Source organism: Pelophylax lessonae, assembly GCF_965119305.1.
Source record: "Pelophylax lessonae genome assembly, chromosome: 10".
NCBI lineage: Eukaryota > Metazoa > Chordata > Amphibia > Anura > Ranidae > Pelophylax > Pelophylax lessonae.
The window spans coordinates 201046150-201118238 of record NC_138777.1 but is presented as its reverse complement, the minus strand read 5'-3'; the positions used below and the strand labels follow the sequence as shown (position 1 = coordinate 201118238).

The window sequence follows — 72089 nt, the reverse complement described above, 5'->3', positions numbered from 1 at the left end:
TCCACCTTGCGCCTATTGGGCTGCGGGTGAGCGACATGGCCTCCGACTGAGCGAAATTCATCTGGTTTGATCGACGTTTAGCCAGCTTTCCCTTTTATCCTGAGGTCACATATTCACCTCCCCTGTGAGTCCATCATCACCCTGCTGTGTCCTGAGCCACCATCTTCCTCTCCGACGTCTTTAGGGGCCGGCTGCCTCCTCCAGGTTCAGGTAGCCACCCCCCCTCTAATGACACACCACCAGATCACAGTGTGTGGAGGCTGATGGTTCCCTGGATAGGAGACATGCATATTACAGGAAGGTCCAGGAGTCGGGGAGGGGGCGTAGGGAACGGAGGGAGGGGGTGATGGGCTGGATCGGAAAAATAAACAACCCCCTCCCCCTGTGAATTTTTTTTAAGTAAAGATCCAATATAAAGAACTCATCTGCCAATTAGACACCTATGTATGATCTACCTCTCAATGGACAATTACATCTGTATAAAGCTTGCCATACCCTATACCAGAGATCCTCAAACTACAGCCTTCCAGCTGTTGCAGAACTACACATCCCATGAGGCATTGTAAAACTTGACATTCACAGACATGACTAGGCATGATGGGAATTGTAGTTCCTGTACAAATGGAGGGCCGTAGTTTGAAGACCCCTGCACTATACAATCAGAATTCCAAAAGTGGAACTTCCGCTTTAACCACTTTACCTCCGGCCACTGTGCTGCTACTGCAGCAATGTGGCTCGTTCCCGTCCAGCGATGTAGACCTACGTCGCTGGACTCCTCCCCCTGTAGGCGGCGCTCGCGCCGCCGGAGGCGCGCTCCCGCTGTTTTCAGTCACAGCGGGAGTCGGGCCAGGGGAGGAGCGGCGGCGATCGCCGCCGCTCTTCCCCGATCGTCGGGGAATCGAGTGAGGAGATCCGCCCGCTTGTGTAAACAGAGCGGGCGGATCTCCTAAGCGACAGGCAGGGTCAGATTGCAGGGTTCAGCATAGCTGAACATCCGATCTGTCCTTGTGTCACTCAGTCACCTCCCCCCACACACGTTAGTAAGCACCAGGCATACATTAACCCCTCCCTCTCCAATAAAATTAACCCCTTCCCTGCCAGTGTCATTTTTACAGTAACAGTGCATATTTATAGCACTGATTACTGCAGTAATGTCACTGGTACCCCCAAAAGTGCCAAAAATGTCAGTCCAGGGTCTGATCTGTCCGCCGCAATGTCCCAGTCCCGCAAAAAAAAAAAAAAAAAATCGCAGATCGCCGCCATTACATGTTTAAAAAAAAAAACACCAAAAATTACATAAATCTTTCCCTTAGTTAGTAAACGCAATAACTTTTGCGCAAACCAATCAAAATACCCTTTTTGTGATTTTTTTTACCAAACATAGGTAGCAGAAAACAAATTGGCCAAAAATTTAAAAAAAAAAATTTGATTTTTACATTTTTTTGGGGGAATTTCATATAAAAAAAATGTTAAAAATATTGTTATTTTTTCAAAATAAAAGCTCTTTTTTTGTTTATAGCGCAAAAAGTAAAAATCGCACAGGTGATCAAATACCACCAAAAAAAAAGCTCTTTTGTGGGAAAAAAAGGACGTAAATTTAGTTTGGGTACGGCGTCGCACGACCGCGCAATTGTCAGTTAAAGTCGCACAGCCCTGAATCGCAAAAAGTGGCCCAGACGTAAGACAGCAAAATCCTCCGGTGGTAAAGTGGTTAAATAGTCCTAACCCCCTGACATGCCACATTTGGCATGTCATTTTTTTGGGGGGGGGGAGCGAGTACCTAGTTTTGACAGGTACCCGCTCCCACTTCCGCTCGGAGTGCCGTGGCGCCCTGAGCGGAACTTCTCCTCTCTCCCTCCCTCCCTGCAATCTTCTAGGCCATGTCAGAGGTCCCAGAAGATTGTCGGCCAATCACGACGCATAGCGCAACTCACGACGCATGCGCAGTGCGTACCCGGCTGTGAAGCCGCAGACTGTCACAGCCGGGTGCCCACATCAGTGATGCCGGCGCCGCAGAGCAGAGAGGGAGAAGACGGCGCATCGCTGGACCCTGGGACAGGTGAGTGTGCGGTTAGGCTGGAACTCCGCTTTAACGACACCCCCAGATCAGTTTGCATATCGCAGTGCGAACTGTCAGTTTGGACAGGAATCGGATCACATAGGTGTGAACACCCATGCGATCGGATTCTGGTGCGGACCAAAAAAAAGGGTCCTGTGCGACTTTGGTCCAAATGTGATGCAAATTCGGCCATGCAATCTGTATGGCTGAATGTGCATCGCACAGACATCGCATGTGATTTGCATAGAAGTTGCGGTGCGAATCACATCGCATATGTGTGAACCGGCACTCCAATCCCTGTCTGATTGGATAAAACTGAACAGATTGTTTAGGTAGGTCCTGATTGTTTTGATAAATATAAAAAGGTGGCCATTCCCCATACAATCTGATTGTACATCTTGTGTACAATCTTATTTAGAATTACCAGAACTAAACAACAGAAGCAGATAGATGGATTGAAAAGCTGGCCATAGATGGATTAAAATTGGATCGGTTCAGCACGGACTGACCGATTTTCAATCCATCTATAACCGTTATCAATCAAAGAACAGTCAGTCAATCTAAGGACTGACTGCTCTCTAACAAGCCTGTTGGGAAAATCTTGCTTCAATAAGCCCTGCAGCCAATCGGATGCAGCGCTGATCTGTGTATTCTGATGGTGGAGGAATCCCTGCTGTCAGAATACAATGCCACAGCGGGGAGGATTCCTGCATCCACCTCAAATGTGAGGATGGGGGAATTGGTCCAGTTCTTTTCTATAAGCCCGCCCACTGATAAAATAAAAAATTACGTGTATGGCCAGCTTAACCCCTTCCCGCCCAGCCTCTTGTATAATGATGGCTGGGTGAGAGCACATTTTTTCTGGGATGATGTCATTTGACGTCCTTTTAGAATCGGGCCGCACTCAGGTGCGATCTGTCACCTGCTGTGTCCACCGATGACAGATCACTGTACCGGCCTGCTGCCAGTACCATGTGACTGCTGTGGCCAACCAGAGCAGATCACACGACAGTTGTACACAATGAATGACTTTGTTACAGGTCTTTCATTGTGTACTATTGTGATGAGCTCTGTGATTGGCCACAGTCATCACATGGAACAGATAGAGCCAATCACAGCCCATCTGCACCATATGATTAGCTGTGGCCAATCACAGCTCTTCACAACAGTAAACACTGAATGAGTCGTTTTCATTCGGAAAAAAGAAATGGTTGCTTAGAACTGTTAGACCCCGTTCACACTGGGACGAGCCGACTTTGCCGGGCGACCTGTGAAGTCGTGGTGCGCAGCTCGCACTGCGACCTCGGAGCGGCCGGCACGGACTTCATAACATTGAAGTCTATGACGGTCGCTCTGGGTCGCCCCAAAGAAGCTCTGGACCCTTTTTCTAAGTCGGAGGGACTTGTGTCGCTCCTATTAGAACGGGTCCACAGCTTCTCTATGGCAGGCAACCTGTCAGGCGACCAGGTCGCCCCAGTGTGAACCGGCTCTAAAATGCACAGTTATAAACAATCATAGTGTGTAAAAATAAAAAGAAAATCTTGATCACCTCCCCAGGGTAGTACAGGGTTACTGTGGTAACACTGTATTGCTCTGGTCACAGTGCGTAAAAAAAATAAAAAATTGTAGGAAAAAAAAGAAAAATGTAAAAAAATTATTATTTTTTTTTTAAACATACTGTCACCAGTCAGTGCCCCTGATCAACGCCACACCAGTTATATGATGACGCTGTACTGCACTGGTGACAGTATGTAAAAAATTGTAAATACATTTTTTTTTGTTTTTTATTTTTTTTTTAAATGCTTTATTTTCTAAAAAATTGTGACAAAAAAAAAGACAACTTCATTAAACTCACCACACCTCTTAACCGGTTGCCGACCGCCGCAAGTACATATACTGCGGCGGTCAGCCCCGGCCAGGCAAAGTGACGTAGCGGTACGTCACTAGCCTGTCACTAGCTTGTGAGCCAATAGCGGGCGGGCGAGCGCGCGCCTGCCCCGACTCGTTCCCAAACAAGTCAGTGCGTGTGACCGGCGGACCCGATGTCCGCCGGTCACTCGCAATCGTTCGCCGTGAAGGGAGAAAGGCAGGCAGCTAATGTAAACAAAGCCGCCTGTCATTCTCCCCTGTGTAAAAATAGAGATCACACGGTTCTACTATGTAGGACCGTTGATCTCTGTTCTTACACCAGTAGCCACAGCCAATCACAGTTAAAAACACACGCCCCCAGGGACATACTTAACCCCTCCTTCCCCAACAAAGTTAACCCCTTCCCTGCCAGTGTCATTTTTACAGTAACAGTGCATATGTATAGCACTGATTACTGTAGTAATGTCACTGGTACCCCCAAAAGTGTCAAAAATGTCAGTCAAGGGTCCGATCTGTCCGCCGCAATGTCGCAGTCCCGCAAAAAAATGCAGATCGCCGCCATTACTCGTTAAAAAGAAAAAAACAACAAAAATGACAAAAATCTTTCCCTTTGTTAGTAAACACAATAACTTTTGCGCGAACCAATCAAAATACGCTTATTGTGATTTTTTTTTTACCAAACATATGTAGCAGAAAACAAATTGGCCAAAAATGTAAAAAAAAAAAAAAATTGATTTTTACATTTTTTTGGGGGGGAATTTCATATAAAAAAAATGTGAAAAATATTGTTATTTTTGCAAAATTGACGCTCTTTTTTTGCTTATAGCGCGTGATCAAAAAAATCGCACAGGTGATCAAATACCACCAAAAGAAAGCTCTGTTTGTGGGAAAAAAAAGGACGTCAAATGTGTTTAGGTACAGCGTCGCACGACCGCGCAATTGTCCGTTAAAGTCACGCAGTGCCGAATCGCAAAATACCCCCTGGTCAGGAAGGGGGTAAAATCTTCCGGGGCTTAAGTGGTTAATAAAAACCTTGGAATGTCTACTCTCCTAAAAGGGGTCATTTGGGGGATAGTTGTACTTTCCTGACATTTTGGGCTCTAACAAATGACATCGGCCATCGGTACATCAGGATTGATCGATTTGCAGATATATACGTTCGTTTATGAACTGTAAAACTTTCCTACAGACTAAATAATAAACACTGATTTGGGTTATTTTCACCGATGAAAACGGAGAATACATTTTGGTCTAAATTTATGAAAAAAAGATTATTTATTTGCAAAGTTTTATAACAAAAACAAAGAACAATGTTTTTTTTTTTCTCAAAGTTTTGTCTTTTTTGCAAACAAAAAAACCCGCAGCAGTGATTAAATACCACAAAAAGAAAGCTCTATTTGTGTGAAAAGAAAATGATAAAAAATGTAATATGGGTACAGAGTTACATGACTGCGCAATTGTCATTGAAAGTGCGACAACACCTGAAAGCTGAAAATTGTCCTGGGCAGGAAGGGGGTAAAAGTGCCCAGTATTGAAGTGGTTATACAATCCATGCAATTTATATCCAATCAGGAAGGCCCTGAACGACATACTTGTCAGTAGATCTGAAGGAGATTGTACAGTGTATGGTCAGCTTAAAGCATCCATAAAAAGACCCTTTTTTTTGTTGCCCGTAGCAACTAGCATTCTTGTTAGAATCCGGAAGCTGATTGGTTGCCACGGCAACAAGAAATTTTCCACCCAGCATACCGCATCCATCAGCCATGCATGAAAAGCAAGCTTCGTTCTTGTTGCCTGTAGCAATCAGAATGCTTGTTGCACTTACTGATTGGTTGCTCGGGGCAACAAGCATGATTGGTACTCATCAGCATTTCTTGTTGCCATTTTTTTAACCTCTTTGGTAGCAGATTGGTTGCCTCAGACTGTAGGAAATGCCCTCCAGCCTATCACCCTGCATGAAAAGTGTGCCAGCAAGCCCCCTTGCTTGTTGTCCATAGCAACCAGCCTTCTTGCTCCACTTTGGAAGCTGATTGGTTGCCACGGGCAACAAGAAATGTTCCACCCAGCGCATGGCACCCATCAGTCATGCATGTAAAGTATGTCAGTGAGTCACTCTCTTGTTGCCCTTAGCAACCAGTTAGCTTTGTTTTCATCTCTGGAAGCTGATTGGTTGCCTCGGGCAGCAGGAAATTGCACCTATCGCCATGCATGAAACGTGTGCTAGAAAGCCGCTTTCTTGTTGTCTATAGCAACCAGAGAATCCAGAAGCTTATTAGTTGCCAGGGGCAACGAGCGTGATTGGTACTCATCAGCCTTTCTTATTGCCCTTAGCAACCAGCCTGCATTGTTCTTGTTGTCTATAGCAACCAGAGACTCCAGAAGCTGATTAGTTGCTCGGGGCAACGAGCGTGATTGGTACTCATCAGCCTTTCTTATTGCCCTTAGCAACCAGCCAGCATTGTTTTCATCTCTGGTAGCGGATTGGTTGCCTCACACTGCAGGAAATGTCCTGCACCTATCACCATGCATGAAAATTGTGCCAGGTAGCCCCCTTGCTTGTTGTCCATAGCAACCAGCCTACTTGTTCCACTGTGAAAGCTGATTGGTTGCTACAGGCAACAACAAATGTTCCACCCAGCGCATGGCACCTATCAGCCATGCATAAAGTAGGTCAGTGAGCCACTCTCTTGTTGCCCTTGGCAACCAGTTAGCTTCCTTTTCATCTCTGGAAGCTGATTGGTTGCCTCAGGCTGCAGGAAATGTACTGCACCAAACATGAAAAGTGTAACAGGAAGCCCCTTTCTTGTTGCCCATGGCAACCAGCCACTCCAGAAGCTGATTGGTTGATCGGAGGCACAATAAATATTCCACCCAGCACTCAGCCAATCATGAACAGCAAACTCCTTTGTTGTTGCCCGGAGCAACCTGCTTTCTTCCTCCCTTCTGGAAGCTGATTGGTTGCCACGGGCAACAAGAAATGTCCCTCCCCCTGCTAGCTACCTTCAGGGTCCGGATCTCCTTCCTCCAGGGGTACAGGAACAGGTTGACACAGATGAGCTCCAGGACGGCGAATCCTTTCATCATGTGTGCGATGATGTCAGCCCCGTCCTGCCGCTTCCTCCTCACAAAGTTCTCTCTGATAAGCTGAGTGTAGAGGAGCCCCGGGGCCGCCCCGTCCTCCCCTCTCCCGTACAGCACGGCGCTACCCTCCCGGCTCCCGGCCTCATAGTGGAGGATGAAATCCTGGAACAGGTTCCCCTTCATGTCTGCCCAGCCTGGCTCCCCTCTGCCCGACTTCGGCATCAGGAAGTTCCCGGCCGAATCGCTCCCCAAGCCCGATTGGTCGGCTCCACACACACCGAGGTCACCTATTGGTCAGAGAGGCACACAGCGAGGCCTCCTATTGGTCGGAGCACGTGTCAGTCAGACAGTCGGCTCAGCCCTGAGTTCAGGAAGTCAGGAAGACAAAGTGAAAGCGATGTGAGACTATCATTGTGTACAAAGAGCCTATCATTGTGTACAAAGAGCCTCTCATTGTGTATGAAGAGCCTATCATTGTGTATGAAGATCCTATCATTGTGTATGAAGATCCTATCATTGTGTACATAGAGCCTGTCATTGTGTATGAAGAGCCTATCATTGTGTATGAAGATCCTATCATTGTGTACAGAGATCCTGTCATTGTGTACAGAGAGCCTCTCATTGTGTATGAAGAGCCTGTCATTGTGTACAGCGATCCTGTCATTGTGTACTGCGATCCTGTCATTGTGTACAGAGATCCTGTCATTGTGTACAGAGATCCTGTCATTGTGTACAGAGATCTTGTCATTGTGTACAGAGAGCCTGTCATTGTGTACAGAGATCCTGTCATTGTGTACAGAGATCTTGTCATTGTGTACAGAGAGCCTGTCATTGTGTACAGAGATCCTGTCATTGTGTACAGCGATCCTGTCATTGTGTACAGAGATCCTGTCATTGTGTATAGAGATCCTGTCATTGTGTACTGCGATCCTGTCATTGTGTACAGCGTTCCTGTCATTGTGTACAGCGATCCTGTCATTGTGTACAGCGTTCCTGTCATTGTGTACAGCGATCCTGTCATTGTGTACAGAGATCTTGTCATTGTGTATGTGTAAAGTGGTTAAAGAAAAAAAAATGTTTTTCTCAAAATTTGCTAACGGGTTCCCCTGGTGTAACATGGACCCTGCTGAACATGTGTCCCCACCTGACCCCCTCGAGATGGCCGCAGGGACCTCCGGCTCCCGGCTGGCTATAGATGCACTTTCGGCGGTCCTGGAATAGTTTGTGTCCCGGCTGGAGGTGGCCTTTAAAGGGCGAGGTGCTAATAACCGACCTCCGCCTACCCGTGCGTCATCTGATGCCTCAGAATCTGGGTCTGCATCAGTCGCTGCTGACACAGGTCACCCTGCCGGGTCTACTGCCTCGCGCCCTGTCTCCTCTAATAGTGAGGATGACCTTTCTGCCTTTGCTGCCGCGCAAAACTAGGCGCTGGTGGATGCACTGTTAGTGTCTGTGCGTGATACTGTAAAGATGGAGGACGCAGCTCCGGCTGCTGCTGAGGTGCAGGCTACATTGGCACTCCTGCGTACTTTACCAATATGCTCAAAAAAGTTTGGGACCATCCAAAACATTCCCCTGGGATGCCTGAGCGGATGCTAGGCGCTATCCTTTTGCAGGGTCCCTCATTAACAAGTGGACTGTGCCACCTGGAGCTACTATGATCCTAGTGGAGGATTCCCCATCTTTTAAGGATTCGGTGGATCGGAGGGCAGACTCTGTGTCCCTCAATATGTTCTCCCTGGCAGGCCTGCTTTCACATCGGTGTTTCTGGGTGCCCTGGTGTCGTAAACATTGACTGTATGGGCTACGCTACTATGCCGTGACCTGGAGGGGAGACAACTCCCCCTTGTTGTTTTGGAGCTGTTGGACCAACTGGTGCAAGGGCTGCAGGTGTTTGTGCTGCCGCACTAGACACTGCTCCCATGCTGGGCCCTTTGTCCTTTTGGGCAGTGGTCCTCCGGCGCATGTTGTGGCTGAAGTGCTGGTCTGCGGATCAGACTTCGAAGGAAGCTTAACTGATCTTCCCCTCCGGGGATTGCCTGTTTTGGGCTACCTTGGCTGACTTTATCAAAGGTCTCACTGGGGGTGAGTACCTTTCTCCCATAGGCTACCAAGGGCGAGGACCCCCGTCACTGAAAAGGACCCTCCTTTTCAGCACACAAGGAGTTCTTTCGTCCCTCAGGGTCAGTCGATGAGGCAAAGTCCTTCAAGGCTCCCTCGAGGGGTTCCAAGCGACCCTGGACTGGACAACAAACATCAAATCTCTCCAGACCTGCGGACAAGGCCACTTCGGCCTGAAGGTGCACCCACACCCGTATCTGGGGTGGGGGGGGGACTTCTTTGCCGGTTCCCGGACCCGTGGCTCTTCCGGATTCAAGACGGATGGGTTCACGAGGTCATGCGGTCGAGCTTCGCTCTGTCCCACCAGTAAGGTTCTTCCCTTCCTCTGTGAGGCTGTCCCCAAATTGCTTACTGGCTCTCTTGGGTGCAGTACGGGACCTGGTACAACAGGGAGTAATATTTCCGGTTCCGTGTGCAGACCCTTTCTGGGGCTTTTTTCACGCCTGTTTACAGTACCCAGGAAGGAGGACAAGGTGCGGCCACTCCTGGACTTAAGGAGCTGAATTGTTTCGTGCAGGTTCAAAATTTCAAGATGGAATCCATTCACACGGTGGTGGCCTCCCTGCATCGGGGGGACCTTCTGGCCTCCATGGATATCAAAGATGCCTGCCTTCACATCCCCTATGCGCAGGACACCAACATTTTCTGAACTTTGCAGTGGGAGTGGACCATTATCTATTTGTGGCGTTACCCTTTGGTCTCGCTTCTGCTCCTCGGATCTTCACATAGGTGTTTGGCTCTAGTTCTGGCGCTGTTGTGACAGCGGGGGCTGTCGATCTGGGAGACTGGCCTGACTTAACCTCGCCCTTAGCCAGGGTTTTTCTTCCTTCGGAAACACTCCACGAGCTCCAGACTGCAATCAGCTGTTGCTGTCAAGCAAATGGTCTTCTCTTTGGACCTGTATGTGAGTTCTGGGACTGATGGTGTCGTCCTTCAAGGTGGTCCCTTTCGCTCATTCCACACGAGAATCCTCCAGAAGGACACCCTTCTCCAATGGAACATAAATCAAATTTCCCTGGACAATCAGATCCAGCTGAGCCCGGTGACCAGGGAGTCACTGATATGTGGCTTCAGTCCCTGATGCTCACTCCGGGGAAGTCCTTCCTTTTCGGTTTATTGGTCTATTGTCACCATGGATGCCAGTCTATCTGGGTGGGGAGGGGTTCTCGGTGGATTTTCTACTCAGGGAGTCTGGTCCCTGGAAGTATCCAGGTTGGCCTATTACTGGACTGGAACTGAGAGCGATCAGGGTTGCCTGGTTCGCTGGACCGAACGTCTTTGGGATTGTCCAGTGCGCATTCAATCGGACGATGCCACGGCCGTGGCTTATGTCATAAGTGCCCCTGCGGCCTTGGAAGTGCCCGGCATCCTCCGATGGGCGGACTGCTTTGTTCCGGCTTTCTCCGCTGTTCCCATTTCAGGAGTGGAAAATTGACAGCCGGATTTCCTCAGCTGACGGACCTTGGATCTAGGAGAATGGTCTTTCCATCCGGAGGTGTTCCACCAGTTGTGCCCTAGTTGGGGCACTCCAGATAGGGATCTGTTGGTGTCCTGGATCAACAGTAATGTGCAGCAGTTTGTAGCCCACTCCCGGGATTCTCGGGTAGACGCCACTGGTGGCCCCGTGGGGTCTTTATCAGCTGCTATATGCCTTTCCTCCTCTCAGGTTACTACTGAGACTTCTTCACGGGATAGAGGCGGAAGGGATTCCGGTCATTCTTGTGGTTCCAGACTGGCCTCGTTGGGCTTGGTACACTGACCTGGTTGGGCTAGTCGCGGACGATCCCTGGGGATTTCCTCTCAGGGAGGACCTTCTGTCAGGGGCCAATCTTCCATCCTCTTTTACGGTCGCTGGCTTTGATGGCTTGGCTGTTTATAGCTGGGTGCTGAAGGAAAGGGGATTGTCTGATTCAGTCATTCCTACTCTGCTCACACCGAGGGAAGCGACTTCTAGAACGATCACTCATTGTACGTGGAAGTCATATATTGCGTGGTGTGCGTCTGTTGGGGTTACCCCAAGCTCTTGCTCGACGGCTCGATTGTTTGATTTTTTTCCACGGGGAGTTGATCAAAAGTTGGCCTTGATTATATCGAGGGTCATGTCTCGAACTTGGCAATATTCTTCCTAAGGCCATTGGCCACCCTTTCCCTGGTGCGTTACTTCATCCAGGGGGTACGACACCTGATACCTCCGGTGCGACCTCCGTTACCACCTTGGGACCTTAATTGGTGCTGGCAGTTCTTGAGAACCCTTCCTTTGCAAATTTTAAGGGGATTCCCCTGCTTACCTTGTCCCAGAAGGTTGCCTTCTTTGTGGCTATTACTTCTGCGCGCAGGGTGTCAGTAATGGCGGCGTTGTACTGTCATTCTTCCTATCTGATGGTTCATGGGCTACTGTGGTACCTCGTCCGGAACCATCCTTCCTTCTGAAGGTTGTTTCTGGTTTTCACTTGCATGAAGACGTCTTGTTTGCCTCCTTGTGTCCTCAGCCTATACATCCGAAATAAATTGCATTGCATGCTTTGGTTGTGGTTCCGGCAATCTGGGTGTACCTGGCAACTACTGACTCTTTTCGCAAGTCAGATTCCTTTTTTTGTGGTCACGGATGGCCCTGGGAAGGGTTGCCTGCATCTGCTGCTACTGTTTCCAGATGGATCAGGCAGTCGGTGGTACAGGATTATTCGATAAGGGTCAGGTTCCTCCTTTCCCTGTTATGGCGCATTCTACTCGGGCGCTTAGTGCTTCCTGGGTTTTTCGCCATCCAGCATCTGTGCTTCAGGTTTGCGAGGCGGCTACCTGGTCGTCTGTTCGCACCTTTACAAAGTTTTATAAAATTGATGTGCTGGCATCTGCTGTTTAAGGGGGCCCTTAGTCTCCCTTGAGCATTTCTGTTTCTCAGGTGGGTCTCATCTTATTGTTTCGATGTGTCCTATGTTACCTGGTTGGCTATGTTTAGCCTTGTGGACTTGTTTCTGCTGTCCCACCCCTCATTTATGGCACTGCTTTGGGATGAACCTACTGATATCAATCAAGAAGTCTGCGTCTGTCAATGAGCGACAGAGAAAACTGGATTTTTGACTTACCGTAAAATCCTTTTCTCTTAAGCTCTGATTTCTCTGACACTGCTTTGATACAAAACTGGCATCCTATAGCAGGAAGTGAGAGGGTATACCCCCTGGGACTGCCCATAGGTCTAGCCAGAACTTTTTTTCTGCCTAGTGTCCTACTCCTGTAGGGGGTAGTATAACCCTACTGATATCAATCAAGAAATCTGCATCTGTCAATGAGCTTAAGAGAAAAGGATTTTACGGTAAGTCAAAAATCAAGTTTTTTTTGCGCAAAATCGCTTTTGGACGAACTGTAAAACAGCGAAAGCAGAACTGAGTTACTTGAAGAACTGAGCGATAGCGATTCGTGGGAAAATTTGTCATCAGGTACGGAAAGTGACGACAGCGACGATTCTGATGTCTCTTTCTGGCACATAGCTTGTGGAATTTGGAAAGTATATCAAATGATTCTTCAGAATTTCCAACAGAGCGATGTGCCAGAAAGAGACATCGGAATTGTCGCTGTCGTCACTTTCTGTACCTGATGATGAATTTTCCCACGAATCGCTATCGCTCAGTTCTTCAAGTAACTCAGTTTCCCTGTCGCTGTTTTCCAGTTCATCTAAAAGCGCTTTTGCGCAAAAAGAACGCTTTTTGGATGCCATGGTTTTCTATTTTCCAGGCACAAAGAACTGTAAAAGCACAGGCGGGGCACTGGAATAGCCACCAGGTGAAATCCTGTGGTGAAATGGCATGATACCATGTAATCCGTTAGGATCACAACTTTGTATCATGTCATTTGGTTTATTTACATTTTTGAAATTGCCGCCGGTTCCACCCCCCTGCGTCGCATCACTTGCAGGGAAGGGAACCGGAAGACAAGTGCCGGCATCGGCCGAGCACACAGCAGGAGGATGGCTGGAGGACGGCGGGGGATCGCAGGGGAAGATGAGTTTTAAAATATAAAACAACAGATTTCCATGCAAAACAATGTACTGCTTTTAGCACAGAAATCCTGACATAATCAGACCTCCAGGGAGGTTAAATATCTTGCCTGGGGGGTCCCCATAATGTGCCTGTAGAGTAGCGCATATGTACGATGTGTGTAGCCTGCTGCAGCAATACTGACATTTCTAAAGGAAAAAATGTCATATACAAATATACATACAAATTTAAAATCGCATGTACTTGACATACAGGTGCAGAAAAATTGGGCCTTTGCTGTTGGTGGTGCCTGAACACCGTAACCCCTTGCAGTTATTCTTGGTGGGCGCAGGAACAGGACCTGCTGGTAAGAATTCCATACAAATTTGAAATCACATGTACTTGTCATACAGGTGCTGAAAAATTGGGCCTTGGGTGTTGGTGGTGCCTGAACACCACAACCCCTTGCAGTTACTCTTGCTGGGCGCAGGAACAGGCCTGCTGGTAAAAATTCTATACGAATTTGAAATTGGCAAAGATCAAGTGCTGTATGTGTTTCTATCAGTGATCTAGTGGGGTGCTGTCATCTGACCTGGCCAAGGATGGGTGTCGCCTATGCAAACTTGCTGGAGTGATGGGGACCTGGAAGGTTAGTATCAGCAGGAACTGAAACTGAAATTGGGCCTTTGGTGTTGGTGGTGCCTGAACACCGCAACCCCTCACAGTTACTCTTGCTGGACGCAGGAACGGGACCTGCTGGTAATAATTCCATACAAATTTGAAATCGCATGTACTTGTCATACAGGTGCAAAAAATTGGGCCTTTGGTGTTGGTGGTGCCTGAACACCGTAACCCCTCACAGTTACTCTTGCTGGGCGCAGGGCACAGGGACAGGGCCTGCTGTTAAAAATGACATACACAATTTAAATTGTATGCACCTGTCATACAAGTGCAGAAAAAAATAGGCCTTGGGTGTTGGTGGTGACCTAAACCAAAAACATTGGAAGGTAGAATCAAGATTGAGGAATAGGATAGGTAGCATATGCAGTCTTCAAGGGATGACACAACTGAAGCACAGCATGGCATCTTTTAGCCTGACTGCATGCGTAGCCCCTTGAACTTAGGGAGTACTGTTGCCTCAGAGGACAATTCAGCAGAAGAAGACATGGAGGAAGAAGAAGTGGAGGAGGAGGAGGTGGAGTAACCATATGTGGCAGAACAAGCACCAGCTTTTTGGAGGCGTGGTGGCAAAACAAGCTGCAGCACTGAATCCTGTCCTGCATCCTTCCCAGCTGCCAGCCGAGTTATCCAGTGCGCCGTGAAGGAAATGCAACGTCCCTGTCCATGCCTGCTGGACCAAGAGTCAGCAATAATGTTCACCTTCCTGCTGACTGCTCTGTCCAACGAGGCCAAAACACTACCTTCCACATGATGGTATTTTTATCAGCAGGGCCCGTTCCTGCGCCAAGCAAGAGTAACTGCGAGGGTTTGCGGTGTTCAGGTACCACCAACACCCAAGGCCAAATTTTTTTGCACCTGTATGACAAGTACATGCGATTTGAAATTTTTTATGTATATTTGTATATGAAATGTTTTCCTTTAGAAATGTCAGTATTGCTGCAGCAGGCTACATACATCGTACAGGCACATTAAGGGGACCCCCAGGCACGATATTTAAAGGAATTTTCAATTTTTATAGTTTCACTTTAAGCCTCATTAAAATCAGTAAATCACTGCTCCTTTAAAAACTATTGTTTTTTAAAAAAATGTTTGCATTTGTACATGTTCCCCAAGTCAGTACCCGGACCCCCATACACTTTTTTGGGCAATAACTTGCATTTAAGGGCTCTTTCACACGGTCCGCCTCCGTAGGCGGATCCGTGTTGCTCAGCGGGGATCGATCCGCGATCCCCGCTGAGCCGGGCGGGTGACAGCTCCGTCTCCGCTTGCAGAGCGGAGAGGAAGGTGTCTCGGCACCCGCTGCCCTCTATGGGGGATCGGAGGAGAGCGGACCGCTTGTCCGCTCTCATCAGATCCGCTCCGCTCCGATTACTGAACGGATGGAAAAATAGGGTTTCCATCCGTCCAGATTTCAGCACAGGATCGGATGCGGATGGCAGCGGGTGTCAGCGGAGGTGTCTCCGCTGACACCCGCTGCCCCATAGAGCTGCATGGAGGATCTGATCAGATCCGCCTAAAAAACTGACAGGCGGATCTGATCGGACCACCCGTGTGAAAGAGCCCATAGACCTCAAAATGAGCACTTTTGATTTTTGACGTTCGAGTCCCATAGACTTCAATGGAGTTTGTTTGTTCGAACAAACTTTTCCCCTGTTCGTGGTGTTCTGTTGTGAACCGAACAGGGGGTGTTTGGCTCATCACTAGTGGATACAGTAATAACCCCTGACATTGGTGTAAGTGGACACAGTAATAACCCTCGACATTGGTGTCAGTGGACACAATAATAACACTTGACACTTGTGTCAATGGACACAATCATAACTTTCGACACCAGTCAGTGTCACAATAATAACCCTCAACATTGGTGTCAGTGGATACAGTAATAACCCGTGACATTGGTGTCAGTGGACACAATAATAGCCCTCATCATTGGTGTCAGTGGACACAATAATAACCCTCAAAATCGGTGATAGTGTACACAATAATAACCCTTGACATTGGTGTCAATCTGGACACAATAATAACCCTCAAAATTGGTGTCAGTGTACACAATAATAACCCTTGACATTGGTGTCAATGGACACAATCATATCTTTCGACACTGGTGTCAGTGAACACAATAATAACCCTCAACATTGCTGTCAGTGGATACAGTAATAGCCTCTGACATTGGTGTCAGTGGCTTCAGTAATCACCCTTGCCATTTGTGTAATTGGACACATTAATTACCCTTGACATTGGTGTCAGTGGACACAATAATAACCCTCAACAATGGTGAAGGAGGACACCACAATAACCCCTGACATTGGTGTCAGCGGACACAATAATAACCCTCAACAATGGTGAAGGTGGACACAATAATAATCCTTGCCACTGGTGTCAGTGGACACAATCATAACTTTTGACACAGGCGTCAGTGGACACAATAATAACCCTTTGACATTGGTGTCAGTGTATATAGTAATAACCCCTGACATTGGTGTAAGTGGACACAATAATCACCCTTGACACCGGTGTCAGTGGACACACTAATAACCCTAAACTTTGGTGTCAGTGTTTGCAATAATAACCCTCGTCATTGGTGTCAGTGTATACAAAATTAACCCTTGACAATGGTGTCAGAGGACAAAATAATAACTCTCGATATTGGTGTCAGTGGACACAATAATAACCCTTGACATTGGTGTCAGTGTACACAATAATAACCCTTGACATTGGTGTCAGTGTACACAATAATAACCCTTGACATTGGTGTCAGTGGACACAATAATAACCCTGTACACTGGTGCCAGTGGACACAATCACAACCCTTGATACTGGTGTCAGTGGACACAATAATAACCCTCGACATTGGTGTCAGTGGATGCAATATTAAACCTCTACATTGGTGTCAGTGGGTACAGTAATAACCCCTGACATTGGTGTCAGTGGACACAATAATTACCCTTTACAATGGTGAAGGTGGACACAATAATAACCCTTGACATTGGTGTCAGTGGACAAAATAATAACTCTCGGCATTGGTGTCAGTGGACACAATAATAACCCTCAACAATGGTGAAGGTGGACACAATAATAACGCTAGAGATTGGTGTCAGTGGATGCAATAATAATCCTCGACATTGGTGTCAGTGGACACAATAATAATCCTTGACCTTGTTGTCAGTGGACAGAATAATAACTCTCGACAATGGTGCCAGTGGACACAATAAAAACCCTAGAGATTGGTGTATGTGGATGCAATAATAACCCTTGACATTGATTACAGTGGGCACAATATTAACCCTTGACATTGTTGCGAGTGGATGCAGCAATAGCCCACGACATTGGTATAAGTGGATGCAATAATAACCTATAGCTGGATCTTTGCAGGGGCCTAGTGACTCTCCTATGAGAAGTTACTAAGAAGTCTGCTAACCAGGTGGAGGTGCTATTTACAGTTTTTCTGGTGTCGGCCTAAATGTCCTTTATACTGTATTAGCTGTATGTGGACCTGGAGTTTGTTAGTGTTGCTTAGGGTCAGGGGAGGACTGGGCCAGGGGGCAGGGGGGCAATTGCCCCCTGGGCCACTCTCATGTCCTGTAAAAAGGCTGCACTGCTTCTGCCACAGACATGCCTAAAGGATTCCTGGTGAAGAGAAGTAAAAAGTCCCCACTGCTGACATACTGAGTGCGGGTTGAAGAACATGGACGGTGTAAACTGTGTCTGAGCAGAGGCCGGTTCCATTCCTCAATGGAGACTCCCCTACCCTGGCCAGCCCTAACCGAGCTGTCCCAGCTCCCCCCAACTGCCCCCTGCTGGCCAGGTTGGGAACCTGCATTCAGCCGGTGAGTAGAGAGTACCTGGAGCAGGGCTTTAGCCTGAAATGGGGGTCAGGAGGAGGACAGAAAGAGGGAGATTGGAAGGGGGGCCAAGTTGCTGCACCATGGGCCTCTGGTTTGTACTTGCCCCCTGGGCCAAAATGTGCCAGTCTGCCCCTGCTTAGGGTATTTGCAGCCCTTATCCCTCTCTCTCTCCTTGTGTGATGATGAGCAATAAATTCCCTAAAAAGACACTTAAAGTGACTACCTCCCAATGTTTCTCAATCCCCCATTTTTAGCCATAGACTCAGACCTTGGGTAAATGTCAGCCCACCCCGGCCACTAGGGGTCCCTCAAATGCCTCTGGGTATCAGGGGGTGCTACAGGCACAAGCTGTAAGTCCATGGACACAGGACCTTGGTCAGCTGGTAAAATCTGACTTGTCCACCAAGTCCTTTTCACTTTTGTAGATTTGTTTAGGTAAAGTGATATTGACACGGTAGATGCATTCAACCATAGATGTCTGCAAGACGATGTCCTGAAAGTTATCAATAAGTGACCCACAGAGAATGTCCCACCAGGATGTATGTAGTAAAAAATGAAGACATCCAGTGTGAACAAGTAGAATATTATAGGCTAAATAAAGTCACATGGGTGATCAGGGGCGTTTTCAGAATGCAGTGGGCCTGTGTGCAAGAATTTGGGCTCCAATGTGAACGGGCAAGGAGGAAGAGCCATGCCGCACTGCAACCACCTACATATGTACATCAATGGACACCTCTCCTGTGCAGAATGCTGGGTGTGGCCAGATTGTGCTAACAGTGTGTGGGGAGGTGCAGCATGATCCAGTTGTTGGAAACAGTACTTATACTAAAGTGAAAGTTTGGCAATTCACAACAAGCCCAGTGGGAAGGCAACCTGACCAGGAACACTCACAGGATGTAATACCGATGTGTAACAGAGCAGGTCTCAGATGTGGCGACAGCGTCTGTCTTGAGGGGCGAAATGTGGCCTGGCTGTTTCAAACCCAAATGGGGATGCTTCCAGGATGTCCCTATCCTTTCTCTTCTCATCTGGAACCTTTCCCTGCACTGTCCCTGACAGATGGGTGACCTGTCCCTACACTACCCACATGTAAAATGCATGCCAATATCAGGAGCCAGAGTCCTAAAAAGACTCTGCCTGACCCAACATGGCCACCAGAGTCACATGGATTGCCAGAATCCAACCGGATCACTACCCCAGTGACCCTGGAAACAATAAAGGAACCATGTTTCTCTCAACTCCCTCTGCTATGCCGCTGCGGTTGAGTGCCACCTGTTGTGGGGAAAGCAGACTGCACCTTTGTGCAGACTGGGCCGCAGGGCAGTATTCCAACATGATAATGACCCAAAACATACCTCCATGTTGACCACTGCCTTGCTAAAGAAGGGTAAAGGTGATGGACTGGTCATGCATGTCTCATGACCTAAACCCCATTGAGCATCTGTGGGGCATCCTCAAACGGAAGGTGGAGGAGCTCAAGGTCTCTAAGTTCCACCAGCTCATTGATGTCGTCATGGAGGAGTGGAAGAGGACTCCAGTGGCAACCTGTGAAGCTCTGGTGAACTCCATGCCCAAGAGGGTTAAGGCAGTGCTGGAAAATAAGGGTGGACACACACTTTTGTTGCGAGCGGTTTAGACATTAATGGCTGTGTGTTGAGTTATTTTGAGGGGACAGCAAATTTACACTGTTATACAAGCTGTACACTCACTACTTTACATTGTAGCAAAGTGTTATTTCTTCAGTGTTGTCACATGAAAAGATATAATAAAATATTTACAAAAATGTGAGGGGTGTACTCACTTTTGTGAGCTACTGTATACACACACACACGTTTGTTTGAGCTTTGGGGTGCACACCCTAATGCAATAGGCTGCACACACCTATGCACAGATGAGACAAGTTGCAGCTATGAGTCAGCCTTCTCCTTCATAGCTGTTGTCAGATCGGTCGCAGCAGGAGAGAAGGGGGGCAGGACGAACTTTATACCTAGAGTTAGAAAACACCACAAGTGCTTTGTCCTATAGGGGGCAGTATTGTAACTTAAAAAGAAGTTCTATGCTATGTTTTGCATACACTTTATCCAGTATAACAGATATACATGTAAAAAAGACATTTCCAAAGTTAAATCAGTTTAGCATTTTATTGCTTTATTTGATAACGTATTAGTTTCCGTAGCGGAGACATCTTGAATAGATGATGTTCTGGGAAGCGGTAGACATTTTTATTACTGGTACACATCATAGAAAATCTATTGCAATTATTGCTAGATATAAACTAATTGCACTTCTTATTCTGAACATTGAAATTGTTGGTGTTACACAAACATACATTGTGGGGGGAGTGGGAATTCTGCGGATAACCTAGCACAACCAAAGACCGGTTATACTGGTTTCTAAAGGGTACGTAGTTGTATCACTAGAAAGGGTTGTGGAGGCAAAATAGTGTGACATTATAACTTACTAAGGCTAATACTGTGGCCAGAGCAGTGACTTTTACTCAGATGTGTTTCTAAAATCTGTGATTACATGCCACAATCAACTTTAAACTCATCACACACACACAATCCAATCTGATTGTATGAATCTCTTAGATCTACCACCACCCTCATAGTACAAGGGCCTGCTTGATTGAATGCAACCTGATTGGTTAGATGAGGATATTATATAGTTTTTCTGATTGTATGGCCAGATTGTAACTTGTTTGGTGACCCTTATGGCTCGTTTCCACTGAGCTTTCTAGTATGGTTCGGTTCGGTACGGTACGCTATTTATGCCGTTTCCATTATGAATGGTACCCTAATTCCGAACCGTACCGTACCACTTTTTGGTACCCTTTAGTTGGGGTACCAAACACATTAGTACCGTACCAACAGGGTGGAGCTACACTCTGCAGAACTTTGATTGGTTGACAGAGAATTGTCTATCACAGCTTTCCTGCTACACCACGCCTATCATGGAAGGGTACTATTGGCAGTGGAAACGCAATGTGTACCGTTCCGAACCGTACCATACTGAACCGTACCGTACCACTCAGTGGAAACGAGGCATTAGATTTACCGAAACTATGAAATATGAGGACCCACTTGATCTAGCCAATCAAGTTGTATCCTGATCAGACAGGTCCTTGATCTACATAATGGAGATTGTACAATCAGAAGGTAATGTGTGCAGCGAAAAGAAACGCAGGGGTAGGACAAGAAGGCTACAGATACAAATTGCAGTCTGTATAGTGAGCTAAGTGGCACAAAGGCCCCCCAATGATATTGAAGGGAGGGGGATATTCTAGTTATATGCTATGTGACCTGTTCATTCTATGTTTAGAACTTTTTGTAAGGGTAAAAAAAAGAAAATAGACATATTTTATGTGTTTTCCTGTTCACTCACTATTCAATCCTGGTATTATACCTGCCACAATGTTTTAGATAATCCTTTTAATAGTTGTCCTATCAGACAAATCTGTTTTTTTTTATTTTGCAGGATTTGACTACACTATTGCTAGGCAGTTCCAGAATGAGACCATCCAGCGCCTAGGGTAGGGTAAGGATGTAGAACTGTACCCTCCTCCCCTGCTGCTAACGAATGATGAAGAAAGAGTGCATCTCCCTACACTTATTCTTCACTCACCATGCTCTAACTACCTATGATTGACATGTGCATGCATGGTCAATAGTGTGGTGTGTTGCAGATGTGAAGCTGTGGCCTGCTGGTTGCCAGCCATTGATTTATAGTGTGCATATGCCCCCCCCCCCCCGTGCATAAGGGTGCTGCCCCCGCTTGTCCTGGTCCCGATGCTAAGAATTTTCTCTATACTAGGAATTCAACCTTTTAACATTTTTTTTAGGTGGAGGAACAAGGATACTGAGGAAAATACATCTATGGAATATAAACTACATGCACATAGTGCCCCAGGAGGAGATCTAACCCAGACCACACTACTGCAAACCACTTAGCTGCTTTGGTGTCTTACATAACTCTTTAAAGGGTAAAGCTGGCCATACATTATACAATTTTCTTGTACATGTAGCACTCTCTAGTGTGTTAGAATAGGTTTTGCTAGTATAGGAAAATTGTCAGGCATGGCTGGCAACCAAGCCTGTGTTGTTTTGTTAACCGCTTTACCACCGCCCACAGTAATATTACTGCGGCAGAGTGGCTCGTTATCGTCTGACGACGTAGTACTACGTCGTCAGACACTCCCCCTTCTGGGCGGCGCTTGCGCGCCGCCGGAGGCTCGCTCCCGCTGTTTTCATTCACAGCGGGAGTCGGGCCAGGGGAGGAGCAGCGGCGATTGCCGCTGCTCTGCCCCGATCGCCGGGGATCTAGTGTGGAGATCCGCCCGCCTGTGTAAACACAAGCGGGCGGATCTCCATAGTGACAGATCGGAGTGTTCAGCATAGCTGGACATCCGATCTGTCCATGACTCACTCAGTCACCTCCCCCCCCCCCACACGTCAGTAAGCACCAGGCATACATTAACCCCTCCCTCTCCAATAAAATTAACCCCTTCCCTGCTAGTGTCATTTTTACAGTAACAGTGCATATATATAGCACTGATTACTGCAGTAATGTCACTGGTACCCCCAAAAGTGTCAAAAATGTCAGTCAAGGGTCCGATCTGTCTGCCGCAATGTCGCAGTCCCGCAAAAAAAATGGCAGATCGCCGCCATTACGCGTTAAAAAAAAAACACCAAAAATGACAGAAATCTTTCCCTTTGTTAGTAAACGCAATAACTTTTGCTCAAACCAATCAAAATACGCTTATTGCGATTTTTTTTACCAAACATAGGTAGCAGAAAACAAATTGGCCAAAAATTTTTAAAAAAATTGGTTTTTACATCTTTTTTGGGGGGAATTTAATATAAAAAAATGTTAAAAATATTGTTATTTTTTCAAAATAAACGCTCTTTTTTTGTTTATAGCGCAAAAAGTAAAATACCACCAAAAGAAAGCTCTGTTTGTGGGAAAAAAAGGACGTAAATTTCGCTTTGGTACGGCGTCGCACGACCGCGCAATTGTCAGTTGAAGCCGCACAGCGCCGAATCGCAAAAAGTGGCCTGGACGGAAGACAGCAAAATCCTCCGGTGGTAAAGTGGTTAATCTGGGTGGGGTGAGTGACCCAAGGAGGGCTGGATGACTCACAGGCTGCATCTCTAAGACCTCTCCCTACTTCTGGAACTTGTTGGAAACTTCCAGAAGAATGGGTGTTGAGGTGAGGAGCAGCTGCCTGGCTGATCCCTATCTAATTGCGGCTCCTTAGGGGGTGCGCTACATACAATTTTCCTTTACATTTACCAAAACCATATAGTATAAGGTCAAACCTAAACACTTTCTATTTGTATGCAATCAGGCAGGCCCTTGCACTACACAGTTGAAGGTAAATCTAAAGGAAATTAAACAAGAAAATCGAATAATGTATGGCCAGCCTTAGTGCACTTTAAATAAAAATGGATTTAAAATGTTGTCTCCTTCCCCTGATCCAACCTAACCTACTGTCCCCTTCCATAGATAATGTACATACTTACCTGCATCAGGCTGTGGTTCTGCTATTTGTTTATGTAGCACCCTCTTAGGTAGGTGCTAGTGAGAGAATATAGTTTTTGGCTCTGTCTGCCTATCAGAGGAGCAGCAGGCAAATCTAAATTGCTTTCTGCCTACCAGAGAGCAGGATCTGTTAGTGAGGTCTGCTCTGTGTGTTCAGTATGTGATTCATTGAGTCTAGATAGTGTTTCACACTGGTCCAATAGGGAGGCATGTTGGACAGTGGGAGGAAACCTGACCAATGGATACATAAGCTTTGATACAGTCCTGGTGATTGGCAGAGACAGGCTGTCTCAGTGCATTCTGGATTACTGTATAAAAGCCAGGAGCACATGTGCTGCGGGGTGTTTGGCTGGTGAACAGAGTCCCGGAGGGAGGGTGGGGGCTGCCTCCTCCTCTGTAGCATTGGCACGTGGCATCAGGAGGTTGTTCTGAGGGCCAGGGGAACGGAGCTGAACCCAGAGGTCCAGGAAAGCTGACTGAGGGGGAGACACTGGAGACCGTAGAAAAACAGTATTGTGAGTACAGGGGATCATGTCAAGGGGCCTGACCTTAGGGGGTCCACCCCCGAGTAGGATAGTCAGTGGAAGGGTGTCAGTGGTCAAGAAAGAGGATACTAGGAGAGTGTCCTGAAGATAACTTTAGTTCATCAAGTCATCTGGAAAGAGACTTAACTCTAAATCCACCTAAGTGACAAGGTGGATCAACAGCCTGGCTGTATCAAGAGATAGATGTCCTCCAACATCTTGTGCATAGTTAATCTGGAGTATCCCACTTTTCCCTTCTCCCATCCCTAACTTATAAATAAAACACAAAACAACTACATACCCCTGGATTAATTATTGACTGAGCCAAGAAGTAAAGTGATAGACTTGAATGCCAAAGTTGCTAATGGTAACCCAGGGGGACCCGAAAGTGTGAAAACCCAGCATTCCTTAAGGGGGCAGTGCTACATTTATATTCATTGGTGCAAGCCCTTACTGTCCTGGCCATACCTATGCATTAGTAGCCCATATACTTCTAGGGTACTGTGTCTCAAGGCCAGAGGTGATCGGAAACGGTCCCGTAGAAGTCTGTGGGATTGCAATGTGCAGTGTGTTGTGGCCAGAACAGTGAAGACTTGCACTGCTAGATGTACACAAACAGCAGAACAGCAGACATCAGATAAAAGAAAGTATGCATCTCTTAAGGGGGAGGGTGGGATAGGTTGGGTCAGGGGAAGAGGACACGAAGGATAAGTGCACTTATCCTTTAAATAGCCATTGCAGCCATATTTATTTTTAGTTTGGGACAGAATGGGAGAGGGTTAGAACCTCTGTCAGGTTTTCATTGCTGCTTCTCTTGCCCAGGGGTGCTCAACCTTTTGAAGGGCTAGGACCACTTAAGTGATTTGGTAACCGGTCACAGGCCACAATGTAATCTAAGCATGCCCTTACTGTCCTGTGCCCCTATAAGACTCCTAACACAGGGGGTTGAATCTGCTTGCTCAGCTGAGTATCTGTCCGCTGATCCCCCACTGAGCAGAGCTGAGTGAGCAAATGACAGTTTGGTATCCACTCTGCATATGCAGAGCAGACACAAACACAGCCTGCTCTATGGGCCTTCTGACCTGATCTGCCGAGACAAAAGCGCACCAAACCCCAAACCACCAAAGGATATAATAGAAGTCTATGGCTCAGTGCAGATAACCCGCAGTTGCACCGTGCTGCGCCCGCGGATCAGTGTAAAAGCAGCCTAATAACTTTTGCAGACCTCTGATATTATGCCCATTACTACACTGTGATTTCATAAACTTACCTTTTTAATCCTTTAATTCACTTTCTGCAACTGCATGAATCACTACTCTCTGCACGTAGACGGCTATAGAAAATCTTGGTGTCCCAGGCAGAGTGCATTTGGTATCACTGCCTGGGACAGGAGTCATTGCTATAGAGGAAGCATTGGGTTATGTGGCTCTGCTCCCTCTGCAGCCGGGTTCTTCCTCTATCGCTGGCTCCATCCACAACACGGATACTCTGGGATGGCATGTCAGCAACCCGTGATCTGGGCCCACATCAGAGGACCCCACAGGCCACCGGTTCGGTACCCCTGCTTTAGCTCTTGGGTAGATTTTCCCCCACATCCGGTGTGTTCTCTGAACAGAAAGTGAGCAAAATCTCTCCAGCAGTAGCACACAGTGATAAAACATTGTTTTAAAGTATTGCAGTGAAGGGCAAGACCCTTTGTCTGGTTTTTTATTGGTGTTTTTGAGCTCTCCTTAGTTCCCATGTGGTCACCAAGAGAGGAAGTGAGGTGAAATCTTCCCAACAGATGACAGATAAAACCGGACAGAGGTTCCTACCTATCCTCACTCCAACCAAAACAAAATAATTGTGGCTGGAGTTAAGCGGTTTCCTATAGAACTAGAGTGGTCGGTGATGCCATGTGTTTTTGGCTGTCCATTGGTATATTGGGAAGGTGTAGGCTTGTCTTGCTTGTGGTTCTACTTGGTGAATCATCAGGGAGTTCAGCAGCAGAAAGCGAAGCGGTGATCAGGTTATTTTCTGTGTTTTCATGTGATCTCGGAGCAATCTCTTCAGTGTTGTCGCTGAATGTCAGATCAGTTTGAAGCTGTTGTGGGTCTTCCAAGGAGTATGGTGGAGGTTCATCAGTGGGGAGGTAAGATCCTGAGCTTTCTGGAAGCACACACTCATCATAGCTAGAAAAACAGACATCAAGGTTACCGACATAGGCCTTACCCACATATCAGCCAACCAGAAATTATCTTTCACTGCTGAAAAAATAAATCTGACCTAATAATGCAATAGAAACCACTTTCAGATAGGTGGAATGCAATGTGGAAGCAGCATTCCACTACTTTGCTGTTCATCCCCTGGAACAAAGTAAAAAAGCACCATTTAAGCTGCAATTTAATCTGGTCAGAGCGAACACAAGGCTAGAGACTTTCCTTCTGCCCCATGTGACAGCACTCAGGCCTGGTGATTGGCTGCTGAGGCATTGAGCAGTGCATCATTGGAGGAAAGCGAGAGACACATGGACACTATCCATACTGAGAAGTACCAGCTATTTCACTTGTTGCTTTGCCCTGCATCAGCAAAAAAATGAAGGTAATCAAAAGATTGTATACAGTGGGTATTCCTTTCTTGTACATGGAACCATTGTGGCACCTCTAGCAGCATCACACAAACCATTTATTTAACTTACGATCCTTTAGACCCCTTTAGGGTCTGATGGACCTGATCCAAAGCTATCTTAGTCTATAAGCTGCCAAATATTAGTAGATTTGCATCTGATTACCTCTGAGTCTGTCCAGGCCCAAACAAAAAAATGGAAAAGGTCTGCACCCTTCTACATTTTTTTAATGTAAAATGTGAAATAATTGGATATATATATATATATATATATATATAGTATATAAATGGGTTTTGTGCTGTGTTCGTTGTGTTCTTATGGTTAGCGCTGTATTTAATTCCTGACTGCAAGATTTACTATTAGTTAATGTCATTTATATTTTTTTTACGAAACAATTTTATTGTCACAGCTAGCAGTTATCCCTTTCGCGGGTTGAGGTGGCAGGTAGCGGGCCACATCAGCATTATGGTCGCCCTCAGAGGGCCAGCTGTAGTCAGTAGAATAGGTAGCGGGAAGCCCATGTAAGCCCCTGAGCTCAACCTGGACGGCTGGGGGCTGAATTGGCTCTTGATAAGGAAGGAAAGCTGAGATACGCCACTCAGCACTGCAGTAGGGATCTGTTGTTGGTTATATATCTTTACTGGTTTGATTGTTCATCATGTACAGTTGTCAAACTGGCCAATACAAAAATTAATAAAGTATCAACCCAATTCAGGGGAGGAGTGGGCCAGGGGGGCAATTGCCCCCTGGGCTGCTCTGATGGCCCATAAAAAGGCTGCACCGCTTCTGCCACAGACATGCCTAAAGGATTCCTGGTGACGAGAAGTAAAAAGTCTGCACTGCTGACCTACTGAGTGCGATATAAAGACAAGGACAGAGTGCAGGCCTCCCCCCCCCCCAGTATCGATGGTGTAAACTGTGTCTGAACAGAGGCCAGTTTCATGCACCATTGGAGACTCTCCTCCCCTGGCCAGCCCCGATCGAGCTGTCCCAGCTCCTCCCAACCGCCCCCCTGCTGGCCAGGTCAGGAACACAGATTCGGCCAGTGAGTAGAGAATACCTGGAGCTTCAGCTTGGAATGGGCGTCAGGAGGAGGCCGGGAAGAGGGATAGTGGGAGCGATGCCGACTTGCTGCAACATTCGCTGGGCTTCTGGTTTGTACTTGCCCCCTGGGCTGAAGGTTGCCAGTCAGCCCCTGACCCAGTTGAAAGAATTTTGTTGTCGGTGTGGTTATTTCGAGTATTCTTAAGAAGTGAACAGAGGTACAGTCAAGCTCAGGTTTTTAAATGCATCAAAAAAGTGACATCTGTTCTGTTCCACTTGAATCAGCAGGGGATGTTCATGGATCCCCCTGCAGATCAGAAAGGGGCTAATGGGAAGATTTTCATGCAAATAGTAGTGTAGCACGGTCCCCATAGGGCTTGCTGTGTGATGACTTCTTGGGTCTCCCTCTGATTACCTGCAGACAGTCACTAGGGGGGTTTTCACACATCCATCCTTACTCCTGTTTGCTCGATACTCAATAAACAGTCCAGGGTATTTCGTTTTGTATTTATTGTGGAACTTGGATGGGAGAAGGGAATAGTGGGATACTCCAACTGAACTACTCACAGTAGATAATGACAACTCTCACTTGGGCTCACCAGGTTATTTTTGGAAGCAGACACACTGCTTTAACCATGCTGCCACTTGTATGAAGGAATAAAGTCCTCTTACTCTCTCTAGCAGCAGACTTGATGCAAACCACATTATCTTCAGGACACTCTCTAGCATCCCCTTGACTGACACCCGTTTACTGACTCTTGCACAGAAGGGATGGCCCTCACATGACAGGCCCCATGACACAGATCTGTACTCACTGTAGGAAGAATCAGATCCTTTCCAGGGTCTCCCTTTCAGTCAGCTCTGCAGGACCAATGGGTTTAGCTCCTCTCTGACATTCAGGACCTCAGGTTGACTACCCAAGACCGTATGGCAGTTTCTACAGAGGAGGGGCAACCGCCCCCTCCCTCCGAGACCGCGCTCTCCAGCTGAAGACCCCGAGCGCATGTGCCATTGGCATTTATACAGTTACCCAGCATGCATCGATACACTTTCCTCTGCCAATTACCAGAGCTGTAACGATGCCTGTGCCCTCATTTGTCAGGTTTCCTCCCACTGTCCAATATGCCTCCCTTTTAAACCAGTGCAAAACATTCAAACAAGCTGAGCTGAACCTGAGCACCATGAGCAGATCCTACCAATGGATCTTGCTCTCTGGTAGGCAGAGAGCAATATTACTTTACCTGGCAATCTCTCTGGTAAGCAGAAAGACCCAGAACTACAGTGGGTACGGAAAGTATTCAGACCCCCTTAAATTTTTCACTCTTTGTTATATTGCAGCCATTTGCTAAAATCATTTAAGTTCATTCTTCTTCCTCATGAATGTACACATAGCACCCCATACTGACAGAAAAACACAGAATTGTTGACATTGTTGCAGATTTATTAAAAAAGAAAAACTGAAATATCACATGGTCCTAAGTATTCAGACCCTTTGCTCAGTATTTAGTAGAAGCCCCCTTTTGATCTAATACAGCCAGGAGTCTTTTTGGGAAAGATGCAACAAGTCTTTCACACCTGGATTTGGGGATCCTCTGCCATTCCTCCTTGCAGATCCTCTCCAGTTCTGTCAGGTTGGATGGTAAACGTTGGTGGACAGCCATTTTTAGGTCTCTCCAGAGATGCTCAATTGGGTTTAAGTCAGGGCTCTGGCTGGGCCATTCAAGAACAGTCACGGAGTTGTTGTGAAGCCACTCCTTCGTTATTTTAGCTGTGTGCTTAGGGTCATTGTCTTGTTGGAAGGTAAACCTTCGGCCCAGTCTGAGGTCCAGAGCACTCTGGAGAAGGTTTTTGTCCAGGATATCCCTGTACTTGGCCGCATTCATCTTTCCCTCCATTGCAACCAGTCGTCCTGTCCCTGCAGCTGAAAAACACCCCCACAGCATGATGCTGCCACCACCAGGCTTCACTGTTGGGACTGTATTGGACAGGTGATGAGCAGTGCCTGGTTTTCTCCACACATACCGCTTAGAATTAAGGCCAAAAAGTTCTATTTTGGTCTCATCAGACCAGAGAATCTTATTTCTCACCATCTTGGAGTCCTTCAGGTGTTTTTTTAGCAAACTCCATGCGGGCTTTCATGTGTCTTACATGGAGAGGCTTCCGTCGGGCCACTCTGCCATAAAGCCCCGACTGGTGGAGGGCTGCAGTGATGGTTGACTTTCTACAACTTTCTCCCATCTCCTGACTGCATCTCTGGAGCTCAGCCACAGTGTTCTTTAGGTTCTTCTTTACCTCTCTCACCAAGGCTCTTCTCCCCCGATAGCTCAGTTTGGCCGGACGGCCAGCTCTAGGAAGGGTTTCCGGTCGTCCCAAACGTCTTCCATTTGAGGATTATGGAGGCCACTGTGCTCTTAGGAACCTTAGGTGCAGCAGAAATCTTTTTGTAACCTTGGCCAGATCTGTGCCTTGCCACAATTCTGTCTCTGAGCTCTTCAGGCAGTTCCTTTGACCTCATGATTCTCATTTGCTCTGACATGCATTGTGATCTGGAAGGTCTTATATAGACAGGTGTGTGGCTTTCCTAATCAAGTCCAATCAGTATAATCAAACACAGCTGGACTCAAATGAAGGTGTAGAACCATCTCAAGGATGATCAGAAGAAATGGAAAGCACCTGAGTTAAATATATGAGTGTCACAGCAAAGGGTCTGAATACTTAGGACCATGTGATATTTCAGTTTTTCTTTTTTAATAAATCTGCAACAATGTCAACAATTCTGTGTTTTTCTGTCAGTATGGGGTGCTATGTGTACATTCATGAGGAAGAAGAATGAACTTAAATGATTTTATCAAATGGCTGCAATATAACAAAGAGTGAAAAATTTAAGGGGGTCTGAATACTTTCCGTACCCACTGTATACTCTGTCTTCTAGCACCTACCTATGAGGGTGCCACAGTAGTTTGTACAAAACACCTTTTCCAAGTCGGCTGAGCACTGTGCCAAACACAAGGCATGCGGGCCCAATCTGGCAGACCAGGCCATTTCATGTGGCCCTAGCACCTTTCCTGCAGCTGCAACATTCCCTCATCTCTGCCCCCACCTTGTCTCAGCAGTCAGCATGAGAGAGGAGTACAGACCTCCTCTGCCTGCTCCTGCACTTCTCTGTGCCGCCGCAGCACTCCCTTGTCTCCGCCTCCCCTGGTCTAAGCATTCAGCAGAATCCGGCAGCCCTCCTCCAGACGCTTGCAGCAGCACATGGTAAGGGGGGTGCGCTGTGATATAAGGGAGGATGGGGGACTCTTGACTTCTGATAAAGGGGGGCTCTCTGATATTGGGAGGGGGGTGCTCTGACCATCTAGTCTAACAGATACAGCTGGCCCTTTGAGGGTGACCATAATGCTGATGTGGCCCGCAATGAGAATAAATTTGACACCCCTGGTCTAATGCAACCTTTCTCAACCACAGGTCTCTGCAACCCTTGGCTTTCTCCAGAGGTTGCTAAGGGTTTCCTAAAAGAGAAGTATGACCAAAGATTTGTTGGGGGTCAGAGAAGTGCACTTCCTTTTGCTCTCCTGTGACCCAGAGTCAGCTGATGTCAAAGAACTGCTCCAGGTTTTGGAAGGATCCAAACCATATTATTGGGATCCACCCAGCTGCCTGTTTGACCATGTAAGGGCCTTCCTGATTGGACAAATCTTAATTGGATAGATTAGGTAGGATCTGATATTAAATTTTATAAATCTAAAGCTAATTGTACAGAGACTGTATGGTCAGATTGTACTGTGTAAAGGGACATTAAGGGGCTATCTTTCTACTGACCAGAAATGAAAGGAGCATTCTCCTCATCCTATTGACCAGTAGTGATGAGCTAAGGCATGTTCGAGTCCTAGTCTGAAGCCACCTGGGCAAGCCCACCAGGAAGCTGTCATCTGTCACCTGGAGCATTCCCAACCCTACAGCTGTATGCATATAATAGGCATGAGACGTTAAAAAAGGCTGATCCAGTGTCCATAGATAGCCATCTTCTCCATAGGAGCACAAGGTCATCTACATCCAACGCATTGACCGCCACGGTTCTACGCTGTCTAGTTTCTGCCCATAATGTTTTTAAGCTGCTCTGTCTGCAGCCTCCAGCAGATGGTCGGTAAATTCAGATCTGAGAGAAATCTGAAAGCAATTACAACGTTGTGAGTCTGAAATATGCTGCCGGATAATACAGGGGGATGATTACTTCATGGCAGCAGATGCTCCATAGATCCTGCAAAACAAATAAAGACTTCTCTCCTTCGGGAATCATTCTCTTCTGAATACACAGCAGATCACATTAAACTGATAGAATGCAGGTGATTGCAGAATCTCAGAGACTCTATGGAAGGTGGCAGACAGCTTTCTCACAATGCAATTTTCTATACAATCATGCTGTGTTTTGGGGGTAGATTGCTCCCTTCTACACACAGCCGGCCTTAACGTAGACCTTCTCTTGAATAATTATAATAAAGGCACCATTAGAAATGTTGTAAAAAGGAAAGGCAATGATAAAACCAGAGGCGTAACTAGAACCTTCAGGGCCCCGGTGCAAGAAACCATGAAGGGCCCCCCGGACCTTTGGCCGGGGCCCTTACCTTCAGGCCAGGGGCTCTTCCCACTGATCCTGGGGCCGTTTACTCTCGTTGCGAGGCCCTTTATTACGGTCCCGCAGCGGGACCCTTTCACAAGTTCTGCAATGGGCCCCCTTCCTGCCATCTTGGGCCCTTCCCACGGTGGTGGAATGCCAGGGCCCAGTTGCTAGTGTGACCTTTGCGATCCTGGAAGTTCACCCACTGGTGTCAGTAGTTTTTTTTTTTGGTATTTTAATTGTATTATTTTTTTAGCATTTTATCTTATTTTTTACAATGTCACTGACTATGACTCTGTCCATTCAGAAAAGGAAGGAGCTGGTAAATGACATATTTACTGACCCCTTCCTGGTTCTCTGTTGTGACACATCCCCTGCAGCAGCTGGCAGGAGAGGGGAGCTAGCACAGTGGGGGGTGGGGCACAGTGGGGGGGTGCGGGGGGGTGCATAGTGGGGGGGGGACCAGGGGAGCACACAGGGGCCCAGAGACAGCAGAACACAAATTAACTGGATAGGAGGAGTGGCAGGGTCAGCATACAGAGGAACCAATCTCCTCCATTTTCCTCCTGCAGCTACAGGAGGACAGTGATTTCTCTACATGCTGCCCCCCGCCGCCCCTCCTATCCAGGTGTACAGGGGACCTGCACAGGCCCCCTAGAACATGGGGCCGTTTTGCAATTGCAACCCCTGTAGTTACGCCCCTGGATAAAACATACGTTTACTTTAACTCCAGGCTTTAGTTTCCTTCAATAGCTTGGAGATTGTTCCCAAGTAGTCATTTGCAGTAAGGGCTCCTCTCTCCCTTTTACTTGTAATTTGTTGCCTCCCCTCTCTGATGACACACAGGAAGATCCTGTACATTCAGTGCTTTACCTGGGAACAGTCACCTGGGGGGGGGGGGGATACATTTGTCCAAAAATTTCACAAGATATCATATTTTATGAGCAGACTCCCTAGAAGGAACTAGTGATGTAGCCTTCCCAGGCAGCTGGTAATGCTTGACCGCACTCAGGAGTAAATAAACTGGACAGGTTGACGCGTTTCACGACTCTACAGATCACTTACTCATAACTAACCGTTTGGTTATGAGTAAGCGATCTGTAGAGTCGTGAAACGCGTCAACCTGTCCCATGTCTGTGTGATGCACCTATGTGTTTAAGTTTATGGGAATAAAACACTTCCAGTTTATTTACTCCTGGGTGCGGTCAAACTTTCTCTTTGAACACTTGACGATTGGATGGCGGATTCGACCGGCACCGGAGTGCTTTGCCTCACCTGAGCGGCTTTTTTTTGTTGCTACAGCTGGTAATGCTGCCAATGCCTCAGGACACCAGGAAGTGGACAATTAAAGGTAAGTATCTAAAAAAAATCTATTTTTTAGAAATGACTTGAGGGTAATTTGAGAATAGCATACAGGGCTGCATGCGATAAGAGATTTTTGTTTTTGGTGGAAAGGTTTACTTTAGGCCTAGTTTTCACGGCTGTACTTTGTAAAGGCATAAGGTTTATTTTTATGTTAATGCATTTTATTCTGAATGGACACAGGGAGCTGTGACTCGGCTCGGGTGCCCCTATAACAAGCTGCTTGCTGTGGGGGCACTCAACAGGAGGGAGGGGCCAGGAGCAGAGAAGAGGGACCTAAGAAGAGGAGGATCCAGGCTGCTCTGTGCAAAACCAACTGCACAGAGGAGGTAAGTATAACATATTTGTTATTTAACCACTTAAGAACCGGAAGGTTTTACCCCTTTAATGACCAGGCCATTTTTTGTGATATGGCACTGCATTACTTTAACTGACAGTTACCCGGTCGTGCGACGCTGTACCCAAATAAAAATCTAAATTATTCATACCTACTGTGTACTTCTGGCACTTTCAATATTTTATCTTATTTTTAGTCATCTTTACACACATATTAATTATTACTAGTGCAGTTTATTTTATAAATGCATCCACTTTTTTTTTTTTTAAAGGTATTTTTATTGAACAAACAAAACACAACAAAACAAAAATATAGATGATCCTGCGCAGCACAACCTTCCTGTAGCAGTAAATGTGACATGGGGTGGTTGGCAACTGGTTCAGGTCATCAGCATTATGATAACTCACAGGCAGGGGGCACTCTATCATGGCTCTGGCTGGCTCTGTCACAGTGTGTCACATTACATGGCTGCTGGGTGCTGATGGTGGACTTATGACCAATAAGCAGCCATGTTATATGGCACACTGTGACAGAGCCAGCCAGAGCCATGATAGAGCGCCCCCTGCCTGTGAGTTATGATACCATCCATGATGCCAGAGAGACAGACACAGTGCAATGTAGTCTATTCACAGACACCCACAAAGCACACCGGTGTTAAAGCCTTGAAGGGACTGGCAGCCCCATGATTGGATCCGCTTCCCCTCTGTTCCTGCTGCTGGACACGGTCAGCTGAGCTCAGCTGCCTCTCTCTGCCTGTCACAGCCACCGCCGCCCGCCTCACAGCCTCTCAAGTCTCACTCTCCGGGTGAGGAGCCGAGGAAGATCACTCTGCCGGGGAAAGAAAAGAGATAGGCAGGCCGGCAGTTGGCCAGAACTTGAGCCAAGGCAGAAGAACATGCGAATGGGCATGAGCGGAATGAGCATGCGCCCGAAACTGAAGAAATAGTCCAGTCGCTCCGACCAGCACATGATCATCAGAAAGGGGCACAGATAATAAAAAAAATACACCCCATAAGCAGGTAGGAGCGGCGGAGCGCGTGCGGGGGGGGGGTGTAATTTATAATTGTTTTTTTAAATTCTGCACTGATTGTCTTTGTGGTTAGTGTCCTGAAGAATCAGTGTTCATTGAGTCTGCTGGCAGAGCAAGCAAAGGACTTATTCTTCCATACAAGTGCTTTATAGTTCAGCAGAGGGTCTGCTATTCAGTTCAACCAGGCGAGGCAAAGTGAGAGTCACTTTGGGTGGAGGGCATGTGGAACCCAGATTACTTTAGAGAGGTCGGGAAACTTCTTGTCCAGCTTTCCCGGCCCTCTTATGTGTAAGTAACCCTGTGTCTATTAGGGGCACAGGGGGACCAAGAACCCCAGTAGGGTCTGCACTAATCAGACTCGCTGTACAACCACAGCGCATTTCGTGTTACTCCGGTTATCCTGGGTTCTATATGTGTGGTTTGTGTTTGTGTTGAAAGAATGAAGGGACTCTTTCACTTGGGACAACAATATTTCTGAATAATATCCCTCAAGAAATATATAAAGATAAATCATTTGACTTTTCAGATTGCTTGAATATTGTTGGAGTGTCTCATAGACCCTTGCTAAATAGTGAGGTGGGGAGGGGTTTGTTATTGATAAGTGCCTGTATCCCATTGTTCTATTGTTTCGGTCTGCCTTAAGATCAACCTATTATGAGATGTATATGTGTTTGTGGATTGGCTGCTAAGGGGGAGGGGGGTTGTCCCACACAGTATATCTTTTTGTGCCTGTGTTTTTAATAAACAGTCTTATCCTGGAAGGTTCCAAAACTTATACAAGTTAAGTTGTCGGCTAGCTTTGTATGTAGGGCGGCTGGAAAATCTGATACCTATGTTCATGACTGGGAGGAAGCCGTATACTGACGGAAGTCCACAAGTACAGTGTGGGACGCGGTTCCGTTACAGTTGTCCTCCTCTGTGCATAGTTAAGGGAATTGTAAAGTCTCAATGTTTTTCACCATAATGCATTCTGCAGCTGCCCCCAGACCCCTCGTTATTCTTACCTGCATCCAAACGTTCCAGTGATGAGCACGAGCCCAGCAGCTCCAGCAGCTGTCTCGGGTCCTCAGTGGATAGATTAATAGCAGCCAATGGCTCCCACTGCTGTCAATCAAATCCAGTGACACGCGAGTGGGGGGTGGAACCGAGTTCTCCTGTCTGTGTTAATGGACGCAGCAGCAGGACTCTGGAGCGCACCTGCACGGGTGCCCCTATGAGAAGTGGTTTTGTGTGGGGCGCCCGATGAAGAGGAGGAGCCAGAAGCGACATCTGGGGCACCCCAGAAGAGGAGAATCGGGGGTGCTTTGTGCAAAACCAGCAGGTAAGTATAACATGTTTGTTATGTAAGAAAAAAAAAAACCTTTGCAATCACTTTAAAGTTGGGAGTATCCCACTAATCCCTTCTCCTATCTACGTTCTACCAATAAATACGAAAAACAAATCCCTTAGACTGGTGATTCGATAACGAGCAGGTGAGTGTGTACCTGGTGAAAAGCAACTGGCTGCAGGCTCATCAGAGGGTGACCCAGGGAAATCTATACTCAGAGACCCCTACGGGGGCAGTGCTATATTAACAAAATTGTAATTATAAAAAAAATATGTGTTCCATCATCACAAGCAGATGTGCTCCAGGATCACCAGATTACAGCCAAAGGGAGTATGGTGAACTGGTACACTGCAACAATTCCTAATGAAAAGCTCCATCACTCAGCAGGTTGGATATGCTCCCTGGTTGCACCTCAGGATGTCATTTTCAGTTTTGACTGTAATGTACCTTTTTTTAATATCCCCGTAGCCCCTAATTCCTCTTAGGAACCGTTCACACTGACATTCGGTTAATGTCACCATCGCACCAAGCGATCAAAACAGTTCATCTATTAAATTCTGCCACTACTTAATTTAAACTAAATTCACCGTGAAGGGCAGCAAGAAGTCTTCTGTCTGAGCCTCTAATCTTTCCCTCTCCATTTCACATCAAATAAAGCAGATGAGCACTATGATATCAACCACACCGGTATTTCATTCATTCTCCTAATAGGACATATTAGCATGATGGCCATTTATCCCGCCTGTCAACTGTGATTTACGTAAATCGTCCCTTCACTGACTCGCAGAGAGAAAAAAAATAGAAGTTAATGCAGTATTTATTCCAAATCTAATTTGAAACATGGTAAAATAAAAAATGGACAAACTCAGTGGCCAGCAAATTGAGTAGAGGTTAAGTAAATTAAACGATTAGTGTCCTAGAACCTACCACCAATCAATGTCTTATTGTGAAGGCATATCTTGTGCAGAGGGTGCCTGTTAGTTTATCGGCTGTTTTTGTGCTTATTTTATTTAAAGATAAACCCCATGATTCTGTGCAGTTTAGACCAGCCTTTCTTAACCACTTTACCGCTGAGTACTACTGCGGCTAAGTGGCTCTTGTAGGTCTGACGACGTAGACCTACGTCGCCAGACTCCTCCCCCTGTAGGCAGCGCTCCCGCTGTTTTCATTCACAGCGGGAGTCGGGCCAGGGGAGGAGGGGCGCCGATCGCCGCTGCTCTGCCCCGATTGTGTAAACAGAGCGGGCGGATCTCCTAAGTGACAGGGAGTGACAGATCGGAGTGTTTAGCATAGCTGAACATCCGATCTGTCCCTGGCTCACTCAGTCACCTCCCCCCACACACGTTAGTAAGCACCAGGCATACATTAACCCCTCCCTCTCCAATAAAATTAACCCCTTCCCTGCCAGTGTCATTTTTACAGTAACAGTGCATATATATAGCACTGATTACTGCAGTAATGTCACTGGTACCCCCAAAAGTGTCAAAAATGTCAGTCAAGGGTCCGATCTGTCCGCCGCAATGTCGCAGTCCCGCAAAAAAAATCGCAGATCGCCGCCATTACTCGTTAAAAAAAAAAAACACCAAAAATGACATAAATCTTTCCCTTAGTTAGTAAACGCAATAACTTTTGCGCAAACCAATCAAAATACGCTTATTGCGATTTTTTTTACCAAACATAGGTAGCAGAAAACAAATTGGCCAAAAATTTTAAAAAAAATTGGTTTTTACATCTTTTTTGGGGGGAATTTCATATAAAAAAATGTTAAAAATATTGCTATTTTTTCAAAATAAACGCTCTTTTTTTGTTTATAGCGCAAAAAGTAAAAATCACACAGGTGATCAAACACCACCAAAAGAAAGCTCTGTTTGTGGGAAAAAAAAGGACGTAAATTTCGTTTGGGTACGGCGTCGCATGACCGCGCAATTGTCAGTTAAATTTGCACAGCGCCGAATCGCAAAAAGTGGCCCAGACGCAAGACAGCAAAATGCTCTAGTGGTAAAGTGGTTAATCATGGTTCTGTGGGTGCTCTGGGTTCTTTGAGTAGTCCCGGATTAATCTCCTGCCTAAAAGAGCCTCCCACCAGCATCACTCGGCACATCTAACTGCATTGCACCAGTGAAGCTTCTCTTTTCATATCTCAGACACCACTGACACTAATGATCACGTTAGGTGTCTATATGGGGCAATCCTCTCATTGACCACCTTTGTTAGAAGCCTTCTTCCCACCAACCACCCATGTATTTGGGGCATTACACTAACCACCGCTATAATGAGCATTCTTTCTATTGATCATAAGTGTAAAAATATAATTTTTTTTAGCAAACATTCCTTGAGACCTAAACATTCCAAGGGGTCTTTCATAATAAAAAGGCTAAAAGAGAAGCATGGACTTTTTTTTTTCAGAATCATGCCTACCTATTTGGATGCAGTGCTGGTGGTCCAATGCTGTATCTATTCCCCTGGCTCTAACACTGAGAACCGATCGATCAAACACCACCGATTGCTCGGTTCTCAGGGCTCCCCGAGCAGAGAGCTGGGGACTGGAAGTTCAGAGCTGTGGAGGGGCGGGGGGAACTGGCTCAGGCTCTCAGCGGCTCGCTAAGAGTGCTGGTCCATGCATGTGAGCAGATCCCAACTTCATTGTCGCAATTTTGTCTGAGCCTGGACGGGCTCTGTGACGTCAGCCGACAGCAGGCTTCAGCCCGCTGTCTGCTGAAAACAGGTCACAGGAGTGCAGAACGAACTTTGGCTGTACTTCTACTTTAAGAAAGGTTGGTTTAGACCAGGCCCGGAACCACAGGCAATGCGGCCTACTGCCCCCTGACAATTTTTTTTTTGCTGGGGAGGAAGGAAGTTGGGTCGGGGGCATGGCCACAGCAGCTTCCAACTAACTGTAGGCAGAGGCTGCCTTGGAGGGGAGGGGTGGAGTCGAGAATGTGCAGTGTTTCGGACTCCTACCACCATGACCACTTCAAATCACTGAAGTGGTCATAGTGGTTAGTTTTCCTTTATTATCTCTCAGAAAAAGTAAACCTCTGTATACTGATTCCATTTCATTTGATCATCCTCTAGTTGTGCTAAATTAGTGCGGGGGGTACGGCGGCATGGGAAGGGCGCAGCGGCATTTTATTACTTGTATACCTTAAATATAGTATATATTTTATATGCGGCCCGAGAAAATTTCTGTGCACTCAATGTGGCCCAGAGAAACCAAAAGGTTGGACACCCATGGTTTAGACCCTCATCACCCTTTACCCATCCTCAATAAAATTGACTTTAAAGATTTAAAACAAAAGTCTTAAGCCGGCCCTATGTGGATCGAAAATCAGCTGGTTTAGTGGGTACCGGCCTAATTTTTATCCATTTATGAGCAGCTGTACACAAATCATTCCACCGTTCGACTTGTGTACAACCAGCCTGTTGTTTTTTTCCGAACGATTAGTGCCTCCATCTATAGCTGGCAGCACTATTCATTATGTTCTGCTGGCAGGGAAGGCTTTTCGCACTTGCTTCCAGTAGAACACAATAGCACTGTGGGAGAAATTCCCCCATCCACACTGACTGTGCTGTTCAGGGGAATTGAGCATTTTTTTTCCTTCCACCCATGGTTAAAGTTAACCTAAAATCTCATAAATATCCAACGGCATTGATCGTTCGGAAATAACCCGACAAGCTGGTTGTACCCAAATTAAGTGATAGATCAACTTGTGTACAACAAGCTGCTGTAAATGGTCCCTGCTGAACAGGCCAAATTTTGATCCATTGACATGGAAACTTGTACTCTTAACCAGACGCCTTTGTGGCAATACAGGAGCACAACTGGGAAAAAGGGATAGATCGTTGTCACTCTATAACAAGAAGTGCCTGAACAAGGACAGGAATACCAGTTACTATTTTAGTGAAAGTTACTTAAAAATAGGAAAATGACCTTTGAATAAGAAAATACATTAAGGGCCTGGTTTGGATTGGTTGACTGACTGACAGCAGAGATGAGTCACTAATTGTTAAGACACTGGTGGGTTCTCTCTCCTAACAACCGTTACAAATTGCAGGCAAAAACGCACCAAAAAACGTATATATAATGCATTATTGGTGCTACTCCATTGAAGTCTGTGGGGCCAAAATCGTAATGCAGTTGCACCAAAGTGGTGCAGGGACCTTTTCTAATTTGCATTGTAGTTGTGTTGCATTGATGTGAATGGGAACTATTGAAAATAATGTGATTTTCCTTATCATGTGATTCTGTGCGAATAAACAAGCACAATATTCCCAAAGCAACTGTTCCTGAAAATGGCTGTAAAATGGATGAAGGAGAGACTACCTGCTAGAAACCAAAGACATTCAAGGTGAGAAATATGTCACTAGCACACCAAGGATCTCCAGAGCAAATCCAAAACTTAATTTAGTGATCACATCATAGTTATGTAGCACCCTCCTAGGTAGGTGCTAGTGAGAGATTATAGTTTTGAGCTCTGTCTGCTTACCAGAGGGGCTGCAGGTAAATCTATATTGTTCTCTGCCTACCAGAGAGCAGGGTCTGTTAGTGAGGTCTGCTCAATGTGCTCAGTATGCAATTCATTGTGTCTAGAGAAGTGTTTCACACTGGTCCAATAGGGAGCCATGTTGGACAGTGGGAGGAAACCTGACAAATGGATGCATAAGCTTTGATACAGTCCTGATGATTGGCAGAGGGCAGGTCACCTCTGTGCATTCTGTAATACTGTATAAAAGTCAGGAGCACATGTGCTACGAGGTCTTTGGCAAGAGAGCAGAGTCCCGGAGGGAGGGGGGTGGCTGCCTCCTTCTCTGTAGAGGTGCCATGCGGTCGCAGGAGGTCGTCCTGAGGGCCAGAGGAACGGATGAGAGAAGCTGAACCCAGAGGTCCATGAGAGCTGAGTGAGGGGGAGAAACAGGAGACCTTGGGACCACAGTATCGTGAGTACAGGGACTCGTATCAAGGGGCCTGACCTGAGGGGGGCCACCCCACGTGTAGAATAGTCAATAGACATGTGTCAGCAGTGAAAGTGAAGAGAAAGAGGATGCTAGCGAGTGTGTCCTGAAGATAATTGCTAGTCCACCAAGTCATCTTACAAGAGAAAAGAGACTTAATCCAAATTCACCCATAGTGGCAGGGTGATTCAACAGCCTTGCTGTACCTGAAGATAGGAGTCCTCAACCATTGTGCATAGTTAATCTGGAGTATCCCACTATTCAATACTCCTATCCCTAATTTATAATAAACACAAATCAACCAAAATACCCCTGGACTGATTATTGGAGCGAGCCAAGGAAGGAGAAAGTAAGGACTTGAAACTGCAATTTTTGTATGTTGGTAACTTGCGGGGGCAGTGCTACAGTTACAAAGGCAACGTTTTGTAGCCTTGCAGGACCCCTTCATCAGGCATAGCTATACTGTAACTATGATGTGATCACTGAATAAAGCTTTGGACTTATTTTGGAGATCCTTGGGTGCTGGTGACATATTTTTGTGTCTGAGCGACTGATGTCGTACCTGAAATCCTACTAGCGTGAACAGGGCCTTAAAGCGGAGGGAAACCCATCAATTTAAAAAAACAGTTGCATTCCCGACATGTGCCAGGAATGTAACTGGTTGTGCTCTCAACCAAACCGTGAAACCATCCGATGGCTGGTGTCATAACTGATCACATGGGCAACATCATGGCAGTTAAAGATTACCCACTTCAGCCCCAGAAGGTTTACCCCCTTCATGACCAGGCCATTTTTTGATACAGCACTGCGCTACTTTAACTGACAATTGCACGGACGTGCGACGATATACCCAAATAAAATTGATGTCTTTTTTTCCCAAAAATAGAGCTTTCTTTAGGTGGTATTTGATCACCTGTGCGGTTTATACTTTATGCTATAAAACATACTCAATAAAAAATTCTGCTACATATTTTTGATAAAAAAAAAATCCAAATAAGCGTTTATTGATTGGTTTGTGCAAAGGTTATAGCGTCTATGAACTTTGTGATATATTTATGGAATTTTTATTTATTTTTTACTGGTAATGGCGACGATCAGAAATTTTTAGCGGGACTGCGACATTGCGGCGGACAAATCAGACACCTAACTGACAATTTTGGGGGACCAGTGACAATATTACAGTGATCAGTGCTAAAAAAGAATGCATTGTCACTGTAATAATGACACTGGCAGGGAAGGGGTTAACATCAGGGGCGATCAAACGGTTAAGTGTGCTTCTAGGGAGTGCTTTCTAACTGTGTGGGGGGTGATAATGCTTTGACTGGAAGAAGACAGAGATCAGTGTTTCCGCTTAGAAGACACACAAGATCTCTATCTTCCCCTTTCACAGAACAGCGGTCTGCCATGTTTACATAAGCTGACCGCTGTTCTGCCTCTCCTGAGAATGATCCGCCAGACTCGCTGATTGGCTCCCGCTGTGTCCAATCACAGCGGGAGCGGGCCGCCTGCCGTGCGGGTGCGCACCCCAGAACCCACTGCAAAAAAATCACGTACAGTTACGTGATTTCACACAGGAGGGCCGCCCTGCCGCAGTATATCTGTGTGGAGCGGTCCTTAAGGGGATAAGCAGAGGCCAAGATGGCAGCTTCCTTGGCTATTAAAACGATAGGGTTTACTTCCTACATTAATTATCTTTCTGTTACAAATTCTTGCATGCTACAAATCCTTATAATTATTTTTCTGTTACAAATAGAATTTATTTACAAATGAAATAAAATATTTTTTAATTGTATTTTTCTTTATTGTGACACAGAAAAAAAACAGGCAAAACCTATGAATAATTTCTGTTGATAGCATGATTGAACTACTAAATATTCTTATGCAGTCTAGTCTATGTTGGAATCCATCAAATTCAGTTCTTACCGTGGTGGAAAATCTGGATAGGAAACGCTAAGGCCTAGATATGATGCAAAATCTAAGGCTGGAGACATGTCCCCTGTACAGACGGAACTCAGATCTCCGAAAGAAGGTGCATAGGATATTCCATCTGTGAACAGATAACAATATGTCACTTTGGAGTAATGGTGGTCCTTCCTACTAGCCCATTGTTCTGCGGTAGCTGCCATTATGGTAATAATACTATGGGGTTATTTTATGGGACTCGAAAATAAAGTTATTTGACCCCCTACCTTCATTTTAATGAAAATGAACTCAATGAAACACTATTCCTTTCTAAATGGTTCTAAAAATCTGACCCCAGCAACTCATGAACGGCTCGGTTTTTGTTCCCTATCCATGAATACGAAGTCCACTCTCTCCTGCAACTCAGTATTTTGTTTTTGAAAAAAGAAAATGGATAGGGAACACAGTTGAGCGCTTGTTCCTGAGTTGCCAAAGCTACGCTTCCACTGCTCGTTATATCCTGACGTCTGCAGGATGGAGAAAGTAGGGTAATGGAATAAGTAGGTTGAGAAGTAAGCATTACCCAGTGCCGACTCAGGGAGAGGAGAGAACATTGACAACAGCTGCTATGCCTGGGCGGTAACGTCACCCATAGACTTATTATTGGGCACATTTTTAACGGCTGTCCCTCCTCTGCCCTGAGGCTGGCGCTGTGAGCCAATCATGCGCCAACTCAGGGAGAGGAGAGAGCATTGACAACAGCTGCAATGCCTGGGTGGTAACATCACCCATAGATTTACTATTGGGCACATTTTTAACGGCTGTCCCTCCTCTGCCCTGAGGCTGGCGCTGTGAGCCAATCATGTAACCAGACGGGAGCTCCCAGGAAATCGGTACTGGAAATAGATGGTTGAACCAAGGTTTTATGAACTTCTAAGGCAGGGGAGGACTGGGCCAGGGGGCAGATGGGCAATTGCCCCCCGGGCCACTGTAATGCCCTTTAAAAAGGCTGCACTTCTTCTGCCACAGACATGCCTAAAGGATTTCTGGTGAAGAGAAATAAAAAGTCCCCACTGCTGACCTACTGAGTGCAGGATGAAGATAAGGACAGAGCACATACCTCCCCCCTAACATGGATAGTGTAAACTGTGTCTGAACAGAGGGCGGTTCCATGCCCCACTGGAGACTCTCCTCCCCTGGCCAGCCCTGACCGAGCTGTCCCAGCTCCACCCTGGTGGCCAGGTCAGGAACCTGGATTTGGCCAGTGAGTAGAGAGTACCTGGAGTGGAGCTTCAGCTTGGAATGGGGGTCAGGAGGAGGCCAGGAAGAGTGAGAGTGGAAAGAGGCACCATGGGCCTCTGGTTTGTACTTGTCCCCTGGGCCGAAAGTTGCCAGTCAGCCCCTGTTCTAAGGCATGTTATTCCCAGTGCACTGGGCTCCTTATGCATTTTAAACATGTAACAGTCAGAAGGTCTGATGCAGTCACTCATACGTATGTCCTTTCTGTCCAAGAATAATAGGGCAGTGTCATTCATACCAAAGCTTGGATTTTGAAGGCGCCAGTCTCTTTCCCTTCCATCCTTCCTCAGGCTACCAATGATGATGGTGACGCATGAAAGAAAGAGAACCAGTCCAATTACAATTCCTGCTACGACCAGTGGGGACACCAGCAATGTGGAATCATGGCTACTTCTCATGTAACCAAAATACTCAGGAAGTGGGTTACTCTGGTTTAAGTAAATCTCTGAAAAACAGATTGGAAAGTATAACTACAACAATAAATAAAAGATTAAAAAAAAACACACAAATATTGAGTTAGATTTGGCAGCTATAGCATTACAGTTACTAATCTTCATCACAATGTAAGACTTGAGTACCACAAAATACAATTGGCGTGGTGTAGTATACCAAACCATACAATCAGAAACCAATTCAAAATGCTATTCAATACTACTGAAAGGTCATTTCTGATTGGTTGCCAAAGGTTTCTGCCAGACTTCTCCAGTGAAGGGAAGGGGTTGGTTTGAGCTAGGGACTGCGCTGGACAGATTTGATTATATTAGTCTGTATTAGTGGTATTGAGTGGTTTCGTGGATAAATGGAGGTCTTTTGACTCCATTTGAGAGTCTTGACTGCTACCTGAACTTGTTCGACTCTGATGTTGCTTCATAAAAAGAGATTTTCAAATAAGAAAAGAAGAGCCCCTGGTGTCTGAAGTGAAGCCACATCTGATGCAAGGATATCAATAATTTATTGAGAATCAAAAATAAACAAAATGAGTCAATGCATTTCGTAAGGGCTATAGGTATGAATCAACGGAGATAGGTGGGCTCCATGGTGGAACTTGCTGCCTTTGTACTGTTCCAGCCATCATCTATCAGTACAAGGCTCTTTACAAAGACACAAATACCACCATGGAGCACACCTATCTCCTTTGATAACTACCAATAGCTCTGAAGAAACGCGTTGGCTTGATTTTTTTATTCTTGATTTTCAATAAATAATCGATATCCTTGATTCAAGTGTGGCTTCACTTTGGACACCGGGCACTCCTCTTTTCCTATGTAAAAATCCCTTCTAATGGAGGAAAGCATCATTCCTAAGAGTCATAATGGAGTACTAGGCCAGCATGAAAAAAGGGTATACAGACATATTGGCTATTGTAAAATTGGGAGAAAAGTAGAGCTAAACTTTACAATTTGGGTAATATCCTTTTTTTTTCTTGTTGGTGGAAACACATGAAAATCCTAGTAATTGCATTGTTCATGGCAACCAATAAACTTCTATCTTTCAAAGCCTAACTAAAAGCCTAAGCTGAAATTAGAAGCTAATTGGTTGCCATGCACAGCTTCACCAGATCCTGTCTGCTCCAGTTTTTATAAATTTCCCTCAGTATTTGTTTCCATACTACTTAAAACAGATAAAAAAATGTTTCTCCCATTCAGTGGGGCTGTGCCTGCATTACACCAGTAAATTGTTTTGTCAAGGGGTGCACCGAAAAGGTTATACTTACCTGATCCTTCGATCCTCCGAAAACTGCACTCCCCCACATCAATTGGTGGACTGATCCTGCCATCCTCATATCCAGAGCCGGTCTATGGACATAATGACATCAGCAGCAGTCCATTCAAAAGACCGGTGGCAGGAACGGCAGAGGACTGTTCTTGCTCTCAAGACCGACCGATTAGATAAGTATATCTGCACTCCGATATCCCCTAGACAAAACCAAGCATTTACCCCATGTAGTGCAGGCACAGCCCCACTACACAGCAGAAAAAATTATAGAGATAGCAATAAGAGATGGAATCTTCCCTCTTGGGCAACCACCTTTGGAGGTAGTACCATGTCAGATGTGAGTAAAGGTCTCGCATCTTAGCTGGCCATAGGTTATTTGGATCAGTTGGTTCTGATGGCTGGGTCAGAAATATGAATTCTGACACTAGTGCACCATCCAAATGGGAGTCCAATCACAACATGTCTGCCATGAGCAGGTTTCACACAAAACTTTAGTCGTTCTATATGATCAGGACATGCCATTATCTGCATATAGCTCAAAATCCATACTATCAAAAAAAAGAATTGTTCATCTCCCCACAACGAAGTTTTGATCTTGTGAAAGATGAAACTTATTCCCACTGATTCCTCCAGAAAATGAGTAATGATCACAGACCGCCGGGTGGTGTCTCAATGTGGAATGATTTCTCCCTCCCTATTGATTTGAAATCACCAAGTTTGGAGGATTCTTTTGATGGAATATGAGGTGATGGAATATTCCGTAGACACACAAGTTTTCAGGAACCTGTCAGAGATTCATTAACAGTATTAAGCTTGTGACACACAGTTTGATTTTTGTTCGAACCTTCATAAAAAAATAGTTTATCAAGACATTCTTTCTTACCATCATTGAGTTAACTAATTTTATTCTAAAGCCCATAACATTTCATCCAGACCTGCTATTTGAATGGATTCCCAGACGTATTTAACAGATTTCATCCTAATATGTACACTTTTTTCCCCAAAATACATTTTTCCCACAAGAGAAAGACATTTTTCCCATATTCACAGAAATTTCATCCCAGTCCTTCAAACCTTCTCAACACTAGGGTCGAAAATGAACGTTGCCCACTAACCATTACAAAATTAAGCAAACATCCAAAAACTAACATTTTCAAACAAAATTCTACGGGTGTATGGCCAACTTTATTTTCTCAGACCAGGGTGCCTATATAGACCAGGGGTCTCCAAACTACAGCCTGGGATCCAGATGTGGCCCTTTGCCTGCCTTTATCTGGCCCCTGGGGAACTAAAGACAGGGCACTATTCCTCCCACTGACACCAACAACGGGGCACTATTCTCCCCACTGACAACAATGATGGGGTACTATTCCTCCCAACTGATACCGATGATGGGCATTATTCCTCCCACTGACACCAACATTGAGACACTATTCCATAGCTCCCAACTGTCTCTGATTTGGAACAAAGTCCCTCATGTCCCTCTTTCCTCCTCATGTGTCCCTCATTTTGGTCTGCACTACAAAGTTGTATACAAAATGCACTTTTTATTTTTCAAAAGGTGTTTCTCAGTGCTAAATCTTTCATCCAATTTCTAAATTGCTGCATTTGTAAATTTCTAAAGCCAGTATAAAGGAATGGTATTGGTAAAAAAAAAACACTTGTGGGTTTACCTAAAGATTTTTTTTTCTATAATTCTCCCTTAGGAGGTGTGGAAGGAGATAGGTCCTATGCATACATACTTTCGCTAATAGGCGTCCCTCATTCCCATCTCAAAACGTTGGGAGGTATGCTATTTCTCCCACCAACACCAATGATGGGGCACTATTCCTCCCATTGACACCAACAATTAGGTATTATTCCTCCCACTGACACCAACAATGAGGTTTTATTCCTCCCACTGACTCCAGTAATGGGGAACAAATTCTCCCACTCACAACAATTATGGGGCACCATTCCTCCCACTGATACCAATAATGAATTTTTTTTTTTACTTCCACTGACCACAAAGCCTATGGCATTATTTACTCCCACCAGTGCCAGGGTATTTTCTGCCCCACTGGCTACAGTCTGGCCCTAATAATATTTAACCCCTTCTGGAACGCCCCACACAGCGGGAGCCAATCATTGGATCCACCGGACCCAATTTTCGCCGAGACTCCGCAATCGTTCTCAGGAGAGGTATATAATATCAAATACCACCAAAAGAAAGCTCTATTTGTAGGGGAAAAAGGAAATTCATTTTATTTGAGTAAAGCTTTGCATAACCGCGCAATTGTCAGTTAAAATAACGCAGTGCCATATTGCAAAAAATATGGTCTTGTCATAAGGGGTGGGGGTAAACCTTCCGGGGCTGAAGAGGTTAAAGGGCAGTAAACTGGCGCTGTGTTTTAAACGTTTGGCGAGCCCTGATTTTGACTATACTACTCCTATTTGTTCCTACCTTCATTCCGTAGATGAATTACTAGGTATATCTGTAATATCATCCTACTTTTTATATCTAGTATTACACCTTTACAAGTTAATTGGGCACCAGGGATGTAATGTCTTTATCCAGCCTAAAATTACTAAAAAAAAAAGAAATAAAAAATAGATGCCAGCAGCAGAATTTACGAACCACCTCTGCGTATGTCAAGTCTGTGATACACTCATGCGGCCATTATACAACGAACGCTTTAGAAGTGTGAAGATTGTGCCGTCTGAGCTACAAAACGTATCTGTCAGATATTTAACTGACAGGCTCCCTGAGATTACAAGGAACTCTGTGCATTCAATTTAGATTGGAGGTTATTGTGTAAGGCATTGGAAATATTTAATTGTTCCCGTTGGCATTGTGATAACCCCATGTCCTTTTTTTGCTTTTCATTCAAAGAGCTAGCATTGCAGAACCCTCTTAGCTCTATATCAAGGAGACGAGAATCAAAAAATCTAATAGCCATTGTGAGTGTCCTTTATATTTTGACAGCGTGATTGCTAAATGTTTAGCACAGTACCTTTTAGAACTGGGGTACTGATTTTAATGCACCCCATTAAGCATATTTTCTGCATTGAGCTTGTATGTTCTTCTTGCAGTGGCGAACATTATTCCACCCAGGCCAAAGAACCCCTCCTCCCCAAAGAGGATGGTGCCAATAGGGCAGTGGATGGTGTCAGTAATTTTTTGTTTTAATTATTTTTTTTTATGATTTTTTTATACTTCACTATTTTTTACAATATTATTTTTTATTATTCTTTGCAATTTTTTAGGAGCCCGTTGGAGGGTTTTGGTGAAATTTCAGGGATCTAAACATACCCCTGACGTCTCACTTTTGAGACAGAGAACAGGATTGAGGACAGATTCCCCAGTCCCGTTCTCTGCAGCCTCAGGGGCATCAGTAAGTAATAGCATATACCAGTGGTCTTTAAACTGGGGCCAGATGTGGTCCTTTTGCTTACTTTTATCTGGCCCTTGAGGTACTATTTTTTTTTTCTCACCTTATAGAACTGGGGTACTGATTTCAATGCACCCCATTAAGCATATTTTCTGCATTGAGCTTGTATGTTCGTCTTGCAGTGGCGAAGCTAGACATTATTCCACCCAGGCCAAATAACCGCGCCCAAAGAGGATTGTGTCAGTAGGGCAGTGGATGGCGTCAGTGATTTTTTATTTTAATTATTGTTTTTTTAATTTTTTTTATGCTTCACTATTGTTTACAATATTATTTTTATTATTTTTTGCAATTTTTTAGGAGCCGTTGCAGGGTTTTGGTGAAATATCACTGATCTAAACAGACCTCTGATGTCTCACTTTTGAGACAGAGAACAGGATTGAGGACAGATTCCCCAGTCCCGTTCTCTGCAGCCGCAGGGGCATCAGTAAGTAATAGCATATACCAGTGGTCTTTAAACTGGGGCCAGATGTGGTCCTTTTGCTTACTTTTATCTGGCCCTTGAGGTACTATTTCATCCACTGATACAAATAATGGGCTATAATTCCCCCCACTGACAACAATGAACGGGCACAAATACCTCCACTGACACCAATGAAGGAGCACAATTTTTCCCAATGACACAAATGATGGGGCAACATTTCTCCCAATGATGAAGCACAATTTCTCCCAATGACATCAACAATGGGACGCAATTTCTCCCAATGACACCAGTGATGGGGCATAATTTCTCTCAATGATGTGACACAATTTCTCTCAACTACACCACCAATTGGACCCAATGACACCATTGATGGGACGCAATTTCTCCCAATGACACCAGTGATGGGGCATAATTTCTCCCAACTACACCACCAATTGGACTCAATGACACCATTGTTGGGACACAATTTCTTCCAATGACACCAATGATGGGATGCAATTCTTCCAATGGTGTTTAGGAAGGGGTGCAATTCCTTGCACTAACACTAATGATGGGGCACAACTCCTCCACTGTACGTTGTTGGAACTCTCACAATACACTATTTTCATCCTCCTCGGCCTTTGAGTGTATTCTTGCTGCCAGTGCACCACGCTGCACCCCTACCCACAGGGGTAAGGGTTGATGGTAGATTGGGAAACAAAAGCTGTTTTTGGAAAAATAGAAACTGATGGTAAGGGGTGTGGGGACACAAGCTAATGGTAAACAATAGTGTGATTAAATGGTGTGCAAGGGTATGTGTGTGGCAGTGTGGGAGCTGGTCAACAAGAACTAATGAGGTAATGAAAGCAGAAAGTGGGCAAATGACAGAGGCTCAGTGAGACTGGATTAATGTTTCTAAACCTTTTTCAATCAAGGCACCCTTTAAAATAATGCACAATCTCAAAGTATCCCATTCAATCCCATTCATCCCAGGACAATGACCCAAAACATACAGCCAGAGCTACAATAATGGTTTCGATCAAAGCATATTCATGTGTTAGAATGGCCCAGTCAAAGTCTAGACCTAAATCCACTTGAGAATCTGTGGCAAGACTTGAAAATTGCTCTCCACAGATGCACTCCATCCAATCTGACAGAGCTTGAGCTATTTTGCAAAGAAGAATGGGCAAAAATGTCACTCTCCAGATGTGCAAAGCTGGTAGAGACATACCCAAAAAGTCTTGCAGCTGTAATTGCAGCGAAAGGCGGTTCTACAAAGTATTGACTCAGGGGGGCTGAATACAAATGCACGCCACACTTTCCAAATATTTATTTGTAAAAAAATGTAAAAAACATTTATCATTTTCCTTACACTTCACAATTATGTGCCACTTTGTGTTGGTCTATGACATAAAATCCCAATAAAATACATTTACGTTTTTGGTTGTAACATGACAAAATGTGGAAAACCTCAAGGGGTATGAATACTTTTTCAAGGCACTGTATATACAATAGATCAGACCAAAATGAGGATAAAGGAGGGACTTTATTCCAAATCAGGGACAGTCCCTAGAAATTAGGGACAGTTGGTAGCTATAACTGTAAATGTGTTTTTTGTTTAGGAGTTTTGTACATATTGTAATGAAACCTGTTTAATACATTTGGGATTCTATTCAAATAGCAAGTCTAGACAAAATGTTAAGTGCTTTCAAATAGAACTAGTTGACTCAATGATAGCCAGAAAGAATGTTCTGTCGTTTTTTCTACAAAAGTTCAACTGGGTGTGGCCAACTTACAGTCCCCATAATCATTTTTTTTAAATGTTACCAATGTGTTCCTTCTTCTTTCTTTAAAATCAATCAAATCTAACCAGACCTCGGAAGCAGAAAGGCCCATCGAGCTTATGGGAAAGGGAGCTTATGGGAATCTAAAGCCCGCTTGTCTTTATTTCTGGGATTTGGTGCAGCTGGCTACCCAGCATGCACCTCCTGATCTTGCGCCTGCGCAGTAATGTCGGTGCAAGTTTCCGCCCCATTGTTATGGCAACCTGTCAATCAGATGAGATTTCTGGTCTTCAAATAATGCGAGACTTCAGTATGGACTCCTGAGATAGATGGCTCCCCGGAGTCCAAGAGAATCGCCTTATGATGACATCGCCTAGGCGACCTGACCAGAAGTGCTGCTTAAAGACATCAAAATAAGGTAAAGCATCCTCCTAGGTAGGTGCTAGTGAGAAAGTATAGTTTGTGCTCTGTCTGCTTACCAGAAGAACTGCAGGTAAATCTATATTGTTCTCTGCCTATCAGAGAGCAGGATTGGTTAGTAAGGTCTGCTCATTGTGCTCAGAGTGCAACTCATTCTGTCTAGAGAGTGTTTCACACTGGTCCAATAGGGAGGCATGTTGGACAGTGGGAGGAAACCTGACGAATGGGTGCATGGGCTTTTAATAAAGTCCTGATGATTGGCAGAGGGAAATTCACCTCGGTGCATGTAGGGATACTGTATAAAAGCCAGGAGCACATGCGCTCGAGGTCTTTCGTTGGGGATCGGAGTCCCGGAGGGAGGGGGTGGCTGCCACCTCCTCTGAAGAGGTGCCATGCGGCCTCAGGGGGTCATCCTGCGGGCCTGAAGAGTAGCAGTGAGGAGCTGAACCCAGAGGTCCAGGGAAGCTGACTGAGAGGGAAGAAACTGGAGGATCTGTCTCTGCAGTACAGGGAGTACAGAAACTTGTGTCAAGGGGCCTGACCTGAGGGGGGCCACCCCTGCTCCTAGGATAGTCAGTGGACAGGTGTCAGCGGGAAGAGAATGCTAGAGAGAGTATCCTGAAGATAGATTATTATCCATCAAGTCATCTTGTTAGAGAGCAAGGAGAGCAAGAGACTTATCCCCATCCACACTAGTGGCAGGGTGGATTAACAGCCTGGCTGTTCCATATTTCCAAGAAGAGTTCTAAAGATAGCAGTCTTCAAACAATGTGAATAGTTCAATTGGAGTATCCAACTATTCCCTTCTCCTATCCCAAATTACTGATAAACAACAAAACAAACAACACCACTAGACTGTGATGAGCCGGAGGGAACAAGGAGGGATTCAGGGACTTGTTCAAGTAAATGTATGCTGGTAACCAGGGGAGCCCGTCAAGACAATACTCAGCAGTTCCTGCGGGGGGCAGTGCTACAAAGGTATTTAGAGATAAAAAAATAATAATCTAGCCATTTAAAAATGCACTTTTGCAGATGGGCATGTGGATGCAAGCATAATGGTAAAATGGGTGAAGCTCCGCTTTAGGGAGATCCCGGGCCATATTCAAGTGTCCCCTTGGGTCCCTGTTAGGATAGGGGAAGGGTGATAAATAGCGCTAGTCGTTCACACAAATGTATCACATAACTTTCAACTTGTTGAAATATCTATGTTTATCAGGGCATATTCTTCCCTGTTCTTACTTCAGTATCTAGCTGCTGTTGGTCAAGTCTCAAGGTGGAGTTTAGTCGGTCCCTGAGCTTTCTGGGACTGGCAGATGTCTTCCGCCTGTATTGTCTGGGCAGACATCTGCATATCTATGGCCAGCCTAACTTTTACATCTACGGCACAGCTTCCTATGATCAGAATCTGCAACTGGGAAACACATTTTATGTCTGGAGATTTTATTCTGCCCCTTTATACATACGCCTTTTCCCCTTTGAGGAGGATGTGCCTGCAATTATTTTTCTTGTAAAGCAATTTATTTCCATTTTATAAGCCCATTTGGACATTACAAGCCACAGATAAAACAAATCCTTACACTTGTAATTTTTTGCTAGCTGCTAAGTACTGCAATTAATTAATTCTATTATAAAATTACCCTACTAATTACATGAAAAAATAGCTTTTCTTGCTAGGAATACTCGGAGGGATCAGCTGGCATCTGCTGGTTTTTTGCTGTCTTCTTCTCCCTGTGAAATATCACATTAGGCTCTAAAAAGAAGTTTTAGCAAAAAATGATGCTGAGAGAAGGAAAGGGATGGCTGATATGCAATGTCTGATATTAAACAGAATGTATTAGGTTTTTGTGCACGCCTTGTGTCATGAAACATGTCATTATTGTTAACTCCTTTAATGAATGGGGGCCTTTAGTGACTATATGACCTCAGTAACGCCAGTATAATGGCCTTAAAGCGATCCTGTAGTCAGGCTATTCAGGTATGTACATATTCATAACAATTAGTAAATCGGCTGTAAAACAAGCCCTAACTGACCAATGTAGCTGCAGGCACTGTGGAGCAATTCATCCTCAAAGTTCACAGAAGTTCTAAAGTAATTATGTCAACAGCTCAGCTGTTCCTGCTCCCTCCTCCCAGCAGGGACTCAGCAGCCTAGCTCAGCCTTCTGCCCCCTCCTTGCAATGACCCATCAGCTCAGCTCACCCTGTACCCCCTACCAGGCAGTGATGAGTAAGCTCAGCTTCCCACTCTCAGCAGTGACTCATTATCTCCCCATACTTCACAATCCAAAGCAGTTAATTAAGCTCTCTGCGCTCCCCCTCCCAGAAGTGACTCAGCAGCTCAGCTCTACCTACCCCCTCCTACCAGCAGTGAGTCAGCACACTCCGCTCCACACTCCCAGCAGTCACGCAGACTCAGACCACCATTTTCAGAGAATCAGACTTACTTGTGCATGTGACTTTGATGGACATGTAATCTGTCCAGAAGACCCGAGAGCAAGAAGTCATTCAACGCCTGAGACCGGGCTATACACGTCACTTCCTTTCTGAAGAGTTGGCTTTCTCTGCTCCAGAGATGAGCTAAAAAACAGAAAACTGACAGCACGTGATAAATAAGAAGACAGTTGTATTGTTGTATTTACTTGGGGGGCTCAAGGCAAAAATAACATCTAGTGGGCAGCAGCAGAATGGGGGTAAATCAGTAAAGCAAAAAAAAAAAAAAGTGTGGTGGGGGGACAAAAGTACAGTTGCTCTTTAATTCCTTTAACACAGCTGCAGTGTTTGCTGGATGCTATTATTTGATTATTTGTTGCCTGGAACTGCTCTTTCAAGGAGTGGTCTGAGCAAAGGGGCTGGCTGGTCATGCCTGCTATGCAGGATCCTTCATAGAGCCAAATAAAGGATCACACCGCTCAGTCACATGCTGAGAGAGGCATATTGCATATGCAGAAAGAAGCCAGAAACCCAGAGTTTTTTGGAAATCTGCAGGCCGCTCATTGAGACTTTAAGGAAGCCCATGGGTGGGGATATTTGCTGGACTCTATCTAAAACTGACCATTTACGTTTGAGTGGATTTCTTCTTGGTACAGGCCACCAAACTGAAAATTGATTTTTTAATTATTTACAAGTAGCACATCATACCTGTACAAGAATTCTGTTTGTAACAAGAAATAGCTGTAGCTCCCTTGACCACATCACAATGTATCTTGTTGCATGCAGTCTGGAGTTCTGAGAACTTTGTGTAGGGATCTTCTGCCCTCTAGTGTCTGAATTTGTAAATGCCTGTAAATATTTTTTGTATACACTTCTTTGCCCTGGGTTGTTGGCTTTGAAATCCTGGAAGGAGGAAGTAGGGAGGGAGTGAATGTCTCAGCTACATGTCCTTTTCATGCTGCTAAATCCAAACCTGAAGGAACTATTATCCAAGTATTTCTATGATCTAATACAGGCATGTCCAACCTGCGGCCCGGAACCGCAGGCAATGCGGCCCACTGCCCCCTGACAATTTTTTATTTTTTTTGCTGGGGAGGAAGGAAGTCGAGTCGGGGGCACGGCCACAGCGGCTTCCAACTAACTGTAGGCAGAGGCTGCCTCGGAGGGGATCATCCACTAGTTGTGTTAAATTAGTGCTGGTGGGGGGGCGCAGCAGCGCGGGAAGGACGCGGCGGCGTTTTATTACTTATATACCTTAACTATAGTATATATTTTATATGCGGCCCGAGAAAATTTCTCTACACTCAATGTGGCCCAAAGAAGCCAAAAGGTTGGACACCCATGATCTAATAGATTAACTGACGCTGCTGAGTGTATATTTACATTTTTTTTTGTGATAGAGTATTTCTTCCTTGTCTTTGTTAGGCTTCATGTACGCTTGGCGGTCATTTGCCGTGGCTGTGATAAAATGCAAAACATTGCAGCAAACATTATTTTCTATCCTGATTCTTCTGCATTCAGGAGAGGGAGGTTGAACCTCACCTAACCGCAGCAGCTCCTAAACTTTGCTAAAAGCCTATGTGTATATTGGCTTTTATGAAGTTGAGTTTAAGAGCTTTGGCAAAAAAAAAAACAAAAGCTCCTAAACTCAAGTTTAGGTGCTGCTAGTGTACATGAAGCCTTTAAGGCTCCATGTACACGGGACGTTGTTAAAAGTCCCTTTGAATGCTGGAATTTTTAGGACGTTTGAAACGTCCGTTCAGTCGCGTTTGTACCCGCGTTTAGCGGGCGTTTAGTGGCATGTGGGGCGTTTGCGTTTAGAAGCGTTCCTAGAGGTCAAAAAAATGATTCCCCTTTAAAATGGAAAAACGCGAAAGCTAAACGCGGGTCATCGCGTTCAGACGCGTTCAGACGCGTTTGTGCGTTTTAAACGCCGGGAAACACGCGTTCGAACGCAAATAATTGCGTTCTAAAAACAGTCCCTGAATGCAACTGCCTGCAAATGACTGTAAACGACCTGGTGTACATGGACAGATAAGATAAAATGTAGATGGGTTCAGGGGCTTCTGAAAAAAACGCCCAACTGCTCCTAAACGGCCGTTTCCAGCGTCCCGTGTACATGGAGCCTAAAAGAAGAAAAACGACCACAAGAGGACACAGTTTTAAATTAGAGGGGCAAAGGTTTAAAAGTAATATGAGGAAGTATTACTTTACTGAGAGAGTAGTGGATGCATGGAATAACCTTCCTGCAGAAGTGGTAGCTGCAAATACAGTGAAGGAGTTTAAGCATGCATGGGATAGGCATAAGGCTATCCTTCATATAAGATAGGGCCAGGGACTATTCATAGGATTCAGATATATTGGGCAGACTAGATGGGCCAAATGGTTCTTATCTGCCGACACATTCTATGTTTCTATGTTTCTTATTATTTCACATCCACAGGGCCAGGTATCTAGGTCTGTGCTTCTGTATGTATGTGGTGGTCACCTTTCTGTATATTAGTAAATAAGCCTGTTTATTGTGTAGCACAATTCCCAGCATAGGTGCTGTCTGTGGGCCCCCCTGGGTCACCGGGTGCAACAAAAGTACCTTGAACATGTTTCTCCAAGTGTGAGCACTGAGACAAGGACCAGTCCAGTATCTTTGGGTTTTTAGGTTTATTTAGGAACTTGGATGGGAGAAGGAATGAGTGGGATACTCCAACAACTGAGCTATGCACAATTAGGCATGGACTCTAGGAAATGCTGCTTGACGCTGGTTAATGCTGGTCGGATGCCTGTTAACGCTGACTTGACACTGTAACTTTGCCTTGGACTATCAAAGTCCTTTTTAGCTCCCTGAGGTACTCCTTCCTGAGGTAGCTGACTGTACACTTTGACTGTACTGCTGAACGCTTCAGGGCCAACACTGGCGCCCCCTTTCACTTCCCTATCTTCAGGGCTTTGAACACTTGGCACCCCTTTCACTGCCACAACTACTGGTTAGCTGGCTCCTGGATCCCCTTGATCTTCTGGAGTGGTCCCCTTTCCTAGGCAGACCCCTGGGAAGATCTTAAGTACTCACGATACTGTTTTTCCTAAAGACTTCTGCCCAGCAGCTCCACTCGGTCAGCAACACTCTGGATCCCTCTCTGCAGCACAGCTCAACCTCTGGTCCCCTTAGGCCGACTGCCTGGACCACCTTCACTCTCTGACAGGAGGAGAGACAGCCGTCACCTAGTCCTGGGAATGATGCTCCCGCCAAAAGATGCTCTGTCACATGCTCCACAGATTTATATCCAATCCCAGGGTGCATTGCGGTAAACCCCGCCCACTGAGACCCTGGTGTGCTATTGGCTAGGTTTCCTCCATTGACCAACAAGATCCTTCATTGGACACAGTAGGAAGACTCCCCAGACTCAACAGACACACCTGGAAACATGTGACAGCTAGCTAACAATTCAGGCCCCCTGATAAGCAGACAGGGCCACATATGCATTTTCCTAGCACCTACCTAGGAGGGTGCTACAATTGCAATAGATATTATATACCACTCTTGTTTTTCTAGACACTACTAGACAGGGACTAAAATGCAGTGTACAGTAGATGGCTGACTCTTAGTTCCGTGCCACACCAGAGTTGCTGTTGGTGAGAAGTTCTATTCCAGGCTAGTTGGACAACAGTTGAAACATACCCCAGTGACTGCTGATCTCGCCTTCAGGTCTCCGACACAAAGACAGACACCACATCATCCTCAGGGGCCCCTGCAACTGGACTTTGCTGCAACATTCCTCTTGAGGTAACTTAAAAACTATATATACCAGAGTATATGTGCACAATTCCACCAGGACCCCTATTGGACTTTCTCTCCACTTCTTTCTTCCAGGATTTCAAAGCCCACAACCCGGGGCAGGAAGTACATACATAATATGTTTATGGATATTTAAAAATTGAGACAGTAGAGGGCAGTGGATCCCTACATTTGATTCTGATTACTGTGAAAACTAAGGCCAGGTATTCCAAACCTGGAAGATTCAATTTGTCTATAGCCAGCTTTACCTTGAAAATGCATCAATCCAAACTGAGTAGTCATATAATTTGTGCAGACTGTGCAGCTTCACAGGGGCCCTCTATGCAGGCCTGGCCTCACCATGGGTCCCACTGGGTCCATTGGACCCAGGCAGCACTTGGAGAGGGGCAGCAAATTGACTCCCAAGATTTTTTTTACAGCAGTTTTGTGTGTCATCAGTTTGCAGCGTGTTTCATTCTTGGTCCCAGGCAGCACAATGTCTTGGGCTAGCCCTGCCTCTTTGATTTAGAGGCCAAATTATACCAGGAGTGGGTCAGATGGGGTCCCCTCTCTTACTGTCATGCAGCCCTCTGTTTTAAGTCTATCTAGCTGTCAATCCTTACACAGTGAACAAGTGATTTTACTTGGCTAACAGTTCAATGGGGAAGAGGATTTGGCCCAAAAGCGCAGCTTTTTCTTTTTCTTGGCCGAAAATCATGTCTGCCATGTTGGCTAAAGCTGGTCTTACACCTGTAGAATTTCATTAGAAAAATTTAGTTTTCAGAATGTTTGTTTGATTAAAGGGTAAGATTCGACAATTGGTTTAGACCAAAACGAGCAAAAAAAATTGAAGGACGAAGATGAAAATTTTTTGCTTCATTTAATGGGAATGAGCAAATTTTCAATAGTTGAATTTGCCACGAAATATTGTAACTAGACTTAGGCGCATGCACTTGGTAAACTAATTCTGGAAGTAGAACGTTCATTCTACAAAAATCAAGACATTGACTTGGTAAATATACATATAGAGGAAGGCCGCCTACATTCAAACTAGTGATCGACCGTCATCGTTTTTTTAGTGCCGATACCGATACCGATATTTTGTTCATCGTATATCTTGGGACATTTAAAAAATGTTTTTTTTTTATTTTCAGAGGTACTGTGGTGGAGGGATCTGGGGGTCTAAAAGACCCCAAACCCCTCCTCTGCACTTAAAAGCATTCAAAACGCCAAGTTTGGCTGTTTTGAATGCTCGCAAATTTTTGAATTTGCCGCCGAGTCACTTCCGGGTTTTTTACATGGAGACCCGATCAGAGCCAAATTTGGTATTGATCGGGTCTTCTCTTCCGCGGCCTTGCAGGTAGGATGCCCTGTCCCACCGGGAGACCCGGGTGAGCCGCGCAAGGTGGCGGGAGGGGGGAAGACGTCCCCTCCCGCTCCTTGTAATGACAGCCAATCGGCTTCTCACCCGCATCGGTTGTCATTACAAGACAGCCGACTGTCGGCTATGTACGCCGGTACAGGGGTGATGCCTCTAGCTGCAAGCATCACTCCGGTACAAGCACTTTTCTGAACTATCGGCAAAATCGGTAACCTCGGGGGCCGATTCCGATATATTGGGGAAAGTGCATTTTGGCCCCCGATATATCGGCATTGCCAATAATCGGCATTGCCAATAATCGGACAATCCCTAATTCAAACCCTAGCAACACTCAGTCCCCATTATAATCAAAGACGTTGACTCGGTACTGGAATGGAAAACCGTTCAAAATTAGTAGAGTCCATCGCATGGTCGGACTAACGTTTCTTAAATGTTCTCTTCTCAATGGTCAAACAAGATTCTACAGGTATTAGGCCAAAATTGTTAGGGACTCCAGCATTGAGATCAAGGCACCTGAATTCCCAGCTCCGCCCACTCTCCTTACACAGACATTATAATGGGTTATCGCCCCTCTTCCCCCCCCCCCCCTCGAAATATCACACTGAGTGGTTTTGGCAAGCAATTTAAAAGAAAAAAAAAATGAATCTACCGCATGCCCGCCCGCCTGAGTCAGCTGCCCGCTGGGTATAATATACTCCCTCGCATGATGCTCATTTTCCATTTCACTCTCTAAGCATGAGATAATGAGCTGCATGTCTGGCTCCACAGATAGACAAAGCCTTGATTTGAAAGGACAATTACATTAGACCCTTCGAATATTCTGCCTGTCTATTCCAAATGTCATTACAGCTCCCTGCATACAACAAACAAACTCATTTACAGAACTGGCACCTAGTCAGTTCCAGGGAGACGGGGGTCAGCTGTAGATAAATATTTCATGGAATGTTTGGACAGAGCAGATCTGAAAAAAAAAAAAAAAAACATATGTGCGTCCTCCAGTAAATCGTATTTCTAATGACGATGGCTCTATTCTTTAGACAAATTGAATGATAATGCAGGAGAGTAACGTCATCATACACGGCTATTGTTGACCCCTACGCTGTCAGAGCCATTTTGTTCATTTTTTGCACAAATGTTTTAGACCAGAAGATTACTCAAAACCCCTTAATCATTATATATTTTCTGAAAGGAGAGACCCTGATAAATAAAATGTCAGGTGTAATTTGTTTATGCCACACAAGATCAGCGCAACTGTTTGCCAAACCCAAATTTTCAGTAAAAAATACACTAAAGGTAATTTCGGGGCACACAAACACAATACCACAATATACAACCCATTTTTTTTTTTTTTTGTAAGTGTAGCACCCTACAGGTAGGTGCTAGGTAAATGTATAGTGGGCCTTGTCTGCCTAACAGCGGAGCTGTGATTTGTTAGCTAGGGTGTCATGGCTTCCAGATGTGCCTGCTGAGGGGAGAAGTATCCCCACTGGCTCTTGTGAGAGGCTTCTCATAGGGCAGTGTGGGAAGCCCAATCAGGGGACACATCCCAGCTTGTAACTACCCCAGAAAGCAGATTATGCTGCAAAGGATTCTGGGAGTGGGTATAAGTTTGGGGGGAAGTGCGTGACAGATTGTCTTCGCTAGGATCAGAGTCCCAGGAAGGAGAGTGCGGCTGTGTCTCCTCCTGTCTGAGGAAGGTGGATGTCTCGGGGTGTCGCCTAAGTATCCAGAGAGTGCTGAGTGAGCTGAGGGGATCCGGTGTGCCGAGAGCCTGCGGATAAAGAGGGGGGTCCAGTCCCAGGAAAGCCTACACAGGTCGTGAGTACTGAGGATTGCCCATGGGGGTCTGCCTAGAGTCAGAGGGGACCACTCCGAAAGAGGTTCTGGGATCATGTCTCAGCTAGCTGCAAAGGGGGTACCTAGGTTGAGGACCCTGAAGTTGTAAAGGGGGCACCGGCAGTCTGGGCCCTGAATTGTACAGAGAGTGTCAGTAAAGCGACAGTTACACAGAGTTCTACAATATACTACCTCAAGCTGTACTAAGCGGGGGACAGTATTTAGTGACTTCCACAGCACAGCAGTGTCAGGAGTTCTACAGCTCTCAGTCTTGGATCTACAGGACTATAAGTCGGGGATTCAACACTTCTTCGGTTATACAGAGTGCTCTCAGAGTCAGTGAGCGTTGGCTGGCGCCTGCTGGCGTCAAGGAAACGCCAACGGGCATTTTTCATTGATAAAGTCCCACGTGTAATTAGTTCAAGCCTCAAGGAGTATCCCACTCATTCCCTACTCCCATTCCCTTTAAATTAAATAAAAACCACAAACAAAGATACCAGAGTTGTCGCTGCTTCAGTTATCACACCCATGGCCACAGCTCACATGGGCTGGAGAGAGTACCAGTTCTAATGGCAGACCCACTTCAGGCCACAGGCCTGGAAACCTTGCTACATAATATAAGAAGTATGAGGTTGTGTTGAGTAAATAGATACCAAACATGTCGAGCCTTAACCGTGTTAATCCCTCAACATGTTTCGGTTGTCAATATCTGGCCATTAGTGGGTCTGGAAAGGCTTAATCCCTCAATACCAAGTCGAGCTATTTAACTACCATAAGTCCGGGCCTTTTCTGGCACTTTTTGTTCACATGTAAGGCCCCTTTCACATGGAGCGGATCCATTTGACGGACTCAGCTTAGAGGGGATCGCTCCGCTGATCCTCACTGAGCAGCGGGTGACAGGTCCGTCTCTGCACTCTGTACAGAGACGGACCTGTCAGAGTATCGCTCTCCTCTATGGGGAGATTGGATGTAAATGAACTGCCTGTCCATTTTCATCCAATCCGATCCTCCATATGAATGAGGACTAGGCCCACCATCCAAGGCCGCTAATAAGGGGAGACCACCAGTCATCCTGTACCGGGCCCGGATCTGTCATCTCAGCAGGGGGGCCTCAGCTATTTTGAAAAAAAATTCTCTGGGCCCCTTGTGTTTAGTGGGAGCGGGGGACAGTAAGAGGACTATTTTATCACTTTCGGGTTTAGGCGGATTAATCCGCTGCAGTGCGCTTCACAGTTGAAGCCCGGTCTCTTCAATATGAATACACTGCGACAGGCTGGAAACGCTGCAGCAGATTAACCACTTGCCAACCGCCCACTGCAGTTTTACTGCGGCAGGCTGGCTTGGCTGCGCAAAACCTACGTAGCACTACGACGGTCGCTCGTGTGGTGCTGGGGGACGAGCGCGTGCCCTGCCGGCAGTTCGCTTTGCCCCCACTAGGCAGCGGGGATGCCGATCCACGGGACCAGTGGCAGCGATTGCCACCAGGCACTGGCATTCGCTCCCCGCTGAGAGAGAAGGACAGTCAGCTGTTGTAGACACAGCTGACTGTTCTCTCTCAAATGATAACAGAGCGCCTGTGATCCTTCTATATAGGGTCACAGGTCTCTATGATCATTTCACAAGCCCATCCCCCCCACAGTTAGAAAACACTCCCCTAGGCTCACATTTAACCCTTTGATCACCACCGTGTTAACCCCTTCCCTGCCAATGTCATTATTACAGAAACAGTGAATATTTTTAGCACTGATTACTCTAGTAATGTCTCAGATTGCCGCCATTACTAGTAAAAATAAAAAATAAAAATGACATAAATCTTTCCCCTAGTTGGTAGACGCGATAACTTTTGCGCAAACCAATCAAAATATGCTTATTGCGATTTTATTTACCAAAAAATATTTGTTTTTTATAGCGCAAAAAATGATGGTGATCAAATACCACCAAAAGAAAGCTCTATTTGTGGGAAAAGAGGACATAATTTTTATTAGGGTACAGCGTCGCACGACTGCGAAATTGTCAGTTAAAGTAACGCAGTGCCTTATTGCAAAAAATGGCCTGGTTATTAAAGGGGTAAACCCTTCCGGTCCAGAACTGGTTAATCCGCCTAAACCCAAAGTTAAAATAGTCCACTTACTGTTCCCCGCTTCCACTGAACACAGGGGGCTCGGAGACATTTTTTTTTTCTAAATAGCTGCACAACAGGGGATTATCTAATTGGTGGACAGGATTGAGAAGTCCCTGCCTACTCTACCTTGCCCCGCCAGTTCCCTACAGCCCTAGTTGCCCAGCTCAGTGGTGCCCAGGAAGAAGGGAGAGGACCAGGTATACCAGTGGTGCTCAGCTGGTCCCAGGCTCCCTGCTCCAGGAGGAATCACCTGCAGGACGGGCACTGCACCCAGATTCTTGGGTAATACCAAGCACGTTTAGAATGACACATCTGAGGGGCATTGCTGTAGACTAGGGTACACTAGTGTTGCCTTCTGAAGGGTGAACCACAATGGATCCCTTTTCAGAGGGTGTTTGACAGACAACAAGGAAGCATTATGATGCCTCCTTACCATCTGATTTAGTCCTTAAAAACCTGCACCACCTCACTGCAACTGCTTTATTGTACATGATTGTGAGGCGTCCCCATTGAGTGGAGTGGGATGCATTTGACCACTGAACGTGATGGGGGATATTTTTGTATACCCTTATGTGCTGCCTTTGCCATTACCCCCTCCTAACCACTGAATTCTGTACATTACTGTACATATCCCAGACCCCTGCACTCTGCATTACCCACTCCTGACCTCTGCACTCTGTATATTAAACACTCCTGACCTATGCACTCTTTATATTAACCGCTTCCCGACTGCCTGCTTACTTTTTACTGCGGCAGTGCGGCCCTCCTGCGCGAACCGACGTAGACCTACAGCTCGTATGTCTGCAGCTAGAGGGCAAGCGTGTGCCACCCCCACTCGGCAGCGGGGACTCCGATGCACGGGGCAGGCAGCTCTGATTGCCGCCTGACACCCACGATCGCTCCCTGCTGAGAGAGAAGAACCATCAGCTGTTGTAAACACAGCTGACTGTTCTTCTCCCTGGAATGATCATAGAGCTCCTGTGATCCTTCTATATAGGAACACAGGTCTCTATGGTCATTTCACAAGCCACGCCCCCATACAGTTAGAATCACTCCCCTAGGCTCGGCCCTTGATCACCCACAGTGTTAACCCCTTCCCTGCCAGTGTCATTATTACAGTAACAGTGCATATTTTTAGCATTGCTTACTGTAGTAATGTCACTGGTCCCCCCAAAAGTGTCAAAAATGTCAGTCAGGGGTCCGATCTGTCCGCTGAAATGTCGCAGTTCCGCTATAAAATCGTAGATCGCCGACATTACTAGTAAAAAAAAAGAGGCCTTACAATTAGTATTTTGTGCTAGACTTTTACTTAGAACCCCCAAACATTATATATATATATATGTTTACAGTGTTTGCACAGCGTTTTTTTTTTCAAAAGCAGTTTTTTGGGAAAAATATACTTTTTTAAATTTTATTGCAAAAAAAGTACAATACATAACCCATTTTTTTATAAAATAAAATCAAGTAAATAGATACCAAACCTGCCATGTTTTAAAATTGCATACACCCATGCAATGGCGACAAGCTACGTAGATTTTACTGTCTATAGGTGATGCTTTTAAAACCTTTACAGGTAACCACTTTAGATTTACAGAGAAGGTCTGATGTTAGAATTACTGACCATGATCTGACATTCACGGTGATACCTCACATGTGTGGGACGATCGCTGTTTGCGTGGGCGCGGGACTAAAGCGCACGGGAGGACAGGGGCACTTGAATTTTTTACATTTATTTTTTAATTTTTTTCTCTGTTGCTTTCATTTTTTTTTTTTTTATCACTTTCATTGTTGCCACTGGGAATGTAAACATCCTGTGACAGCAATAGGCATGTGACAGGTCCTCTTCATGGAGAGATCTTGGGTCTATAAGACCCCAAATCCGTCCTCTGCACTTAAAAGCATTCAAAAACACCAATGCTTTTGATTTTCAAAAAATGGCGCCGATGGTTTCTGATTAAAGTGGAAGTGATGTCATATCATCGCCTCCGGGTTACTATGTCGATCCTGGCTTTGTTTGGCTGTCTGGCCATCTGGCGGAGTCTCCCGGTGGGGCAGGAGAGCCAGAGAGAGCTGCAGAAGGTGGTTGTGGGGGGCAGGGGGGGGGGGTCGTTTTGTAATAGTAATTGAGTGGCTGGTGAGCTGCTCTGATTGCTATTACAAGAGAGCCAACAAAAACGATACCGGGTGATGCCTGCAGCTTCAGGCATCATTTCGGTATAACTACCGTAAGTTCAGTAACGTACAGGTACGTCGCTGGATGGGAAGTAGCTAAGGATGCTTACAAGGGTGCTGGGTGGACTTGATAAAGGCGGCTACACCCTCCAAAACATGTTAATTATTTACATGAATTAGGAGGGACAAAACATGATCCAAAATGTTCTACAGTTCAATGGATCAATGGATCCCAGGCCCAAAGACACAAGGGGGCCATACAACTATAACTGGAGTATTCTGGTAACAGTTGGGGAGGTGGCTGAGTCTTCAGACTGTAACGCTCCTGCGTTTTATGTATAATGTGGATTTACAGCTGCAGAAATATTCCACTTCAGTAGTCATGTAGAGAAACGCTGAGACACCAATCCCAACTCCCAAGACTCATCATGTGTGGATAGTCTCAATTCAGCAAGTAAATACACACACTCAATAAGATGTTCCTAGAGTGACTTATATGTATAGTAATATAGTGATGATAGGCTGAAGAGACAGGTTGGGTAGAGATGGTAGATGACAGACACTTGAAAGGAATGTTCTTGAAAGTAAGATAGTAGCAGATGGGATGCAGATAGGTTTAGCAATCATGTATGGTAGCAGATGATAGAGTAGCAGGTGAACATACAGGATAGACCAACCCAGTGCAAGAGCAGATGGTATTAGGCTCAAGAGCTAGCAATCTTAGTTAATGCAGATGTAGTAATAGTCCTTAGTATGCAGAGCTAGATAGTGTAAGCTTTAGTATGAAGGTTATAGAGGTTTCCCCTGTGGGGTACTTATCACTAGTAGCAATGTAGTAGAGGAGAGGTTCGGCAAGAGCGGATGATCCGGTAACGGGATACAGGGATCAGCAGCGTGGTTCCGATAGCGAGGTATGTTTGCAAGCATGAGAGCTTCAAGGCAGATTATGCGGCGTTGAATGAACATGTGAGTGAGACCGCCGGAGGTTGAAATAGCCGCTCCAGCGGCGCTCAGTGATGACAGCATCGGTCTTAAAGGTGTATGCGCACCTTACCAAAAGAGAATGGTGGGGCGCATACACTTAGGAAAAGTGGAATTAGGGTACCAAAGGTACCAGAACATTACACAGACATAGTTACATGCTATTAGGCTCTGACTCAGTTGCCTGTGCGCCGGTTCTGAAAGTGGAGGGCCTCTCACCTGGCTGCAGAACACTTGCCTCTGCCTCATTAGATGAGGCTCAATGCAGTTGCGAGAGGGAATTTGAGGAATTTATACTCCAGAAACCCAGGGAATTGTGGTAAATGAGATTAAGAAAATAATAAAATCCTGTCAGGTTTTAATCCTTCCTTTCTCCATCCAAGACAAAACATGTTGGCCATATATACACACTTTGTTTGGTAGAGCACTGTAAATAAAAAACAGGATTACATGTTTTTGTAATAAAAATTACGTTTTCCCTATACTTTAGAACAAGTGCTATAGGTAAGCCCACCTGTGTTGAGGTGCAGTTACCTTGTGGTGCCAGCAAGTACTTGTGTAAGACCTTAAATCATTCAGTCAATCATGTCCCTGCAGAGGACTTTTGGGTCCTAGGCCCAAGCTGTACATGAGGGCCTTGACTTTTCTCAAAGTCAAGGATAAGCCCTACCCTCCCAGTTAAGATCTTTACCCCTACAATTCAACGTCAAATGACAGAAACCCACTAAACGACTGAGAGACTCTCAAATGTCACATGACTTTGGGAAGTACAGTCTGGGTCTAGAATGTAATGGGCCTTTAAAGAACATTGGAAATGATTTGAAGACTAAGCTACTTGAAGCCAAGATTTAACAATCTCGTTACCTTAGAAACTACCTTAGTTACCTTAGTAACTACAAAATATTGGGGTTGATTTACTAAATTTGGAGAGTGCAAAATCTGGTGCAGCTCTGCATAGAAACCAATCAGCTTCCAGGTTTTTTGTCAAAGGTTAACTGAACAAGCTAAAGTTAGAAGCATTGACTACCATGTACAGCTTCACCAGATTTTGCACTCTCCAGTTTAAGTAAATCAACCCCATTTTGTATGAACAATTGACAGTTTCCAGCCAGCAGGTGGACCTTTAGGCTACTTTTCACATTTACCAAGCTAGCCTTAACTGCTTTACTGAAAAAAAAACTGTTGTTAACAGAGCTCAACAGCTGAAGCTTAGAATACACCTACAGCTAAATGAGTCAGATGTAACTCATCCCTCTTTCCCCTCTCTTTTTTACTTTTCTGTATGGTTTGGTACAGTGTGCAAATACCCAAAAAATAGGGCTCCTAAAAATTAGTATCGACGCCACATGTCTATATCAGGACATTTATAAATTAGCACACATAATTACATAAGGTACAATGTGCAATGAAAAAGTAGTTGCTATCCTACTTTTATAGAAAACCCATAGGGCTCTGTGAATCCTGTATCATGGCACCCTGTGTTAAATATTTGTAATCTATACATTTTATACAGATAGTAAAATAGAGATACAGTATATAAAAATTCAGTTTTAAAATGTATTCAGTAAACTTAATAAAAATGTAAATGAAACTGACCGAAAATTTATTATAGTTTTTCTTTAAATTAACATTGGGACTTAAAGTGAACTTGACCTAAAGCATTTTAGGGTAACATCAATGCTAAAATGCAGTTACCTTGTGGTGGAACCCTCTTGGATCCTAGGCCCAGGTTGTACATGGCTCTTCAATTTTTGCCCATGTCAAGATTTGGCCCTGTCCCTAGAGCTCTTTGAAAGTCAAAGCTTTCATCCAACTCCTCTCACCACCAATACCTCTACATTGCTCACCTCAGTAATGGGCAGCCAATAGGGTGGCCTGTGTGGTTGGAAGAGTTGGCAAAAATTCAACCTTTACAGCATGGGTGTCCAACCTTTTGGCTTCTCTGGGCCACATTGAGTGTAGAGAAATTTTCTCGGGCCGCATATAAAATATATACTATAGTTAAGGTATATAAGTAATAAAATGCTGCTGCGCCCTTCCCGCGCTGCCGTGCCCTCCCTTCCCCAGCACTAATTTAACACAACTAGTGGATGATCCCCTCCGAGGCAGCCACTGCCTACAGTTAGTTGGAAACCTCTGTGGCCATGCCCCCGACTCGACTTCCTTCCTCCCCAGCAAAAAAAAAAAAATTGTCAGGGGGCAGTGGGCCGCATTGCCTGTGGTTCTGGGCCGCATGAGGCCCCCCGGGCCGCAGGTTGGACATGCCTGCTTTACAGCAAAAGTACCATACAGCAGTGGTCATCAACCCTGCCCTACAGGGCCCACTAACAGGCCAGGTTTGCAAGATAACTGAAATACATCCCAGGTGATATCATTTGCTGCTCAGTGATTGCAGTACTCTAGTCTGCATCTCTCCAAGGTAATACTTAAAATCTGGCCTGTTAGTGGGCCCTGAGGACCGGAGTTGAGGACCACTGCCATATAGTACCTGCTTATATCTCTGGATTCATTGATTGTTGGTTTCCGCTGTAGGTAGCCTCTGTTTATGCATTAATCATCACATGCTCAGTCCAAAGGTGGCCATACAAAGAACACATTTTGGCTGATTCCTGATGAAGCCAAAATCCAATTTGTGGGAGGCCCTGTCATCTTCCTCTCACCTGACATTCTTCGATTTGTAAATCGATGGAGCTGAGGGGAAATTGTTGGCTGAACAGCAGCAGAATCCAATCAGTTGCAGTTACTGTTCACGTAGTGTGTTATCTGTGGGGTGCCATCCCCACCATTATCACCTCCTGTCCTTTTAAAGAGCCACCTAAAGCTGCACCAGCCCCATATAGGCCGGGAATTTAAAAAATAAAGTAAATGAGGTGGGGGGGGGGGGGGGGCTCTATTTACTTATTGCTAAGGTAGGCTATGTTTGTTTCAGTCTCTGTTTTAGGTAGAACTGAAGTTCTTATTTAAATCCTTAGGTCAGCCTTTGTCAACCTTTTTTTTCGTGTAAGGGCCCCAGATTTTTAAATTTAAATTTAGGGACACCCTACTAACCACACCCACTTTTAACCATGCCCACAAAAACATGCCTCCATTTTTCACACTCTGAAAATAAACTTTTGGAACAAAGAGCAGACATTCAAGGTCCAAGGACAAAATACCTTGGGCACCATGAGAAAGGAAAAGACTTGGCAATATAGTTTGCCACACTCAAGTGGCACCATTTTGGATTACCCTTTGCACAGTGTGATTTGAGTTGGAGCTTGCGCGCCTCATTGTTTACTCTGTGCTGCCTGGCTCCCAGGGACAATTCCAGGGACCGCCCTTGACAACAAGCACTGTCCCCGGGAAATGGGGGTGAATGGTAACTTTACTCTAGAGCAGGGGTCTCAAAACTTTCCTAATAAAGGGCCAGTTTACTGTCCTTCCAACATGAGGGAGGCTAGAGTGTGGCCAGTGGGAGCAGAAAATGTCATGGGATAAGTGGGAGTAAAAAATACTGGTTGGTTTTACTGGAAGGAATAGTGCCCCCTTATTGGTGCCAGTGGCAGGAATAGTGCCCCATTGTTGGTGTCAGTGACAGCAATTATTTCCAAATGTTGGTGTCAGTGGGAGGAATAGTGCCCCGAGGGTCGGATAAATGCACGCAAAAGGCCGCATCCAGACCCAGTTTGGAGATCACTACCCCAGAGAAATGGTTGGAATAATTTTCAGGTCTCAAGGTACACCTCAATATCAAAAAAGGTCACACCTTAATACCTAGTAAAGTAAAAAATGAATTACCCTAACCTTTTTACCCATGCACCAAAGTAACCACTAAGGTACAGTCCGTTGACAAAAATCCATCAAAAAAGGGGGGGGGGGGGAAATTCCTCTAATGGTCAACGCAGGACAGGTCCCCTGTTGACCTTTGGAGGAATCTCAAGGTACCCCTGTTAAAACCAATTCACTGGCGGTCGGTGGGAAGACTATAAACCTTACAGTGGTGGTCAATAATGCTTATAGATTACTAAAAAGTCAATCGGTGTCATGTCGCTTCCTCTGCCAAGTGGTGTTGGCCCCAAAACTATGCAAGCACCATTGCATGGAAGGTCAATCAGTCACCAATTAAGGTACCCTAGCAACCTCGGGAGGAGCCCTAGGGTTCCATAGCATCCTGATAGAGAAAGGCTGTCTTAGATAATGAACACAAGGCCCCGAAAGTCAGCACTATGTGGATACATCAAACAAAAATAAAACGTAGGCTTACCAATGATATCCAGCACCGTAGTTGATGTCCCCATGTAGCTTAGTCGGACGTTGTGGATGGAAGGAGCTGCATTTGCCATAGGAATCAATGACAGCGACGGACAGAAGGGGTTGGCCTGTTCCTTGTGTGAAAATCCAGGATTAGGTTTTCTCGAGACTCTCACATTCAATATGGATGGATCCCTCCCTTGGAGCCGGCACTAGATCACAGAAAAACCATCAGAGCCCTGTATTGTAGGTGAGAATAGAGCAGAGCGGATAGATTCATGCTGACTGTGAGCTTTATGTGCTGGGAATGATAACGAGGGAGGGGGGGGGGGCTGTGACAGCCGATCTCTGTAAAACACCTCTTTACAGATGAAATCAATGGAAAGCATACAGATCAAAGCATTCGCACCATATATAATCAATGAGATCTGTCACCTGGCTTCTCTTCTTCAAAGCAGGCCGAGAGATGCCTGATGACTTAATAGAGAGGGGAGCTGTTATATGGATGAATCATTCAATATTCATCACAGCGGCGGATGTTGGCTGCCTAGGAGAAAGCACAAAGGAAATTTAAAAATATGAAACTGGAATTGGAGCGTATTTAAAGTACACCTGTTCTTTGGATTAAGATATCCAAATGACAGCAGCACCTAAAAAAAAAAAATTACTATGTAATTTCTTGTACAGTAAATGTAAACCCAACCTAAAAGACATTTAGCTTATTAAAGCACTGTGCATCATTAAAAATTACCATAAAAAAAAGAAACTTGTTTGTATTTCGTTTCGCTGCTGCTTATCTATTGCTGTCTTTTTGCAGCCATTTCCTCTCTATATGCACTGTAGTGACTGTATAGCATTTGTCAGACCAAGGTTTTCCAAAGGTGACAGCTCAGTGGCGGCCCATCCAATGGGGGCGCAGGGGTGCTGCCCCCCCTATCCATATGTCCAACCCCCTAATCTACATGCAGGGCGCCGGACGCATGGATTCCAATGGGTTTTTTTTTTTTATTTTGAAGCACGTGATTAGAGCCAGAGGCTCTAATCGGCTTAAAAAAAGGGTGGGGTCATGGGGGGGCGTGCGGTGGTATGGTGTGCAAGCTGGTGTGGTCCGGGGGGGGGGGGGGGGGGGGTTTATGGTGCGGTCTGCTTGCCGCCCCCCCCCCCGGGCCATAGAGCACTTTCCATCGGAAGTCTGTATGACAGGGTGACAACCCAGGAGCACAACTGAGAGATGCTTTCTCCTTAGAAAAAG

General features: G+C 45.5%; 2 protein-coding genes across 4 annotated transcripts in view; both read right to left on the bottom strand.

The window, feature by feature from the left end:
* Positions 1 to 7252, bottom strand: part of LOC309565424 (uncharacterized protein) — a 25263-nt gene extending 18011 nt beyond the window's left edge. Inside the window, exon 1 of the mRNA XM_082270383.1 lies at positions 6929 to 7252. Coding sequence (XP_082126509.1) covers positions 6929 to 7231 — 303 coding nt within the window. The 5' untranslated portion in view covers positions 7232 to 7252. The remainder of the gene's footprint in view (positions 1 to 6928) is intronic.
* Positions 7253 to 25255: 18003 nt separating this feature from the next.
* Positions 25256 to 71384, bottom strand: BEAN1 (brain expressed associated with NEDD4 1). 3 transcript variants are annotated; one of them, XM_082269715.1, is made up of 6 exons: positions 71273 to 71384; positions 70851 to 71049; positions 54361 to 54508; positions 44405 to 44611; positions 42889 to 43012; positions 25258 to 25863 (listed from the first exon to the last, which is right to left on the bottom strand). In XM_082269715.1, the coding sequence occupies exons 3-6, from the start codon at positions 54419 to 54421 to the stop codon at positions 25560 to 25562; spliced, it is 696 nt and encodes a 231-aa protein (XP_082125841.1). In that variant the 5' UTR covers positions 54422 to 54508; positions 70851 to 71049; positions 71273 to 71384; the 3' UTR covers positions 25258 to 25559. The 3 variants fall into 3 exon arrangements, with proteins under 3 accessions (XP_082125842.1, XP_082125841.1, XP_082125840.1); XM_082269716.1 differs by lacking the exon at positions 71273 to 71384 and having other exon boundaries at positions 25256 to 25863; positions 54361 to 54493; positions 70851 to 71266; XM_082269714.1 differs by lacking the exon at positions 71273 to 71384 and having other exon boundaries at positions 70851 to 71266.
* Positions 71385 to 72089: the final 705 nt, after the last annotated feature.

Excerpts from the sequence above, each read along its gene's own strand:
- BEAN1 (XM_082269715.1), bottom strand. The coding sequence starts at position 54,421 with ATGACTTCTTGCTCTCGGGTCTTCTGGACAGATTACATGTCCATCAAA. Across the intron at positions 44,612-54,360 it reads CATCAAAGTCACATGCACAA|AGATTTACTTAAACCAGAGT; the intron begins GTAAGTCTGATT and ends TCTGTTTTTCAG. Across the intron at positions 25,864-42,888 it reads TATCCAGATTTTCCACCACG|CTATGATGAGTGTGTGCTTC; the intron begins GTAAGAACTGAA and ends CTGTTTTTCTAG.